We start from the raw sequence: 72,089 nt of genomic DNA, 5'->3' as shown, positions 1-72,089 counted from the left end.
CTGCACTGATGGCAATAATTACAATGATCTTAATAATATTAATACCAGCTAGCATGCCTTAAGTGATGATCATGTGCTAAACCTTTGACACACATTAAGCCCAGCAATAAATCTTTGACACACATTCTCACATCCAGTGCTCACATCTACCTTGAGAGATCAGTGCAGTTACTCTCTCCATTTGCAGTCAAGGAGATCAAGGCACAGAGAGGTTACAATCACTCCAAGGTCATAGGGCTAGTAAGCATGGAAGCCAGAATGGCTTTGAATCTCATGCCATGCCCTGTATAAGATGATAAATTGTCATGCATAGAATCTAAGAGGAGCTCTAGACCCAGCTATGGTGAACATTCTGGGTAGGTATGGACAGAGAACTAAAAATAAGGCTGGAATGTGAAGGAATTCAAAGCCAACCATAAAATATCTAACTGAGCTGGTCCTTTACCCCAAGATTTTGATGAACATACTGCTCCAACATCCTATTCTTTATTCCATGTAAAGTAGTTAAAATAGATGCCTGAGAAGATAGATGGATGGATGGATGGATGGATGGATGGATGGATGGACTGATAAATTAAACCTTTTCTCAAAATCCTGTCATCTACTCATTTACCCTAAAGTAAGTCAGCAGGCCTCTCCCACATACACAGAGATCTCCAAAAGGTTTCATATTCAAAGGCCAGATTTCCCCACACAACAGCAGAGGAAACTTATACCAGCTATCTGTATAAATTCACCATCCTACCGACATTAAGATACTAGACTGCCAGGATCGAGAGGCATATGTAGAAAACTATCAGAATGAAAGAAAAGGGACAGACTAGAGAAACTGGTCATTTAACTGACCCTTGGGGAGAAGGGTGGGGATGTGATATTTCAGAAAAGATCCTCTTCCAAATTAAACACCTCTGATTAGATTCCGTAGAGGGATTGAAGACATAGCATCCATCGAATATACTGTCAAGACTTGCTCCCTTTCTTCTTTAAGGTCTAAGCTCCAATGTCACCACGTTATCAAGGCCTGTCCTGCTGTACCCTATGGAATAGCAACCACTCTTAACCCTCCTTAGTCAGCTCTTCCACTCCCTAAATACCTTATCTGCACTTTGGCTCCCACATAGCTCATAACTCTGAGACATGCCAAGCATTGACTTATTTGTTCGTTTATGATGAGTCTCCCCACATATGATGTCAGCTCCATGACAGCAATGTATTTGTCAGTTTCTGTAGGGCAAGCTGGTAGGCTGGACACCTATGGAAGAGTTGATGCTGCAGCTCCAATCAGAAGGCTCTCTGGAGGCATAATTCCCTCTTCTTCAGTGACCTCAGTCTTTGCTCTTACAGCCTTCAGCTGATTAGATAAGGCCACTTTGTGGAGGGTAATCTGATGCATTTCAAGCCTGATGATTTCAATGTTAACTTCATCTAATATTCTTTACAGCAACATCTAGGTTGGCTGTGACCAAATATTTGGATATCCTGAACTAGTCAAGTTGTTGCATAAAAGTAACTGTTAGCAGCATTCTGGAACCCGAAGAAAGAGGCCCAAGAGGTTAGCAGTATAAAATGTAGGAAAGAAATAAATATAAGGAGGTTGATGGTGACTCTAAAAAGAAAAGTTTATGGAAACTTGGAAGTTCCATCACAAACACAGACAAAATCTATTGACTGTCCCCTTGAAATTCATGTCACTCTTTCCCTTCCTCTCCATGCTTCCTGCCACCACTGTTACCCTTGCCTTCCCTGGATGCCCTCAGGCTTTCCTATACTCCAGACTCTCCCAGTCTCTGTCCCTCCCTTTCTCTGCCAGTCCCTTCTATTGCTATAAAGAAATCCCCATTTTCTCCACAGCCTTTGCCCTCACTCCCCATACAGTCACCATTGCCACTTTGTTCTGAAATGTCCTCTCTCTCTCTCCCTTCCTCCCAGGTCCTTAGATGTCAACAGCCCACACAGGCTGTGCCACAATATTGAGCATTTCTTCATGTGTTGTAGCATTTTATCACTAATTGTCACATGTGTGTTAGGTTGCTACCCCTGTGCTAATGAAGATGGGGTCTTACATAGTGTGCTACATGTGGCTGTTGGCCAATTAAGACTTGTTAAGGAGTGGAGCAAAGTGGTAGAAAATATTAAATATTTCATTTGCATCTTGGTCATGGCGTCTTGTAGAACCCATGTTTATGTTTAAGTTTAATCACATCACTATATTAGATGAATGTATATCTTCTATTTTAATTATAGGTTTCTAATTTCTGCAATTTTTACAGCCACATTTGGATGTTATTTGATTATTACTGAATAACTATATTTCTTTGAATCAAGAGTGCAGAATGTCTGGCCCACAGGCCTTAAATCCTTCGGTCTGGCCCTGCCAAGACAATAGTGGTGAGTTTAATTTAATTAAATGTTTGACCAAACATAGCAGGCTAATTTTTAAGTTGATAAGTTTGTGGCCCACGAATAATGTCATAAATATCCAAATGGCCCTTGGAAGGAAAATAAGTCCCCACCACTACTTTAAATGATATAATTTTTAAATGTTTTTAGATGCTAAGCTCAGAAAACATGCAGCTTCTAAGAGTAAAGATGAAAGGGGAAAATCAGGCAATACAGTTTGGAGCATGCTGGCTCACTCTGGCCATTAGCTTGCAAGCAGACAAGTTTTTTGAGAGAAAGATCACAGAGTAAATCTGAAGATGACAAATGTCAGCACCGTAATTTTCCTCATTAGTGCAGCTGTACGGGCTCTCAGTGGTCCCCAATTGTATGTCTTACATCAAGGCTGTTGACAGCAGTTACTTCCTCCAAACAACTATAATGAACAGCTCTGGGAGAAAGTAAAAAAAGTCCCAGTAATTCTCACCTTCGCCTCCAGTGCTTTTAATCAGTGCCAAGAAGCTTCCTAAAAAAGTGGCACTAATTCCACATTCCTTAGAAACAAGACTGGATTTGCTGCAGTTCTGCACCAAGGAGGCCATAAACCAGTCTTACTTACTTCTGTGAAGAGAGAACTCCTGTCTTTACCATCAAGCAAAACTGGGATCCAACAAAGAAGGAGGACCCAACAGGAGGGGGAGTAAATAGAGTGCGAGCACTAACCAAGCTGTGAGAAGCCTGAGGTCAAAAAGCAACCACAGAGCAGCACCTTAGGGCCTGCAATTCCCAATCCTTCTTAGGCCACTCCCAAAACAGCACAGGCTCCCCCAGTCCACAGAACCAAATCCAGCACTCCACGCAGTCTTCCTGGGGGTCCAGCTCTCCTGCCTAGCACCTCAGTCCCACAAACTGCTTTAGCTTCTTTGTGCCCGTGAACATAACATCTCAGAGATTAAATCACTAATTCTATATCGATGGCCCTTGCATCTGCCAGCTTGGCCTCAGAGAGGCCCTACATCACTCTTTAGAACATTTGATTCTCTGCTTCTTGCTCAGATCCCCCTTCTGGGGCATCTTAGATACTGGAATGGTCTCTAGACCTTGTTCAATGCTGTTTTGCAGCCCCAGCAGCAGGGGGTGCCAACTAGAAGACAGGGCTGCTAACCTAACTTGAACCTTTGTAGTTCAGCAACACTAAAATGTAGGGCAGACAGAGGCATCTTCTCATCTGTCTTCCATTTCAATCTGATCCCCAATTGGGCCTTTTTACAATGAACCCATTAACTATTTGGAGGACCGAGTCTGATCACAATATCAAGATATAGGACAAACTCCTCACCCAATATGCAATATTGTCTAATAGGGAACTCAGCAAAATATCCATGTCATGGACTGAATTTTGTCCCCCACAATTTATATGTTGAAACTCTAACCTTAGTATTCCAACATATAGCTATATTTTGGAGATAGGCTCTTTAAAGAATTGACTCAATTAAAATGAGGATGTTAGGGTCAGTCCTAATCCAGTCTGACTGGTATCTTTATAAGAAAATGAGATTAGGACACACAGAGGAGACTCCAGAGGCAGAAGCTCACAGAAAGAAGACCTAGAGGAGGTAGGAAGAGGAAGGCCATCTACAAGCCAAGGAAAGAGGACTTGAGAGAAATCAATCAGTCATACCATCACTTGGATCTTGGACTTCCAATCTCTAGAACTGTGAGAACATAAATGTCTAATAAGTGACCCAGTCTGTTGTGCTTAACAGACAAATACAGGTCAATTCAAGCCATTCACCAGCCACCAGACTGCTCATAAGTCCCAGGTGATCCTCAGACTTCCCTCCTCTTCTCATCCTTCCTCAAACAATACTTTCCTGCATGAGTACCCTCTTCTTTACAGTCCTACGCCCCTGCCTGCTAGAATCTTTCTCTCCAAAGTGTCATATTTGCCACTTCTTATGTCTTCTGACTATCCTAGGAGGTGTCTCACTCTCCTACAGGATGCCCTCCTTGTGATCTGGGAGAATCTCACTTGAATGCATTCCTGGAACAAATATATTTTCCTCATTCACTCATGTGACAAATTTTCATTGAGTATGCATCTCAGAATCAGTTTAATGCCTTGTATTAAAGTATGGAGTCACTTGATTCATGCCTGACTCAACTCTTCTACATGATCCTGCATGTCGCACTCTAGTCTATACTGGGTCTCCCAGCACCATGCTTTGCACCAAGGTAGGCATGCCCATATCCCATGCATATAGCCTACTGTTATTTTTATCATCCAGGCCCCCTTCTCAGAGCAGCATCCCCTCAAAGAATTCATCCTCCTTCCCAATATCCTCACAGTTTTTCTAGGAGAGGCCATACATTTGTGGGTATCCATGCCTCCACTCTGGTCTCAATAACTTACTATCCCAGGTTTCCTGATTCATGACCAGAAATTGCATCCATATGTTCTCTCTCAGTAGCTAAAATAATAAGATATATTGCCACCCAGGTTTTCTCACTGGCCATAATAAGAAGTGGCAGAAATTCTGAGAGAGAAGAAGGAGTAAGAGGGAGGAGGAAGCATGGGAGGAGGGGAGAAACAAGCCTAAGAGGAAAGAATCCTAAGAGAATTCAATGCTTGGCTCACCATGTCCTGAGCTCCTGTTTCATTCTTGCTTCTCTGATTTCTCCATTGCCCCTTGGGCCTCTAGAACCTCCATATGCTTCAATGATTCACTCTTTTGTGTAAGCTAGTCCTGTTGGGTTTCTATTAACTAAATGAGTCCTTTTCTATTACAGGGCACTCAATTGATTCTCTAAATTAAATTAAATTGTAGTTGTTTTAGAAGAAATTAAGTTGTGAATTTTAAGATAATGATATGCAATGGTGATGTTTTTCATACATATTTCTGTTACCCAGAAGTCCCAGCAGATACGTCCCACAAGGTGGCATCCATGAAGGTATGATGTATCAACAATTTATATACAAAAGGAAGCCTAAACACTTGGAAACGCGCCAATAAACAGCCCTATCTACTTGATCTGCACCATCCAATTCTTTAACAGCAGCACTTTGATGGATGCTGCAAAATGAGGTTTTGGTGCCCCACACTTGTTTCCGTAGCCTCTGAAATCATGGCTGGCGAAGCAGCAGCAACAGGAAGGCAGCATATTCCTCAGACCTCTCCCACTTCCTACTCAGTCAACTGGAAGCAGTCTTCCTTCCAACTCCCTGCGCCGCAGAAGAGTGGGGAAAACTAATGAATTCATATCTGAAAAACATCTCAGAGCTCTTGATGAAAGATGATGAAAAAAAAATACATGTTATTCCTCACATTCTGAATTGTTAAAGGAAAGGGATTCAAACTGGCACCCATCCCCTGAGATCTGCAGTGGGTTCCCTAAAGCTGCCCACACTGGGGAGGGGAGAGGGACATGGGTGCGAGGAAGGGGGGCTGCAGCAACTCCTACACACGTGCGGTGGATGAACCAACAGGCTGCATCCTCTGCATCTGGCCAGGTGCCAGTCCATTAAGAGCACGAGTGAAGATTTATTCCTCTGCTTGTGTTATATCCACACATAAAATTTGGCCCTGTAACTACAGATCAGTGCCAAAATCTGTTTAGTTCGTTTAAATTTCTGTTTTTATTTTAATTAAGCACTACCCAAATGCCATTTGCAGTGGCATATTGAATACCTCCATAATTAACAGAACCGAACCAGAGAGAAGGGCTTCCTCCACATTCTTTTAATTAACTGAAATAGTTCAAGGACAGCATCAGAGATGATTTATTTATGGGTGTGGAATGTGTGGGTTAGGGAATATGCTGTTCATTGGTAATAACTGTACTTCTAAAAATTCAAGTTTCTATCAGAATATATTTCTGTTTTTATAATCATTAGTGGAAGAAAACTTAGCAGGATGTAATGTGTTAAACATTTTGAGTAAAAAATGTTTCAATATAGAAAAAAGGTAGAGATTATAATTTGCTTGAATGAAGTAAATGACAGAAATGATTCAAACTACTTTTAAGTCACGAGTCCCGATAGCCATCTGAAACTCATAATGCTGACTTCAAGTCTAGTCTCTAGGCTTCCTGTATTAGACAAGATGCATTTCACAGCCCCATTCATGTTTGCCTTTGCTTCTTTTCCTCTAGTGCCCCCCAAAACCTCCCACCATTTTGAAGTGTTTAAAGGTCATGTATATGTTTTTGTTGATCTGTCCGGCTAGAATTCATTCCCCGCCTAAGTACATCAGATTCGCTCAGTCAGTTTGAGAGCTAGCACTGCTTTCTCAGTCTACTGGAAGCGTGAGCACATATCAGGTGGGCATCAGGAAGCCATGAGTCTGCACTAGTGCCCAGACCTGACATGTCAGGGCCTTGCCTTTCTCTCAGCTCTCCTGCACCTCCCTTTAGCTCTGAACGACAGTTACAGCCTCCATGAAGACTGTCAGCTGCAGCTGAGACATCAACCCATTCATCTGCCTAGTTCGTCCTTCCCACTGAAAGTGCAGAAGAGGCACATGGGCTCAAGCTGATTGTATGAGGAGCCATCTGAGTTCTTAAGGGGAGGGAGTGTTTTAATTCCTGTCCTCTGTGCTACATATAACCTTTGAGATTCAGCAAAATTTCTCTTCCATTTGCCAAGTTGAACAGCCTTGCCTTTTTCTCCCTCTGGTATACCTCAACTCAGAACTGAATGTTCACAGATGCAAACTGCCAAGTGAAATCCCTTCAATATTAAATTCCTCAACCATCATAAGATGGGGGGTTGGGGGTCATTTGCCATGTAAAGAAATTAAGTCTATTTTAAATTGAATAGACTCATGAATGTGCTTTCGAGCCCCAAACAATTGAATAGTAATAACAGATCCTGTCTTCATGTGGCCTCTTTCCCCAGTAAAGACTGACAGCACTTGGCGAGGTAGGTGGAGAACAACATCACCCTATATTATAAGTGAGACCAGTAAAGCCATCCATCCATTTATTCAGGCTGAAAGCACCACTGATTTTTCCATTTTGGCTCTAGATATGACAGGATTGAGGTTTTGTAGTTGGGAACCTCTTCTCTGTGTAGCAAGTGCTTCCATGGGATCCCTCCCTTTTATCTAATCCGGATTAAGGCAGCTCTGGGAACACCTTGTGTGTCTGCCAGGAACAGCCCTGAGGTGAAGACGCTGCACCGCAACCTCCCACTTATCCTGCCAGGGATGCATGTGACTGGGTCTCAGCTCCATAGCAAAGGCAGTTTCCCATGAAGGACTCGAAGAGCAAGCACCTCCCACCCATGTCTCCAGCCCCTCCCAGGGGGCTCCCTCATCTGCCTTCTTTAGAAGAGGAGGTGTTCCTGCACCTGGTGCTGGTGGAAGTCACTGTGGCTGAGGGCAGGTCCATGGGCAGGAAAGCAAAAACAAGACAACAAGGCGGGGATAGCCCTAAAGGTCTTGGATGAGTCTGGAGAAACCCTCAGCACTTTCCAGCACCCCCAGCCTGAGACAGAAGGCAGGATAACAAAGCAACTGGGTAATGTGACAACAGATCAATTCACTATTTATTTGGGGGAAAGAAGAGAAAAGCCACCATTGAAGATTGTGAGTGATAGAGAAGACATTTTCTGTTATGACCTGCAAATTTACTTGTCAGCTCTTTTTTATAATCCGTCTGTAAATGAATGTAGGGAGACTGTGTAATTCAGCAGTAGAGGGGGAGAGACAGACAGACAGACAGATAAATTCACATAGACATATAGCGATGTTTCTGAAAGTATTCAGATCCTTTTCATATCTCTTACTGCAGGGATAGGGCAGATCCAAAGTCTGGATCTAGAATGGTTCACAGACAGAGGGATATTGCCAGCTCTGAGGGTAGATAAAAGTAACATTTGGGTCCAAACCCCTTCCTCACAGGATAGAAAGACAGAATGATGTCTGCCCAACATCCACCTCTGAGATGGCAGAATGTCCTACCTTTCTGGCAGGAATTCTTTTGTTCTCAACCCACCCTGCTCCAGGGACCGCCCACCAGCTCCTTCTTGGAGGCAAAAACCAGGAATGCAGAGCCTGGTTCTCCTGTGGCACATCACTGTGGGTGATTTCTGACAAAGCCAGCCTGACTGGAATTCACTTCTCACTCCTCCCTGGAGACTAGCGGCTAGTCCTTTGTGTGTGGTGGGGCAGACCATTCCACATGCCTGAGAGTTCATGCCTTCTCATTCAGCTTCCTCTGGGGGTTTCATTAGGAGCTGGACTCACCATGGCAAATAATGGGCATAGATGAATGGCTTTCCAAGCAGTGAGGGTGTGGGGAATTCTGGTGGGTCTGACAGATGCAGGTCCCTCACAATACCCCTCACCAGGCCATTCTGGCCAAGGCAGCCTGCATGGCTAATGAGACAGGCTCCTCCCCAGGCGTGAATCCTTACCATTTGGTGCACCTCATTAGGTCTGTTCTGGGGCCACCATTAGCACACCCACGGAGTGAGCTGGGGTCACAGATGTGGGGCAGAAAAAAAGCACAACCCATAGAAAGTCATAGGAAGGGGCACCTGCACAGTCTCCCTGTCGGTCCTGGACCTTTGTCTGGCATTGTTAGAAAAATGTGCTTTGGAAACTAAGAAGCAGACACCCTTAACCTTTTTACTTAAAAAAAAAAAAAAGTTATTCATGTTCCACATCTCATCCAAACTTTTACTTCTGAAGGCTTACATTTTCAAAGATGAGATAGGTTTATTTAGGAGGAACAGATATGCTCATTTCTAAGGGGAAGTTCTCACTGTGACATTTAGGAGCTGCAGTGGGTTCCAAAAAGGAAGATACTGCCATTCATCTGCTCACCCTCTGTCCTGCATGGCCTGCATGTACCCATCGAATGGGCTGGAAAGTATCTTGCGTTGGACAGCAGAACATCGGGACCACTTGCAGGGTCCATCACTGTGTGATGATTCTGGGATCTGAATGATCCATCTGTGAAAAGCAGATAACAATGCCTCCTGCCTCTGAGCTCCTGGGCATGGCGTGAGGGTTAATGAGCTGCTCAGAGAGGTGCCCAGGTAACACACTGATCCCTGGCTCCCAGCAAATAGCCTTTCTTTTGGGAGGGAGCTGCTGAGGTCTTTGTCAGGGTACAAAGTACCATCTCAACTTATGTTTCCTGGCTTCAAGAAAACCACAGGTTTAAAGTAATATACCCATAGTCTTCCTGGTTTGATAGTTCTTTATATTTTATTTATTATTCCACTGCAACTTTGAGATAAATGTTAGAAAAACATTTCCTATTAATTATATTTTTTACACAAACCTCTCTGATTTTATTTAATAGACACCTGCCAAGTGTGCAGATTTGACTGTTGTTCTCAATAGCAATTCATCATGTTGATACTTCCTTACACAAAAGCATAATTTGCATCAGTATTAATATTGACAAGAAAAGGGTATTCTTTTATTTCATCTTCTTTTCATAAAAAATATGTAAATTTATAGCTCAGCTATAGGAAATTGGAGATAACCCAGATTTGAGCTTCCTTAATGAAGGTCTTCTCAGATCCCACTGATGGCTTGTAAAATTGTAATTCCAGCCAACACAGTGGGTGGCATTAGGTTCTGTTCTTCCCAGATGCTAGGAGACTGAGACACAAAACCATGAACTTATCAGGATGCCCTCCATACATTGTTCAGGTAGTATGAAAACAATGTGTATTTAGTGGAAACCCTACTTTAAATTTTGAATTTTCATCCTTCTTATTCAGCTTCCCAGATGCTAGGAGACTGAGATGCTAGGATGCTCTGTGACAAAGGAGATATCGAAAATGTATTAGCTTAGGGGTTGGCCCCAGGTCAACATGCATCTAAGAGATAGGTTATACCCCACAGGTGGTCTACAGCCTGTTCCTGGGAGAAATCAGGAACAGAATAGACAGGCTGGGCTGAGGAAACCCCTCTGCTGTACATGAATTTCATGCACTAGGCCACTAGTTTTATTATAAAAGGTTTTATAACTCAGGAACATAGAAATGCATAGGGAAAAGTATAGGGAAAGGGCACAGAGCTTCCACACCTTTTACTAGCTGCCACTATTCCTGAATCTCCACATGTTCACCAGCACAGAAGCTCTCAAACTTCCATCCTTTCAGATTTTATGAAAGCTTCATTACAGAGGCATGATTGATTAGATAATTGGCCATTGGTGATTGATTCAACCTCCAGGCCCTCTCCCCTCCTAGGAGGCCAGAGAATGGCATGAAAATTGCAACCGTCTAATCTCAAGATTGGTTCTCTTGGCAACCAGCCCACTTTATTAGGTGCAAAGTCACTTCATTAACATAACAAAAGACACTTTTATCACTCTCATTAATTAGGAAATTCCAAGGGTTTAGAAGCCTTGTGCCAAGAACAGGGTGAAAACCAAATATCTACTTCTTACTGTATTTTTCAATATCGCACATACCTCCTTGATTGAAGATGGGGTTATATCCCAATAAAACCATCATAAGTTAAAAATATTTTATATTTAAAATTTAATTAATATACCTAACCTACTAAACATCATAGCTTAGCCTAGCCTGCCTTAACTGAACTCAGAACACTAGCCTACACTTGGGAAACATCATTTTGCTGCCTCTGTCCAGCATCACAAGAGATTATGGTACTGCATTTTGCTAACACCTGGAAAAGATGAATATTCAAAATTTGAAGTAGGGTTTCCACTAAATACACATTGTTTTCACACCATTGTAAAATTGAAGATCACAAGTTGACCCATCATAAATTGGGGCTTGTGCATACTTTTTCCAGTTACTCCAAATTACAAATATCTGGACCTCAATTATCAGAGCTAGTCTGGGCTTTAAGGTTTATATCAGATTACTGGATTCCAAAGTTAGTTATTTTTTGTGAACCATCTTGGTTTCTAGAAATTGAAATAAAGCTATCTCCTGAGGGACCCTTATTTCTGAATATTGCTCTTTAGATCAGTATCTTTCTCTCTACCTACCTATCTATCTATCTGTACATCAAGCTATCATCTTTCAACTATGGATTATAATTTTGGTCTGTGGGTTTTGGTCAGTACTAATGAGATCACTTCCTTTCAATTTCCACTGCTAAAGCAATTTCTTGAATTATGGAAACACTGATAGTTTCTGATAGGACACCAAAGTGTGACCTTTTGCTTTATTGAAAATATAGTTTGGCTATTATTTTAGCAAAAATAAATGCTTTTGCCTTAGCAACATAAGAAAGCAATGGACTTACACTGAGTGGAAGATTATTATGCGTTCAGAGATCATAATAATAGGGCCACTCAGTGTGTGTGTGTGTGTGTGTGTGTGTGTTTGTGTGTGTGTGTATTATTTTTTTTTAGAGGCCTGGTGCATGAATTCATGCATGGGTGGAGTCTGGCCAGCTTGGCCAGGAGGAGGGGACATGGGCGGTTAGCTGGCCTGCCTGCTGGTCAAACTCATGGTCAAGGGGACAATTTGCATATTAGCCTTTTATTATATAGAATATACACTGAGTGGCCAGATTATTATGGGTTCAGAGATCATAATAATCTGGCCACTCAGTGTACTTCTCAACAAGAGGTTATTTTGAGAATCACAAGAACCTAAGATTTTTTTATTCCAAGAATGTATGTCAAGTATTCACAGTGTGCTGAGGGACTGGGCCCTCTTTCCTCATTTCCTGGGGATGAGATGCTGATGCAGCTCCAGCCTTGGAGATCTGCAAAGCAGGACACCCATGCCTGTGCCAGCGGGTCCCTGGTAACTTGACCAACCCAGGTCTCTTCTGAGCTGGAATCATCTGAAATGGCCCCAGCTCATGTTGATGAGGGAGGAATATTGAAACATAGGGATGGAGCCCAGAGAAGCAATAAGTGGTTTGGGACACAGTGTTACCCCAGGCTCTGACTGAGAAAGTAAAATCTAACATCTGTCAAATTATAAAGAGTTTATAAATTACATTCTCAAAAATGTTCTCTTGGATCCTGCTGACAACCCCAAATGTCAGTGTGATTATAACTACTCCCACTTTATATAAAAGAAAATTGAATCTTAGCGAGGTCAAGCAACTTTCTCACAGCAAGACAAGAGCAGAACATGGGACCACACACATTTCTGTGCCTGCAAACTTTTCATTTTTCTCATAATGTCCAGCTGAAAGCAGATTTCCTATTGACATTCTCAAGGTAACTGCCATAGACCCAAAAGTAAGTAATAGCCACAGTTCTGTGCATTGGGAGCACAGCAGGTTAGTTAGATACTGAAAGACAAAGAAGTTGGCGAGGAAGATACACAATGGTTGGGAGATGACTGAGTTTCCAGGGTGAAAGGTGGGACTTCTCTCCATAAAACTCTTTTCCAGTTGCATAATGATGTGTTTGATTTGGCAAAGTTTCTTGGCATGAAAAGGCCGCTCCCATTTGTAAATCCAGCCACACAAATCCAAATCACCACTGTCTCCACAGCAGGCTGCTTGTTACTTACCAGCATCTGGCATCCCCCTGCCATCATGAATTGTAAAGCATTGGCTCTATCGACTTAGTTCTTTGGTGTTTCATAAAATACCTCACCATACAAGCCTCCTTTAGACTTTCCAGCTATTCAATAGGGGAAACATAGTCACAGAATAAATAAAAATTGCAATTATTTTATTCTCCTGAATTGATCTTGTGAAGGTTTAAATCATGTTGTCTCACTGATGAGTTGGCCAGCAGCTGCAAGCTGGAGAATAATGCTGCTATTTCACTCTGTGGTGACTGGGATTTCTTTTTCTGAATATCCTTGGCTGTCACACTGCCTTTTGTGCCAACAGTGAGAAAATTCCAGCAATGCCACCATCAAAGGGCTCAGAATTCCTTGAATCTTCATATTCTACCCATTCCCCATTTACTATTGATCCAAAGGGAGCAGATATCAGGAGCTGTGTGTTCACCTTCTCCATGAGCTGGTTTTTCTGAACCTCAAAGCCCATCAGTCCTTCTAACCCACACTGCATCTCAAAGGAAAGTCTATGTTTGTGTTCACATCTGGATCTTTGAACTCTTTCTCTGTAGAAAAAATTAACTCTCCCTAAGACTGCTGATGCTGTCACCTGGCATAGCCATTCTACCCCCAAGGTGTCCATGAATCCTGCGTTGTGTTAGTATATGTAAGCCTAGCACCCCTTCCTCCAAAAATACCACCAAATGCTTTACTCTCAGTTGTCTTGAGTCTGTTTTGAGTATTGATGCTCCAAAGGGATAACTCACCAAGCATGCCATTTGTGTTTAAATTCCTATTACCTGCTAATGCATACCCACTACCATCACTGCAGTTAGTCCTTCCCATTCCATCCCTCTTCTTACTCATGCTCTCCTTCTCCCAGGAGCCCTGAGTGCTTTATGATATATGTTACTTTCAAAGAGTGTTAACAGTGCTTGTCAGCTCGCAGCCAGGCTTGTTTAGCAGAGTGGAGCACTGCCCAGGTCATATTCACCAACTCCCTGGCCATATGTAAACACACACCAGCTTCCCTCTGTGTCATAGCCCCGTGAGGGCAAGGCTGGGATGTACTCGTCCTATCACTCACTTTTCACTACTCCTACCACAGAGTAGGATTTTCAGAAGATATTTTCTGAGTTGTTTCTGAATGAAGCAGCCCCTCCCAAAAAAAATTTTTTTTTGAAAATATGAGGTCTACAGAAACCTCTATGGGGACCAAGGAGATGATCATGCAAAGAATATGAAAGAAGGCAGAGGAGGACAAAACACCATGACTCTCCAGGACAACAGGTGGTGTTGCTGCTGACCATTCTTCCTGGCAGCTGATGGCCTCCTGCCCCAGCACAGACTGGAGCCAGTGCGGTCAGGCTCAATGGGAGAGGCTTTCAGACCCACGCCTTCAAAACAGAAATTTTGTCATTCTAGGACAGTTCGGGCCATTTGAATTTCACTGACACGGGATGACTTTGAGGACTAAGCCACGACAGGTATCGGTCTGAGAAGTGTTAGAAGAAAGTGGGTGGTGTCATTGTGAAGGCCAAGTCCGGGCATGGAGCTGAATTGACAATAGCTGAATGCCTTTACTAGTAAGAATTTTTCTTTGACCTGTGATTCCAATCTCACATTAAATTTTAAAAAGAAGTGTTTGTGTCCTATAATCTTACTCCTAAGATAAAATATTGATCATTAAAAGAAAAAAAGTTGGAAAGAAGAAATAGCACCAGGTCAGCCCTGCCAACATCCTGAACTATCAACAAGCCAGGTGCCCCCACTGTCTCAGGTTCCTTTTCAATAAACTAGGATCAAATGAGATAGCAGGTCAACAGTGCTTTGATGACAATAGGAAATAAAACATAGTAGTATCACCAAGCATGGAGAACTTCCACATAACCACATTACACCCACAAACCATTACACATTTGCAGACAGTATCAGGTCCTCTCAAAGCTGCCATGTGTGTGGGACAGGAGGTGATGTCTGGTGACAATGATTACCCTTCCAGTTTATTTAAAGAAAGCTACACTAATACTCAAAATCATCTGGCCCCAAATTATCCTTTAACAGGAAAAGTTAGGAAAGAGACACACTCCTCATATAATTTGCCTCATAAGTTCTGAGTATTTATAATGAAACTGGTGTTCATTTACTCTGTAAGGGCGTTGGGAACCAAAATTGCAAATGAGAACCCAGGCTTTGCTCACTGCAAAACCTTTACTCCTTAAATGCTAACAATAATAATAATAACTACTATAATAACCACGCATTGAGGGCCTAAATGGACTAGGCCCTGAGCCCAATGCTTGGTGTTAACCTAAGATTCTCACTACAGAAGAGATGCAGCGATGGTGGTGGTGAACGTGGTGATGTGTGATCTTTCAGAGAGCCAGATTCAAGGCAGCTGCTGGTTAATGTCTCCATTTTTCTTGTTTAAATGTACAGAAGTATATTAATATTATATCAATAATGGTATTCAAATGCTAACTATATTAACAAATTCATACTTTGGGGAAAACCATTTTGAATAAGGGAACCCTGAGACTAAGCCATTAACCTGTGGAATCTGGCACTATTTCTAGGTAGATAGTGTCAGGATTGAGTTAAAGTATAGGACACGCAGCTGGTGTGCCAGAATTGCTTGATGTATGCTAGAATTAGAGTCAGAATCATAGGGCCCACTCTAATTACCTCATTTTACCTTAACTAATTACATATTCAATGACCCTATTTCCAAATAAGGTCACAGTCTAAAGTACTGAGGAGTTGGAACTTCAACATATGAATTTTGCAGTGGACACATTTCAACCCATAGCACCCAGGAAAGTCACAGCTACAGGCCCTGGGCGGGTGACATGCCCAGCACCTGGGTGGTATGGTGTGTTGGCTCCAAAGAAGGCATCATAATATCCACCTCCACAGCTTTACTAAAAGCTTAGAAAATTCCTGACTAGTCAAAATTCAGTTTTCATTGCATGGCTGAAAGTTCTAAGCTTTGGTGAATTAAATAAACTATGTCAGCCAATATTTCTATGTCATTGACATTTATCCTGCTGTCCAAAATAGATATACCATATAAGAGCATATTAAATCAGTCAATTTCATACTTACTTCAGTTTTAGAACTTTCCTTCTCTCCCTCCCTGATTTGAGCTTTTAGAATAATTTTTGTTCTCATACCTTATAATATAAAATTTCATGTCATTTATGTTATAGTTCTTTTCAAATACAGAAAATGCAATTATGGTCTGACCTTTAAAAATGATTTTTACATTTGAAAGGAGCTTTCTATTTTATTAAAGGTTCAGGTTACTGTTATTATGCTATGTTCAAATCACTATTACATAAAAGTTTCTGAGAAAATCCTCTTATAACCAAGTTATTCTAGGACCTCCTTACCTGGATCATTGGCTGAGGATGAAGACAGAGGTCCTTCTGTCAAATCTCACCCAATCCTATGCAGCAACAAGCCATAATCAAATGAAGTGGCAAGAGCACTGAATGAGGAGTCGGAAGGCATGGTTCAGGTCCCTGGCCAGGCACCACTACAGATCCAGTGGAAGTTCTCTTCACTCATTGGTCTCTGTTTGCACATTTCAGGCCAATGGTAGGAACATGGGTGGTTGCTTTGTCGAGAGTAGAGTTGGTAGACCATACTCACTCTGGGGAACTTCCACACATGGTCATCAAGCAGGTGGTCACCCAGGGGCACATGGGAAATGACAGTCCAGACAGCCAATGCCATTTGTTCCAGTGTGTTCCTCAAAGTGTTTTAACAATGCTGGTTCCATTTACTGTGGCAGAGCTCTCTTTTCACTCCAACTCATCAGGACGCTACAGCGAGGTGATGTTCACGAGGGAGTCACATGCAGTTTACTGAGGGACATTAGCAGATCTCCATGCACCCATTTCCCCTCTATTTCCCTATCAGAGACCTGATTTCTCTTACCTGTACAGAGTTTGCCTTTTAGGACATTCCATTTATTCAGCAAATACCTGACTCAAAGAAATGATTTCATGGGGGCCCCACGTCAGATAGAATATATGCATAGAGCAATATATGGGGCAAGAACTTGAAGCTTCCATGCTACTCTCCCCAGAATCTCCATGCCCTTACCAACCCAGCTTTGCTTACTGGGAAAATGTACCCTTAGATTTTTAAGTAGGTATGATTGATTAAATCGTTAGCCATTATTGATTCAACCTGAAGTCACTCACCTCCCAGGATGTCAGGATATTCCAAACCTTTAAACACTTATTTGCTACAGACCAGGAAGTCACAGTTTTATTCTTGTCAGGGCACATGCCTAGGTTGCAGGCTTGATCCCAAGTAGGGGCGTGCAGGAGGAAGCTGATCAATGATTCTCTGTCATCATTAATGCTTCTATCTCTCTTGCCTTCTCCTTTCCTCTCTGAAATCAATAAAAATTTATATTAAACAAACAAACACATAATTGCTTCTCTTGTCAATCAGCCTCCAATCCTTAGGTGCTTTCTAAAAGTCAACTGGTTAACAAAACAAAAGAGGTCCTTATTTAAGCAATTCTAATTAAGGTTTATGCTAGAACCAGGGACAAAGACAAAATACATATTTTTTTGATAAATCATAATATTCACAGCCCTAATCCAATAAGATTGGTGACATTATGAACAGAGAAATTTGGACACAGAGACAGACAAGAATAGAGGGAAGACCCTGTGATGAGACACAGATAAGACAGCCATTGGCAAGCCAAGCAGAGACCTGGAACAGATCCTCCCCTCACAAGGGACTAACCCTGCTCTCACCTTGACCTTGAACTTCCAGTCTTCAGACTGTGAAGCAGTACATGACTATTGTTCAAGCCCCACAGCCTGTGGTAGTTTGTTACAGCATCATTAGTAACCTAACACAGGGCATAGTCCTTTGACTCAGAGAATAGCTGCTCTACCCAAGGTTAATGCCCAGGGACAGTCAGCGGTAATGATTGGATGCAAAGGATGAAAAGCCCATCCATTGGCCTCCATCAGTGAGAACATGGTAGAATTATCCAGGGCAAGAGTTCCAATGGCTCCACATCTCACCCAAGCCACCCTCACTCCTGTAGAGTCCCATTCCCAGGCAGACGGCTCTGCAGACCTGTCTCCCTCATAGAGACTGTTTCCCAGGAACCCTCTCTTGACAGCTGACAGGAATTTGATTATTATGATGTCAGTCTCTATCAGGAGTTGGTTTTATCAAATTTATGTAAGCACAAGTGTCCTGGGTCAACTTTACAAGACAATGGGTCTGAACCCAGTGAGGATGGTCCCCAATGCTATCTGGACACCCTCCCAGAGGGATTGGCTGTGACTGGTGCCCTAAGGAAAGCTGTGGATTAGAAGCTCAAGGAGCTGGAATGGGAAGGACCAATATTTCTGGTGGCTAATAGAGAGGGAGGTGCCTCTGTGCTGCCCGCCCTGATGGATGGCTCCTCATTAGCGGAGGCTCCTTCAGAGCAGGAAGCTTACTGTCACTTTAACCTAATACCAGGACGCAGGTGGAACTGAACTAGAATTGTGCTGGCATTGAGGGGTACTGGAGAGTACAAGGGTCTTTTTAGAACCCCAGGGTGAGCTCCTCCCTCCTGAAGCTTCACCAATGGGATACTGAGAGGAGGGCCTCTCAGGAGGGAGCACTGGGTCACCGCTCTGTGTACTCACATGCTGATAGCTGGTCAGGTCTCTGGGAAAGGGACACAGGAGGGACAGTTGATCTGGACTCAAGCCCAGAGGTCAATCTCCCCTCGATCATCTTTCCACACTAGACCTCCCTGAATATAGCCCTGTGGTTTCCCAGTTCACAGACCAATGTAGAAAGAAGAAATTTGTATAGAGAAGAGTGTAGAAGGATGGTCACCTTCATGATAATGGTTTTTCTTGGGACTGTAACATTTCAAATGATTCTATCTTCCAAAGCATTGATCAGCACCTGCACAGAGTTAAGCTCAGTAGCATTTAGAGGTGAGGTAAGTATAGCCACACACAAGAAGATGGCGTGGTGGACCTGGGCTACCCAGAAAATAGCTGCCTGCTCAAAGGATCCAAACATCTAATGTTGGTGAGGAGTGACTGACAGCTGGGAGGGTACAGGATGGCAGCGGCTCTTGAGAGGTACAGAAATGAAGATGCCCGTGCCCACCTTCCCAAGCCTCGGGGCTCTACATGCAAAATACCCTTCTACATGCAACACATCGTCACAGGAGGCTAGGTGCCTCTGTACACATGTCCACAGGTGAAAGGAAGGTCATGTCACCTGCAGAAAGGCTTCCTTGAGGCCACCTGCCTGTCTGTAGCCTCCTAGCCTTGGCCCTGACCCTGGCCCTGGCTTTGCATTCACAGGTGGAACTGACCCCTGCCTTTCTTGGCCCCTCTGTAACCAACTGCAGCCCATCACTGGAGGCTGCATATCCCGCCCTCACTTCCTCAGAGTGAGGCAGGAGGAAGGTTTGCTAAAGTCTCAGGAGGATAGATAGGAAAAGAGGATATTAGAAAGGCTTCAAGGCAGGCTTTCTATGCTGACAGTGCTACCACTGAGAATATGGTATGGATGGTAGGAAAGAGTCACTAAGGATCCAATGAGCCCAGCTTGCGCACCACGTGGGGGCAGCCAGCCGGAATCTCTACAGTACCCACTGTCACCGTGGTTGAGCCTGATGCCGTAAGCCATTTCTGGTAGCACAGAGGCAAACAGCACTGAAGGAAAGAGCAAGTCAGCTCTGACACCCAGGGGACGGATGATAAATTGAAATGATGAATTTGTGATGCCAGTGTGACATCCAGTAGGACGAACCATTTATCACATTCACAGCACAGCCTATAATGAAAAGATATTTAAGGTTTTCGGTTGGTTGATGGAGAAATTGAAACTTTAACTGAGGATTTAGATAAAAATCTAGTGTGAGATGTTAATTTAGTAACCCATGCTTAGGAAGCGATTGAGCTGACTTATTTTATCCACGTATATCCTTTCACATTTACGGTGCCACATAAACGATTTATCTCGTGTCCCAGTACACAGTGACATGTCATTTAGTACAGCACAAACTGGCTCCCTGAGAAGAGGCATTTGTTGTAAACTTAAAAAAAGCCTGCCTCCACGGTGCTTCTGTTCCCACTGCAGGTAAATCCACAGTGAGATTCTGGAAATGATGGGGTTGTGAGCACACCAGGTGACCTGCCACCCCACTCAGATTTCAGCCTCCTCTCCACACCTCACCTGTCAACAGACTCTGGTGACTGTGCCCTGGGCTGCTGGACTTGTGTGTTAGGGGACAGCCGAAGTGCTGTGCTGCTAATTCCCTCAGCCCCACACCTGCTCCTTGACCACCCCATCCTGGCTGGAGGACAGCCTGCCCTGAGCCTGCCGGGACTGTTATTATTCCCTACCTGCTCAAGACTCTTGGTCTTCTGTTCAGTTTTAATTTGCATCTGGGGACACAAAGCCATGTCTTTTGGTTGTGCTCTCATTCCTATCACAGAAAAAAAAAAAAAAAAAACCAGACACCTATAAGCACATTATAAAACTGTGAAATAAGCCAAAAGGAAGCAGGGTCATCATGCTGTTCAGTAAACAAGTCTGGTGAGTTGTGTGATGTGTTCAAAGTTACTGGAAGCTCCTGGGCTGGAGTGCAGTTCCCTGACTTTCAGTCCAATGCCTTTCCCACAATGGGTTGATGTCCCCATTCCTAAAAGCCTCAAGGCCACACAACTGCCCAACCCCATTAGTGCTAAATAAAGGCAGCCACCACCTAACAAACTCCAAACCCTCTGTATACGACCACTCTGCAAACGGGAGGGGGGAGGGGGAAGAGTTTGCTTGTATTCTGTATTTTTAACAAGGCGCTTTGATATGAATGCACCAGGCTCTCAAAAACATACAGCCCTTGAAAACAGCCCTCTTTGTGCCCTGAGCACTAAAGTGTTACTACTTGCCAGGGCCCATGTATTAGTCAGCACTAGCTGCCTAACAAAGCATCACAGTCTAGGGGTGTTTAAAAAAAGAAACCTATCATCTCATTGTTCTGGAGTGCAGAAGTTGAGATCAAGAGTCACAAGCAGGGTTGGTCTCTTCCCAGACCATGGGGGAGAATCTGTCCCAGCCCTGGCCTTCCCCTGCCCCCCCCCAACTAGCTTCTGGGGGTTTGCTGATCATCCTCAGCTTCCCTTAGCTTGTAGAAGCATCACCCCAATATATTCTTCATCTTTGAGTGGTGTTTTCCATGTGTATGTGTCTGTGTACAAATTTCCCCTTTTTATAAGAACACCCATCATATTGGATTAGGGCCACCTTAGTGACCTTGCTTAGCTAGATCACCTCTGTAAGTCTAACCAAGTAAGTCCACACTCTGAGGCACTGGAGGGTAAGAATTCAATATATCTTTCTTGAAGGGACACAACTGAACCCATAACAGTTGGTGTTAGGATAATACAAGTGAGACCCTTACTTCCAGGGTTTTAATAAAAGAGCTATTGGTTTTAATAAAAGAGCTCTCACCTACCCTTTTTGGACCCAGTATCCGTTTTCTTATCTCTAAGATAGGAATTATAATAGCCCCTTCCTTGGTGGTTGATCAGGTTTCAATAATAGATATAAGTGACTTAAAACAGCTCTCAACCATAGAAATGCCCAATAGCTCTTAGCTGTGATAATTACTGTACACCCTTCTTTAGACTCAAAGAACTTTAAATGAGTAGATTTATTTTATTTTTAATGTCAAGTACTGTACAACCAAGATTTGACTCTTTTTAGAAGAGAATCCAGGCAGGGCACTCTGTTGGGACATGGAATTATGCCAGACAGCCTATAGACCTTATACTGGTCACAGCCAGGAAGAACCCCGTCTCTGATATTGGGATGTTGCTTGCACTGACACCCTTGCGCTAAAGAGCAGGCCCAGAAAGTGCAGCATTATCCTGACAAAGCCTAGGATAGCTGGGGCCTCCTCCCAACCCATTTAAATCCTGTGTTTTCCCAATGGATTCTGCTGGGTTGTTTTTTTCTTAAAGCAAACCCCTCAATGCAGAACTTCCTATGAGAATACCACGAAGATTTTCCACTTTGTTCTGAGTGTTGCATTTGTTTTCTTTCTTGGAGGTTCAAGACATCTTTGGGGCACTCTTTTGCTTTTCATCTCATTCAATTCAATTCACTCCAATCCAATTCAATCTACTATAGAGATGGAGTTATAACCCTTGATTCCACTTTGCTTTTACTGTTCTCGTGGGGCAGACTGATGAGTTCTTTACTGAAAGCATTTGAAGAAAGTGGCTTCTTATTACCTTGAGTCTGTATCTACATGGCTGTCCACTATATGCTCCACAATGTTCACTGAGAGGAGCTTTTATGGTGCACACTTAGAAATGGAAATTATATTGCATGGAAAAGAACTATATCCAGAAGAGAAAATACAAACAATGCACAGAGAGAAAATTGCTTTTGGAGACAAGCTAAGAAAACCAGATTAGACAAAGGCTGGCTGAGGCAGGAAGGAACCTAAGAACCTGGAGCCACAGGTAAAGAGTCAAATGGAGTCACACGCATGTGACATGCATGAGAGGTCAGTGCCATGGACCTTCTTAACAACATGGTTTACTTCATGTGCCCCAGGAGCCTCCAGGATAAAAACAGAGGCACTTGCCCAGAGAAAGCAATGTTCATTTTTTGTTTTAGTCTGCTCAGGCTGTCCCAACAAATACCAAGGACACATGTATTTTCTCACAGTTCTGTGGGCGAGACATCCAAGATGAGGGTATCGCATGGTGGTGTCTGGTGAGGGCCCTCTTCCCAGCTTGAAGACCTTCTCAATGTGACCTCTTCTTTATGGAGAGACATCTCTCTTCCTCTTTTTATAGGGCTACTGGTCCTATTGGATTGGGACCTGTTGGAGTAAGTTTCTCCTTGACCCTGCTTGCTGCAGCAATTGTGGGAGTGCTTATTCATGGATCCCACTCACAGCACCAATTGTGGGGCCTCAGTTCTCTTATAGGAAATTGAACTTTTGTGGACATCAGGTATTAGAAGGAGAAGATATGAGCAGTCATAGGCAGGAGTATATGAGAGTCTTTATTGCAGCCCAAGTAGACATTGCAACCAAGGGGCCATTAAGACAAAGCATTTCTTCAAAGTAGCCTCACAAAGTAGCAGCTTCCAACATAGGAACCATACAAATCAGCCACGCCCTACATAAAAGCAGCCTTAGTAAACATAGGAGCTATCACACAAAGTAGTCTGACCAGGCAGCCACATACTGGCTGGTCAGTAACATATTTTATACTAACTTAGACAAAAGAGGTTTCTAGCCAAATAGTGATGCCAATATTTGGGCCATAGAAAGGCACGCCCATGTAGTGCATACAGTGCAATCACTGCGTTCTCGCTTGTTCACCTGTGTATGGCAAATTGGCCTTGAGCATCCTGTGTACTCTGGACAGGGTGCCCACACTCTAAATATTTGGCATACTTTGGACAGTGTTCCCATGGAACCCTATCCCTTATTATCTCATTACACCTTAATAACCTCCTAAATGACCTCTCTCCAAACATGTTGGAGATTAAGTCTTCAACATATAAATTTTGGAGGAGATATTTAATCCACCAGGTGCTTAAGAAAAGAATGGAGATTAAAAAAAGAAGAAAAATGAATTTTTTATATATGGAACAATTGAGCCTGAAGATAATCAGTAATAAGTGATTAGATGTCATCCACCTATTTCTGTTTCAAATTATTTTCTTGGAAGAAACTTGAAACATGAAATACATATAAATCCCCTTTCTCAAAACTGTGTGCAACTCTTTTCCTGGACATTTAAAAGAGAAGACAAGTTTTCCAGTAGAATATGTGTGCATGACTTTGGAAAGTTTTAGGGCAGAATCATAAAAATGAGCACACTGCACTTGCTGCTCACAGGCTTTTCGCCTATTGTGTGCAACCTGGGTTTTCCATGCATCCTCTTCTCCTGCCATTCAGCTCTGCAGGCTGGCTGTGGGAAGAGGAATCTTCACTTGTTCTCCCACAACAGATAAAAGATCTCTGCCATATGCCAAAATTTAAACCCCCCAGACCAAGCTAGTGACTCAAATCAATCCATCTGGAAAATGCAAAGAACTAAAAACCTCAGTCAGCATGTGGTGGTCTGTGGGGAGCTTTTGCCTTGCTAAATATATTGGCTCTGACAAAAACATTGAGCATCTGCTGGGGAAGGCATCTTGTCATCTTGCTGCTCACCTCCGCTGCCCTGCTCCTGACCTGGACCAGGTGTGTCTGTTAGCACTTCACCCAGCTCTTACTTCGGGAAGGACAATGGCATGTGGCTACAAGTTGGCTGTAATTGAGGACACACTGCCTACAGTCTCCTGGTTTCTGGCACTTGCAGGAGGTGGAGACTTGTCTGGGCTTCAGATGGCAGCTTAGCATCTTCACCTCCGTTCTATTTATCTCAGCCTCCTCTGCACAGTGCCCAGCCTGGTTCGTGGGAGCACGTCTTTTACTGATGCTTTTCCATGAAAAGAAATGCTCAGTGTGATTTTTGCTTTACAAAACATTTGATGGTCTCTCCCCACCCTTCCCTGTGCCAGTTCAGATTCCTAATTAATGGTAGTGCTTCTGGGCAGGTGTTTTGGGTATTTGTTTGTTTGTTTTTATTTCTTACCCTTAACTAGAAAATTGTGATCAGACCATTGGATCAAATTGTGCCTTTTGCATAAGTATGATCGTCATTTAGGAATGTCATGCTTTATTCTCCTATAGAACAACTATTTAAGGTTCTGTAATTATCAGTGCATTTTACATTAAGTTATGGTTTGGTTTGGTGTCTGCACTGAATCTCATTGCATCAGTTGCACCCCACCCCCCATGCTATTTTTTTTTCTTTTATTAAAAACTTGTTTGCTTATGTCTGGAAATTGGTTAGGTAACCCAATGAATATCTTTATTTAATTTGTAAAGGTCTCTTCTAGCATCTTATTGACGTGTGTGAAGAGAATGCCCTCGCTTTCTCATTCTCCAGCCCCATTTATGTTGTCCTTAGCTTAATTGGTTTTTGCATTTGGTATTGTCACCAAGATTGTGCTGTCATGGATGCTAGCCATGCATTCCTCCCAGCACCTCTCCTCTGGGAAGGATGACTCCCAAAGTCTCTTTGCAAAGTTTCTCCCAGGGAATCTTCTACTCGGTGTAAACACTCCAGGTCCAGGACAAACACTCCTTTCACACACACACACACACACACACACACACACACACACCACAGCACATCATTTCTCTAAATCTCAGCATCCTCAAGAAAGAAGGACATAATTTATTAAGTGCAAGACTCATCCATTTTTTTAAATTGCTCTAATCCACTAACTAAAAGTTTGTTGAATAATGACTTCAAACAAAACAAAGCAGTTAGCTTTTGAAATTATTTCCCAAACTTAGCTTTCTAGGGAATACATTTCAAATATTTCTAATTAATATTTTTCAACTCAAACACAATTTCTTAGATTAATGTAATTAATCCCAACAGGAAAAGTTAAACATTTTGAATATATAACAACTGGTTTATGGTTTGGAAAAAGCAAAATGGAGAAAAAGTTAAGACTGCCAAATTTTAGTCTGTGCTTTACTGGAAGCCAGCACTAATTCATCCTTACTTGTTTATTCATCAGCTCTTTTGCTCTAAGCCATCAACAGATAAAAATTTCTAAACTCGGTGCTACCAAACATTCACTTTGCATTAAAGATATTTTTGAGTATAATGAACTCAATTATGATAAAGGGACATAAACAGAGGTTATGATAATATCAGCTATCAGCCACAGGATCTGTTATTGTTCTGTGTGAGTCACATGGCTGCACATATTCAGTCCTTTGATATGCTGTGCTGCCCTGAGTTTCTTTCTGAATGATTCCCTGAACGTGTGTTCCCATATGATGAGGCCTCTGCAGCTCTTCATTCCAGAAAGTGCCCTCAGTGAAGGAACAGACATGGTTTAGATGAAAGGCCAGTAATAGCACCTGAAAACAGAGTCTAAGCTCCTTGCTTGAGTGGTGTGGACATTTCCAAGGTACCAGCGGCATTTGCATCCCATCATCCGCATTGTGGACATTTCCAGACACATAAGGAATATCCTTGTTAATTCCCCACCCATGGTGGTGCCTCACTGAGACCCCGTTGTAGGGGAAAAGATGTGTTTCATCCTGTCACTGTGGGCAGGAGCAGGGCCTGCCAGAGACATGTCCGTGCTTTTGGTCTCACGGGCCAGCAGAAAACAAGAAATAAATGCATATTGATGAGTGGATGAATTAATGGACACAACTATGCTGTCTTGAAAACGATAGGATTTTCTACCACCACTTCTCTCAGCCTTTAAAATGGTTTTCTTAAGACAGTTAAAAACTCTAATTCTCACATTCACCAAAGTTTAATCATATAGTCTGCCTTAACTCTGGAACATGCAGAGTTTAGTGGAACATGCAGACAGACACAGAACATCAGAACACAGGCATCAGAATGTAATAGGAGAGGACAAAGGTGATGTAGGGGACAAGTACACAAGTATTGAGGGAAACCAGTTACTGTGATGGTTATTCGGCATCCCCTCTCACCCACTTCCTCTACCCAGCTCTGTGCCCTGGTGGTGACATCCTTAGACTAGACTGCCTCAAAGTCTGGCTTGAGATTAGATTCAGCCAGGGAATCACTAAGAAATGTGGGATGAGGAATAAAGAAAGGTCCAGGCAATTTTTTCTCTACTCTCCCCCTGCTCTGGCCACATCTATCCCCCTATTCTCTCCCTTCCGTGGCTCCATCTATCATTAAAATGGAGTGATGGCTGGGACCAGCTCCTAATGTGGTTCCTCCCTAAGGGTCTTCAGTGTAGGTGCAATTGTCTTTACCCTAGCCCACCTCCACAGTCTACTTACTAGGGATCCCGATAGATACACACCCCTATCTCTCTCTCTCATATCCAAATGAATCCAAGATTTGTTTATGAAAATTTAGAACTCATAAGCACTAAAATAAAATATAAAATATCTGATGAACCAAATAGATTCAGAGATGTAGAAACATGGAACAGATTGAAGAATCTCAGAGGAAGGCAAGGGTAGGTGGGTAGAAAGAGATTAAACAAAGAATTTATATGCATATATGCATAACCCATGGACTCAGCCAATAGTGTTATGAATGCCTAGGGTAGGGGATGAGTGTGGGCTAGAAGGAGTCAGTGGGAGGAAATAGGGTGAATGAACTTATTCGGCCAGAGTTTCTGGGAAAGTGGCTCACCCCAGCCCTGGCCAATTGGGGCATCCCCCAGCACGCTGATCTGTGGCCCTGGCCAGTGCTTTGTGTGACGGGGTCATGCATTTGGCCTATGGGAGCTGTTGGGAAGTCAGACCTCTCCTCACCCTCAAAATTAGGTTTCTCTTCCTCCTTTTGCTCAAAATGAAGGCCATTCATTCATTTACCACTCACTCCCTCATTTATTGATTCCATCTCAGCTATTCTGAATACAACCAATAAAGCCTTCAGTGTCTGCATCCAGGAGACATTTACTTATAGCTGTTTGAGAGCAGACTTAACTTGAGACAAAGAGCTTCTCCACTAATGGAAATCAATCCTTTATAAGGAAAGCAGCCTGAAACATCAGTGAAAACCTCCAGCATCTCTCTTGACTGTGGTCATCTGGGCCGGGGGCTGCTTGAAATTATTTAACAAAATCAAAATATAAAGAAAGGAGAAAAAGAAAGCAGCAGGCAGCTCAGATTCTGGGGGAACTCCGTGATATCTGTTTAATATGATAAGAAGAAAGAGGCAGAAGAGAGATGTTTTCTATTATTTATTAGCATCCCTCAGGCAGTGGAATCAAAGCTCCAGCTTCCTGAACAAGAGCAGATGTGTTGGAAGCAAACTTTCTGACCCACAGAAACGGATGTGGCCACTTGACTGCCAAACAAGTTTTTGTCAGTGGTCAATATAGAGACCTTGCTTTTCCTGCCTTGGTGGAAACACACCTTTCGTTACAGTACAGACTGTCCCTAGAAACAAATAAAACTAAACAAAACAAGCCGAAACCAGTTTGGCTCAGTGGATAGATTGTTGGCCTGTGGACTGAAGGGTCCCGGGTTTGATTCCAGTCAAGGGCATGTACCTTGGCTGCTGGCATATGCCCAGTAGGGGATGTGCAGGAGGCAGCTGGTCGATGACACTCTCTCATCGATGTTTCTAACTCAATCTCTTTCCCCTCCTCTCTGTAAAAAATCAATAGATTAAAAAAAAAAAAAAGAACCTAAACAAAACAAAACAAAACAAAAACCCGAGTGCCCTGTTGATGCCAGATGATGCCATCCTGGACCCCCAGAGAGGATGAAACTGCCAAACGCACCAAACTTGAGGTTACTCAACTCTTTCCTTAGATCAGAATTTCAATCTCACCCTTATACTCACCTTGTCCTTCCCTTCTTCAGGTTTACTTCTGAGGGTAGGGCCCTCATCACCACCTCCCCTTCTTTCTGGTCACTGTCTCATGGTCACCAAAAGCTTTTTAGCTCATTCTGGACTTACCCAAACTCCTGCTTTCAGGCAACTCGAAAGCTGTGCCATCATCTGTGGGCAAATAGTTGAAAAGAATTTATATTTAGTAGACAACTTTTTAAAAAGCCATAAATAATTCAAATTGATATATTCGCATACATTATGGATATGTGTGTTCTCTCCAACATAATTATTACTCATTTATCTTTGTTATTAACATGTGTAGATATTCTAAATATACATTTTAGAGTCTTCCATCTATCAAAAAGTTGATATTTGTAGCATTCAGCTAATGTCTACTGTTTTGCTTGTCTCTTTTTGGGGACAGCATCCCCTTTTTTGGCCAAACTGATCCCAGCTTCCATGGGGTTCCACTGGAGACAGAGAAAGGCAGAATACAGCATGCTGGTGAAGAGTTTGGGCTCTGGAGTAGATGCTATAAGGTGATAGTATTGTTATTCTCATAAAATAGGTGAGGAAATTGAGCTATGGAGAGGTTATATAATTCTCCTTATGTCAGGCAGGTTTTACTATATTGGCAAGAAACAAATACAGACTCTTTTCCCAGTTTTTAGCTATCAGAATCTAGTCAAACCATACCTCTCCATTCTCAATCAGAGAGAAAGAGCAGGGAGCTTTACTTCTTGGTAATGCTGAATCATTTCCCTAGGGTTGTCATAACAAATTAACACAAAATTGTGTCAGCATCAAGGTGTCAGCAGGGCCACCCTTCCTGAGAAGGCTCCAGGGGAGGTTCTATTCCATGCTTCTTCCATTTTCAACAGTTCCAGGAAATCCTTGACATTTTTGGACTTGTCTACATCACCCAAATCTCTGCCACATCTATCCATCTTCTCTGCCTGTGTGTCCTCTCCTATTATTATAAGGATACATCATTGGATTTAGAAACCATCCTAAGTTCAGGATGATCTCATCTCAAGATCCTTAACTTATTTACATCTGTGAAGACCCGATTTCCAGTAAAGTTATATTCTGAGGTTCCAGATGGGCACACATTCTGGGAAAACACTATTCAACCCACTCTAAATGCTCACAGCTAAAAGAGAGACCTCACATTCACTCTACTTGCCCCATTACACCAAACTCAAATGTAGCAACATGCTGTGAAAAGGCATGGCCAGTGTGGCTTTTGGGTTCAAAGGCTTGGAGAAAGAGCTGACATGCAAATTGACACACAAGACAAGAAAAATTAATTTTGAAATTATGGGGGTAAGCCAGGGAATAACTAACTGTAGTAGTTAAGTTCTACTGAGTCTCCTTTTCAGTCAGCTTTTGTTTACTTGAATACACAATTGACTTTTAGGAATGCAAACAGACCTATCAATGGTACTGTTTAGTAAACAGTAATATTATCAGATTGTGGGGAGTTTGCTTTAGGCCATTGAGTCAGTAGTAGGTAATAAAATGAAAATTCGCCCTGTGAATATCAAAGACCTTCTGATGGACTTCTCGAATTTATATTAATTACTGTTGATCTTTTCCAGCAACATGACACTTCCTTGAACTCTTGCCCACTTATTTGGAGGAACTTCTCTGACCCACTTTGTTGCATATTCACTCCCACACTTGTTGAATGTGATCGAGTGGAGGAGAGGAAAGAGGAGGGAAGAGCTGGTTTGGGGTGGGAGGTAATAGGATCCTTTTCAGGCATGTCACATCAAAACATCTCTCAGGCACACAAATGGAAATGGCCAGTGGACAGGCATATTGGCTGTCTGGAGCTCAGGGGAAAATGGGGCTGGGGATAATTTGGGGAGTCACCAGTATATAATAGTATTTAAAGCAAAAGTACTGGAATGAGGATAGGTAAGGAAACAGTTCAAGACTGAGCCAAGGGCTGAAAGAAGAGGAAGATCAAGTAAATAGTTTGACAGATAACACAGGGTCCAGGGTCAGAATCATATTAATGGAAAGTCGAAGCTTTTGTTCTAGGTAGGAAGCAAAGAACTATAGAGGAAAGTGATATGCAAAATCTAAGAGGTTTATGTTTTATCTTTGTTTTTTTTTTAAGATTCACATTGAGCACAGTATGGCTTTTGGCTGATAGGAATGAGGAGATATTGATGCAGAACAGAGAAAGGATCATTAGAGTGCAAACTTAGCAGTTAGGACCCACACAAGTGGGGAATTACAGGGAAGATGAAATGCGTACTTAAGTCCAAAGGCTGACTAGTACTAAGATGGAGAGACAAAAAAAAAATTAATGGATAAGAATGCATTGATGAAAGAGGAGAACATACCCAAACTATGAATGTGCACTATCCATAAGTACCTGCAGTTTTCTCAGATACAACTGTTTCTCCAGAAGGCATTCGTCCCACATAATTGTCTTTAAAATACAAAGCCAAGACCCTGCTTCTTTGGATAAGTACCACACATTATGACATAGACAGGCAGCCATTAGTTTGCGAATGTGTGACTCATGCAACAGGAAGTAGCCTGAGAATACTTGTGACTGGAAGGCTCTAATGGCCCTTCTGTGATGACATCCAGGGAAGCTTCTGGTGGCTGGATGCAAGACTACTAGGAACATTTGTGCGAACTATATATTTATCAGTTGTTTACAGCTTTTATGTTTCAGGAAGATATGTGTCCCATGGCAGAGTATGTAATTACTGTCTTATAATGAGCTTCCTTGAATCTTTATTTCTTCTGGAACTAATATTCTTCTGTTTCTGGCTAGATAAGATGTACTCTCAGAAACCGGGAGTGGAAAATGGCCCATCCACTCCCCAGCTCCATGCCCCTGCATGTGTCCCTTCACCTCTCTTAGCTCTGTTTGCTCCTCTATAAATAGGTGCAATCACACCTGCCTCTTGAAGTTGTCGTTTAGATTAAGTGAGACAATGTGTTTGAAAACACCTGATAGAGGGCAAAAAATATAGGAGTTGCCGAATAAGGGAAATCTTTGTTTCTTAAAAGAGCTATCAAAGCTGGAGAAGGCTGAGTACCTGTATTGTTCATACCAACCACTCCAGAATTATTCCCAAGAACATTCACACAACAGCTAATTTTTTAGTACAGTCTTTTTTCTTGTGCATGTCATATAACTTCACAGTTCAACACTCTGATGATCATCACATCACTCATATATGTTTTATATCTGAGTATTTGGATTCTGAATGGCATTAAGTTCACCCAGATATTAGCTGGAAAGCTAATTCTCTTAGTTTTAGGTTTTTAATATTAAAAAACAAAACTGATTTGATGTCAGTCTTTAGGCCTTTACACACTAATAAAAATGCACCAAGGAGGAATATGAATACTCTGGTTTGGTTTGATGACATTTACCTCTTCACCCAGAAGGATTTCTCAGCCAGGAATCATAGGACCAGGAATCTGTGTCTGTTACTGGAATCTGAGAAAGGTGTGTGAGAGTGGCAGAATGCAGTGGTCAGGAACCTGGGTCCTAGAAACCCTAAGAGAAGATTGAATTCCCAGTTCTTCCATTTGCTTTATTTTGTCATGTCCCAACATGAGATAGAAGGCACATTGGAAATTGGGGCATTTGAAGAGAATTTTTTACCCAGGGATTATTTACAAATGCTCAGTGCAGTAGGAAACCAGGCAGGAAACCAGGGCTGACAGCAAAAAGAAATATAACCAAGTTGAGACTGAAAAAATGACAAGAAAGGGCAGGAACCAGGCCAAAAGAAACAAATCCTATAGATTTGGTCCCTTGAGAGAAACTGGCCCAAAGGGATCTCCCAGAAAGGATATCAGGAGAATATCTTACTTCCTGCGAAGCTTTCTACTGGGCAACCCCAAATGGAAGCTGAGGACAGACAGCAGGGAACAGTGAGGATGCAGGGTAGCAAATGGAAGGGACCAGCACACTCTCTGTGCAAAAGTACTAATTCCCAGCCTGGACTCCCTGGTGATAATGACTATTTTATAGGGTTAAGGTAACAGTACATAAAATGCAGTCCTTAGCACATAAAAATACATAATTAAATACTTCTTTTTTTAATATATTTTATTGATTTTTTACAGAGAAGAAGAGAGAGGAATAGAGAGTTAGAAACATCGACGAGAGAGAATCATCGATCAGCTGCCTCTTGCACATCCTCCACTGGGGACGTGCCCGCAACCAAGGTACATGCCCCTGACCAGAGTCAAACCCGGGACCCTTCAGTCCACAGGCTGACGCTCTATCCACTGAGCCAAACCGATTTCAGCCATTAAATACTTCTTGATGACGTCTTCATCTATCTCCTCAAAGAAAGAAGATAATGCTATTGATGCAATGTTGTAGGACAAGACTTAAAAAGCCAGGTGATGAAGCAACGAAAGAGATATTATTCTTGTAAGCTACTGCCTGATCATGTCTCACATTCTTTACTCTGACTCTAGACTTCCTAAAGGAAGCAACAGCAAGATGAAGCCTCTAGGAATTGAAACAAATAAGGGGAAACGTGGAGATGAATGTTGGCAGGCAGAGGAAAGAGTGTGTCCAAGGCTCAGAGTAGGAGACACACAGGGGTTTCTGTACTGCAAGTATTTCCAGAATGGTGGCAATGGTGAGGGAGGCTGATGAAAGGTAAGGCTAGCAAGAAAGGTTGGGAAGTGCCCTGGATGCCATGCATGGAATTGGAGTTCTGTCTTATAGGAAATAAAAATCTTTTGCATTATTTCAAACAGGATTATGACTTGATAATTTTTTTAAATGTAATCAATAATATTAAGGATGAAATGGGAAATATCACTAAAGATCCTGCAGCCATTAACAAGATAATCAGGAAATATTATAAACAATTTTATGCTCATAAATTTAACAGCTTAGAAGAAATGAACCAATTGCTCAAAACTGTAAATGACTAAAATGCAATCAAGATGAAATAGATCATCTAAAATGCCCTATTAAACACATTTAAACTCCCAGCAACTTCTAGGACCCATTCTCCCCTACATTCATCTGGTGAGTGGAGACAGTGAGCCTGTGAAGAAAGCACACCCACATTGAATGCCTGAAGCTGGATAATTTACATGTTACTTTGTCTCACATCCCACTAGTGATAATTAATCATATGGTCCTACTTATATGCAAGACCTGGAAATTATAGTTCACTTGTAGATCTAGAAAGAGGAAAATATGGATGCTGGCAGTGCATAGGATGAGCCCTAAGGAGTGTCTTCTCCCAATATTTGAAAGCTAATTAATACTATATAATCATAGCCATCATCATCATCATTTTCATTGTCATCACCATCACCATCACCATTATCATTACTATCATCATCATCTTTGTCTTCTTCTTCTCCTCCTCCTCCTCCTCCACCTCTTCCTCCTCCTCTGTCATCAACACCATTAATATCATTGCAACAAATTGGCAAGAACTAGGTATGTCGCCTGTACTGAGTTAAAGGGTATCCCTTCAAAATTCATGTCTTCTTGGAATTTGTGCATTAGACCTGATTTGGAAATAGGATCTTATCCTATTTTGGTGAAAATAAACAAGATAAAGAATAATTTTCTCAATTTTCTTTGCATTACATGGTAGTTCTACTTTCAGTATTTTAAAGAATCTCTACACTGTTTTCCATAAAGACTATACCATTTTACATTCAAACCAACAGTATACAAGATTTATAATTTCTCTACATCGTCATTATTGTTTATTTAATAATAGCTATCATAAAAGGTATGATATAATATTTCATTGTGATTTTTATTTACATTCCCTTAATGTTTAGTAATGATGAGAATCTTTTCATATACCTGACAGTTTGTTATATGTCTTATTTGGAGGATGTTTATTAAAGTCCTTTGCTCATTTTAAATAAAAATCAGATTTTGCTTGTTTGTTTTTTGCTACTGACTTGTAGGTGTTCCTTGTGTGTTTTGAATGTTAATTATTTTTATGTATGGTTTTTAAATAAATTCTCCCATTATGTGTGTAAGTAGGTTGCTTTTTTTTTTTTTTTTTACTCTGTTGATGGTTTCCTTTGCTGTCTAAAAGCTTTTTAGTTTGATGTAGTTGCACTTGTTAATTTTGCTTTTGTTGCTTGTGCTTTTTGTGTCATACTCAAAAAATCAATACCAAGCCCAGTGTCATGAAGCTTTTCTCTTTATTTTCTTCTAAGAATTTTACAGTTTCAGGTCTTGCATTTAAATCTTTAATCCATTTGAATTGATTTTTTATAGTGTAAAATAAGAATCCAATTTTATTCTTTTACATGTGTATATCCAGCTTTCCCAGTAAATTTTTTTAAAGACTATCTTTTTCTCACTGTGTATTCTTTCACCATTGTTGAAAATCATTTGACTATATATGTGTGGTTTTTTCTGGGCTCTCTATTCTGTTCATTGGCCTTCTGGATATAAACCCATAAAAAAATGAAATCAATATCTCAAAGACATACCCACACTTTCATGTTCATTGCAGCACTATTAGTGGTAACCAAGATATGGAAAAAACCTAAGTGTCCATTGACAGATAAATGAAAAGAAAACGTGGTATATGCATACAATGGATATTATTTGAGCCTTATCTTATTATATTATAATCATTTGTAATAAGGTTAATAACCTAAAAGAAGTTCTGTCATTTGTGACAACATGGATGAGCCTGAGGGATATTATGCTAAGTGAAATAAGCTAGTAACAGGAAAAATACTACACGATTTCACTTATATGAGATATATAAAGTAGTCAAATTTACAAAGCAGTGACTACAACAGTTATCAGGGGTTGGGAAATGGGAAGCTGTGCAATTGATGGAGTTTCAGTTACATAAGATGACTAAGTTCTAGATCTGCTGAACAGCAAATCACCTAGAGCTAGCAACAAGATATTGTGCACTAAAACATTTGTTAAGAGAGTAGATTTTATGTTAAGTGTTACCACAAAAAAATAGGTAGAACACAAGAAAAATTTTGGAGGTGGTAGCTATATCTATTACCTTTATTTGTGTGATGATAAGGATATTTGTATATGTCTAAATTCATAAAAATGTGTATTGTGTATGTTAAATATGTGCAGTTTATTGTATGCCAATTGCACCTCAGTAAAGCTGTTAACATTTTTGTTGGCTTGGAGTCCTGTAATTCAACCTATAGCAGGGATAGGATCTGGGGGTAATAGATTCATCAATGGGAGGGGGAGGTCATTGAAATCAAGTTAAGATGAGGTCATAGTGGATTTGAGTAGGCCCTAATGACTTATTTCTCTATAAGAAACTTGGACACACAAACACACACTGAGAACACAATGTGAAGACTCAGGCAGAGACTGGAGTTTTGCTGCCACAGTAATGAATGCCAAGGATCACCAAGGATCACCAGTAAACACCAGAAACTGAAGAGGCAAGGAAGAATAGTCTTCCCTAGAGCTTCAGAGGCTCTTCCCCACTGACTCCTTAATTTTTTATTTTCAGCCTTCAGAACCTGAGATAATAACTTTCTATTGTGTTACTGTGTATAGCAGCCGCAGGAAACTAATCAATGACTTTCTAGGAATTCAATAGGCTTGGATGGGCCACATGCATAAAAGAACTTTACCAGTTACCACCAACATTACCCTTCTGTTGCCCTATTGGGGCTACCCTAGCAATCTTGCCACCTCCTTCTTCCAGAACTCACTGTCGTTCATAAAACTCCCCTTCATGTTCACAGGTGCACATCTGTGCAGCTTGGATGTGTGTTCTAGGTTTCAGACTAGTGATTGTAGAGATGTAGCTCGTCCCCATGGAGACAAGAGCATCACAAGGGTGTCATGGAAACTGCAGAGCCAAAAATTAAACATGAATCACAGGTTTGTCATACACAGGACATGCGACCAAGCACACGCACACACACGCTCACCCACCTCCACCGGCTGTCATGTAGAATTCAACTGCATTACATAGGTCATGGTCATCATGTTGGGTGCCCAGGCCCCCGAGCCAAGTTCAGCAAGCATGTCATGGCTGGTGACGTGGCTCAATGGCTACAATAGTCAACAGGTTGTCTGCAACTTGGGGCTTTGGGATTACTGGGTCCACACTGTGCCCACCTAATTCAGACCTTGCCGCAGCAAACTATTTTGAATTTATGGTGAGTATAAAGACTTTTATGATTGCAATCCATATTTCATTTCCTGCCATAAAATAACTTAAGAAATGCAGAGGAATATACCGTTAACAATTTAACATTCACTTTCAATAAATAGGAAGCATTTTACAGGGAACTGCAGCCTATTATGGAGATCATAATTTGTGCTCTGTGCCAGAAAAAATGTATTCTCAATTTCACTGTACCCGCTGCCCAGCCACAAAACTTGAAACTCCCTTCGCATTATAGATTCTCATTATGATAGATTAGCAAATCTAGTGTAAAAACTCCGGTTGAACACAGCTTGCACCATTTTAAATGAAGATGCCAAAACATGTCAGCCTTTCTTGCAGTGATAGCAGAATTGAAATTGCCCCTCATTTATATGAGACAACTATAAATGCTGAAATACAGATTACCATACATTCAAAATGGTCCTGCCTGTGCACTTCCCCTGCTAATTTATGCTTTCTGCAATCCCTGGTGCAGCAAGCCTCTTCTTCTGAACTTTTCATAAAATACCAGTATTTGAATCTTGAAATTAAATTGCATCAAAGCAACACCACAAATCCTGCCCCTGTTAAGATTTTTTCCTGTGCACTTATGACTTGCATTTATGATAATCTGCACCCATCTGTCATCTAATCTGGAATTCAGATCTAATAAGACATTAGGCTTCCATGGTACAAAGGCAGCAATCTCGTTCATCTTATGGGTAAAGAGTAATAAAAAGATGTCAGGTAATGTAAATACCATGATTTCAATGAATTAGAATTAGAGGTCAGGAATGATTCAGCTATTTATTCTGCTGATTAAAGAAAGGGCTATTTTCTTACATCCACGTCAGAAGTGACATTCAGATACCAGATAGTCATCCACAGAGAATGGGGAGGAAGTGAATGAAACCTTTAAATGTATCATTGTACCTACAAAGAAATTCTCAAATCAAGTCACACTCTATGTTAATGAGGATGAGTGGAAGTTGGATGCACCAAGAAATGGAGCAAGAATAAGCACTGGCAACACATGGAGCCTCTAGGGTGAAGGTAAAAGAGACTTGACTCCTACTTTTGGCTCCATCCCACTTGTGTCATCACCACATAGACTTCTCTTCACTAAAGCAGGCCATTCTGGAAGATGATCAGTGAAATCGGCCAGGTGGCTTAAAGAATGCCGGGTAGCTGAGCTGGAATGTCCCTGGCTGAGTCAGAACAGGATGAATAGCCCATGAGGCATGCTGAAAATAACACCAGCCTAGTAGTGAGCCAAACGAGAGTTGGAATCTCACTGTATATGAGACCTTGGGAAAGTCACATAACCACTTTGAGCCTCCCTTCCTCGTGTATAAGTGAGGATGAAACTTTCCCCCAGACTTAGTATAAAAATGAAGTATCCCTGACACACATAAAGCCTTTGTAATAAGGTTAATTGAGAATGCCACATATTGAATGTAACCGAAATCTTTGCAAAGGAAAAGCTTTCTAAGCACTTCCTATGTGCCACTTGGTTTATTGTCAGCCGCTCACACCAGTCGCAGGAGAAACCATTCAATACTCACGAGAAAAGATGTCCCAGATGCGCTCCCCTCTTAGAGTTTGAAGTTTCACAGTAATCTCTCTTGAAAATCCTGCTGACCAGCACAACCCAAGAACACTTGAACACTCTGTCATGATCTGACCAGAGCACACAGCCAGCAATCTCATTTTTCCCAGCAGCCTTGAAGAAGATGAAAAGGCTGGCTTCCCAGTTCAGTCCTCACCTATATGTACATCCATCTTAAAAAATTAGTCAAAGCCTTGGTCAGCTGTTTGCAAAGAACCACCAATTTCAGCTACCCACTAGTAAAGCAGATGACTCTCCAGTAATCTTGAAGTGTCCCTTGTACTTTTTGCTCGATTGCAGGCCTTTTCTCCATATATTATCTTTTTTAATGAATAAACTTTGTTTTTAAGAGCAGTTTTAGGTTTACAGAAAAACTGTGTGGAAAGTACAGAAATTTCCCATATACCCTTGCACATACACAACCTTTCCCTCCATCAACATCTCCTTCCAGGGTACATTTATTACAATAAAGAAGCTACAATAACTCATCTTATCACCCAGAGGCCATAGTTTACATTAGGGTTCACTCATGATATTGTACCTTCTAGGGGTTTGGAAAAAATATATAATGACATGTGAAAATGTATAATGACATGTCATATAGCGTAGTGTCCTAAAAATCCTCTCTGCTCAGCCTATTCATCTCTCCCCTCACCAAACACCTGGAAACCACTGTCTCCATAATTTTGCCTTTTCCTGGATGTCATATATTATAGTTGAAATTACACAGTATGCAGCCCTTTTAGATTGGCTCCTCTCACTTAGTAACATGCATTGAAGTTTCCTTCCTGTTTTCATTGCTTGATAGCTCATGTCTTTTTAGTGTTGAGTAATATTCCATTGTCTGGATAGACCATAGTTTATCTATCACCTACGGAAGGACACCATGATTGCTTCCAACTTTTCACAATTATGAATAAAATTGCTATAAATGTTTGTATGCAGATTTTTGTGTGAACATGAATTTTCACATTATTTAGGTATATACCTAGGACCTCAACTGCTGGAACGTAGGATAAGAATACATTTAGTTTTATTTAAAAACAAACAAACAAACAAACAAACAAACACCAGTCTTCCAGAGGCTGCACCATTTTGCATCCCCACCAGCAAAGAATGAATGATCCTGTTGCTCTACCCCTTCTCAGTATTTGTTGCTGTCAGTGTTCTAGGTTTGAGGTATCTATTAGGTTATAGGGATACCTCATTGTGTTTTCAGTTTACATTTCCCTGATAATATAGGATGTGGAACATCTTTTCACATGCTTGTTAGCCTTCTGTGTATCTTCTTTGGTGAGGTTCAAGTTTTTTGTACATTTTTAAATCAAGATGTTAATTTTCTTACTGTTGAATTTTAAGAGTTCTTTGTTATTTTGAAAAACAGTTATCAGCTGTGTCTTCTGCAAGTATTTTCTCCCAGTGTGTGGCTTGTTTTGATGGTTTCTTTCACAGAACACAAGTTTTAAAATTTTTTAGACCTCTCCTTCAAGCAATACTGGCCCACTGGAAATTAGAAAATATGGCTTTGGTTTTCTACCTCCTGTAGTCTTGACCAACTGAGCGCTAGCTTTTACTGTGACATTCACTGTCAAAGTTAGATGGCACCGAGACTAGCTATGTCCCTGTGACCTGCAGAGATGCACAGTAAGAATGGCCCCTGCTGGTACCCTGCTGACACCATCCCTCATCCATCTGGATTTGGAGGATTCAGCGTGCTCATGGGAACGCAGCCTCCAGCTGTTAGACCACATTAGACTTATAGGAAAAACAATGTGTATTACTAGCACAGAACCTCTGTGATTACGCCTGTCCTCTAAATGACAGCATTGATTAAATAGTAATTAATTCCTCAACAGGCTGAATTAAATAATCTAGTAAGCTGCAGGTAATACACTTAAAATAGCTATTTCATACTTAATTAAATACTTTTCTATGTATCAATATGGCAAGTCTTCCCTCTTGAAGCAGCCCCATTATTATGAAATGAGTTTCCAACAAGGATCTAAGTAAGGATCTGACTCTCAATCCACGGTCCCCTTGTAGGACTAAATCATTAGGGGGAAATGAGTCCTGTTTCTAAATGAGTCCTGTTTCTCACCCTCTGCCCAGACTGCAATATGCACCAGCCCAGGCCTGCCAACAAGCAATGAGACCAAACACACCTGATGGGCCTCTGGGCAATCAAGACCCGAGTGACCAGAAGAGGAGGAAATGGACCAAAACCAGAACACTGCTGTTTCTACACAAATCTGACCACCAGGTGAGCACAAGCCCCCGAAGAGGACACAGCTCAGGCCCAATTGAACTGGTAAAAGAAAAGGTGAGTACCAGAAAGAGGTGTTACCTTTAGCAACCACCTCCCTAGTTCCTAGGAACTCAGACTTCTGGGGTCAGGCTCCTGGGGAAAAGTGCTCAAAACAACATTCAGGTTTTACTTGAAGTTGCCTGTGCCCATACACATTTCTTATTTTGTGGAACTCTCTGAAGGATGAGTGCCTCAGAGGGCAGACATCTGTATCATAAAGCACTTCAGGTTGGCCCATCCGAATGTGTCTCACAGGAAGGTCGAAGCATGTTATGAGACCAGGGGCTCTGAGGCTACTCAGAACACTATTAATTACATGGTGACTGTCTCAGGTTTTAATCCCATTTCCTTGTGACCCAGTATTATTAAACAAATGGACTGGACAAGGTGCTATTATGGTAACATTACCAGTACCTCCATGGAAAGATTGAACATTAATGAAGTCAAACCTCAACTGTGAGGAGTGTTCACACTTCCCAGGGAATTTTCTAGAGTTTGATACATTAGCTTCCCTGTTTTAGCCTTAAGACAAACTAGCTTCCTTTTTTCACCCCCAGCAGCGTAATGCTGACCGTGAATAATAAAACCCATTGACAATGCAGTTTCTAACCTCACAGTGTTATCATGAATATTTACTATCTGGCTGGGAACTGGCACTGGGCTGCCTGCCTCTCTGCTTCTCTCCCTGCAGCAGCCTAAGCCATTGTTAGGAGAGTGTTGCCATAGCAACAGAGGGCCTCAGAAGGCAAAGAAACCCATAGTCACCCACACAAAATGTACTGTATCTGTGGACTAATTAAAAGGGTCTGTGCTCAGGGGTCACCTTGTAAATGAGAAATGTCAGTCAGAAACCCGTGGCCACAAACAGCACCTCCCAGAAGCCCTAGGAACTCCCAGCCACACCACAGGTGCTGGCTGTTCCTGAGCCCAGTCCGTTGCTCACTGGGTGAGTCGCTCACAGGTCTTCCTAACTCATTGGCCAGGCCATCTTATTAAATGGACTGAATCTATTTTTTGCTAGTAGGCACATAAAGCAGTGAACTGGAGTGATTGATTACAAGGAAGCTGCTTTCCTGATTTAGATCTGATGTCATTTGTAATTAAAATTGCTTTCCAAAGCCTATTGGCTTAAAGATGGTGAGGTTGTGGGTGGGGAGTGGCATAGGGAAATTTAAGGCTAGCTTTCAAGGTCTAGGAATATGGCAGAATACCATCAGTCTAAACAAGGCTGAGCTGGGACAAGCACTTTCCTTGGACTTTAATCAGTAGATGTCATATTATAGTGTTTTTTTTTTTTCTGGGACAGCTGGACTCAAGTATCTCTAATATATCAAGTAAGTTCAAGAACATAGGGTCTGGATCTTGCCCAAAAATGGCATAACTGCTCATTGGCCAATCGGTTCTCCATTATCCAGCTCCAGCAGAACTCTGCAGCCATCCCCTACACTACACCTCATATGGTATGCTCACCTCCAAATAAATAGCTCCAGGACCAACAGAAAGGAGTCTGGACTCCCACACTGACACTGAACTCTGGCTCTTTAGTAATCCACGGATATTTATGCAAAAACAGAAAGTGAAGTTCCCAAAGAAACCAAGACAGCCACAAGGAGGGACCAGATTTCATACAAGAGAACAACACTCACAAAGTAAATCCCAAAAACTTTGTTGTGACCTGCCTTGGGCTCCCAAAAGACTGACCCATGAACTCAGTCCACGCACTGATGTTGTCATCCTGGTATTGGAATGTCTCTGCGACCTCTCGGATCAAAATAGTCCCACATCTGGGGAGTGCTTGGTGGGGCTAAGATTCCCAGAGACAGACTCATCCATTGTTGTTCTTCTTTCCAACGGCCAAGGATTCTAGATATAAGCTGGGGTCTAGATTCAGACTTGTCCATACACCCAGTAACCCTAGCCTCTGTGTGGCCTGTAACAAGTTCTCTCCTATTTCTACACACCTGTTTCATCATCTTATGAAACAAGAACAGCAGTACTTCCTTCATAAAGTTACTGTGATAATTAAATAAGGTAATCTGTGTAGAGGCTTGGAAAGATGCTTACAATGTTTACAATAAGTCCTCAGTAAACATTGATGTGCATCATGGGTTGAATTGTGTCTCCCAAAAAGGTACATTGAAGTCCGAACCAAATATAACCTTATTTGGAAATGGACTCTTCACATAGGGAATGAAATTATTAGGGTGGGCCTCAAACCAGTATGACTGGTGTCCTTATAAAAATGAGAATTTGGAGAAAGAGGCAGACATATATAAAGGAAAGACATGCCATATGAAGATAGAAGATTGCTGATGCAGCTTCAAGCCAAGGAGTGCCAGAGATTACCAGCAGACCACCAGAAACCGTAAAGAGGCCAGGAAGATTCCCCTACAGGCTTCAGAAGGTCATGGCCATGATGATACCTTGATTTCAGACTTTTAGCCTCCAGACCAATGAGATAATAAATCTCTGTTTGCATAAGTCACCCAGTTCCTTATAGAAGCTTTAGGAACTAATACAGTGTGATCATTGGAGTGCATGTTAATAGGTTCTCACCTTAAAATGCAGTGCTTTTACAAAGAAGTTTCTCATTAACCAGTCACATACATTGTGTTCAGTCCTGGGCAGGCAGAACTTCTCTGCTCCACAAGCTCATGCAGGGACCCAGAATTTTTCCATCTTGTGGCTTCACCAGCTGCCATCAAATCAGTGGGGAAAGGAGACACTCTGAAACATGTGATACTGGAGCTTAGAAGTTTAGGATATAAGTCAGGTTCAGGAATAACTTCCACCCCTTCCCATCAGCACTGGCTAAGTCATATGTGACATCAGTGTTTCCTGTTGTAATTTTTCTATTGTTATTACAGTATTCATTGGATGAGAAAGCAATGCAGGATTAGTTCATGTTAAAACCAAGAATACAGGCATGTACAATGCAATGATTAAGGTTGGACAGAATCAGCCCATTCAGAGCAAGGGGTCTCCCTAAAGTAACTGGGCAGAATGTCCCAGGAGACTTGCTGGGAATGTTCACAACTGAGCAGGCCATGCATTGCACCTCGGGCTCTTTATTAAGAATTAGGCCTCCCAAGGACCAGTTTAATTGCTGTCTGCAGTCTCTGGCAGCTAAATTGTCATATCTTTAGCTGCTGCAAGGATTGGGTCATCTCTCTGTCTAGCGGGTATATTAATATCTATGTTTTAGTCACAACTGAGAGATAAATAGGCAAGGAATTCATGATTGATGTAACCCTTTTCGTTAAAAATAGCCATTCATCATGGACTGCCTTAGAAATTACAGACAAACCATCCACCACCTGAAATAATTTGAAACATAAAGATGCAGTTATTTATCAATTAATTTAAACTCCAGTGGACATTCTGTATGTACAGGGACTTTAGGGTTTGCTCTAAAGGATTGAATTTAGATTACTCCACAAATGAATTCCCAGATCTGGGTTATATATACTCACAGAGCTGAGACTTTGCAAAGTTTCCTTGGCAGAGTAAAGGAATATATTAAAATCTGGCCTCCTTATGTGTTTCCCAGAAGAAATCAGCAGTCAGTTTCTTCTACCATAAAATTAATCCAGAAAGTAAATGAACATAATGTAAAAAAAAAAAAAAAATCTTTCTATTGGGACAGTCAGGTACTTTAACGGCAACAATACCAAACAAGGCTTTGGCCCTGTTATTCTGAGGCTCTTTGAAAAATATGTCAAATCTTATTGAATCGATTTTGAAACAGACCATAAAAGATTTCCAGGAAGCCCTTGTGGGAATCAAAATTAAGATTTATAACAATGGAAATAAATTTGATTTCTAAAATGACTTTTGGTAACATGGTGTTAATGACCTTTAGGAAAATTCTTTCCAGGAGGAATATTCGGTCACAGAGTATTAAATCAATGAAGCAATGTTGAAGTAGGGAACATACAAATTAAAGATCACACCATTGGTTTCAAATCGATAAGAGGTAAGATTACAAAGGGGGGGGGGGGGAAGTTCCCCAAATATAAAGCAGAAATCAAGACTGATTTGGTTTATGTTGCCCAGCTCCTGGTGATCTAAATGCCACAAGACTTTATTCCAAAAATGCTATAGATTAATTCGTGGTCAGAGAAATTAGTTAAATGATTCCACAGAAGGAGGAGAAAAAGGAGAAAGGGAAAAAGAGGAGAGGGAGGGGAAGGAGTGAAATGCCTGAATGTTTCTAAATAGTCCAGTGACTTGGAATTGGGTATAGATCAAAACTAGAAACTGGCAGAAATACCCCATCTTATCCTGATTTGTATGTTAACAATCCTCAACCTGGATGCTGCACAGGGCCCTGGACATTTGAGCCAAGAGCAAAGCTAGACACTTACTCTCTTCTTCTTCAGTGGCCTTGGTTTTCTGGACACCCACATGGTAGACTCAAAAAGGGGGGGGGGCGGTTTTCTTCACCCAGAAGCAATCAGAGAACACCCAGCCCAGAGACTCATAACTGCACACTCTTCAGGTCCTGGAGAGACCAGCGCCCAACCTTGATGCCTGCACACAAGGTTTGCCACAGACACCCTGCACCAGCCACACCTGAGCAATGGGGCACCCTAACCTGGCCACCCATGGAAGACTCTTCTAGGCTGTATGTGCCAGTCTCACAGCTATCACTTCATTTCTTAATGGGAGAGAGATATCGAATTTGGGCTCATCCCCCTGGAAAGGTTACAGAACTAGAAACTGTCAACCATTTTCTGGGAACAGATACATGCTAGTACATTTTTGTTTAATGTACTATGAGCCCAGCCTGGATCTCTGGGAGAGGGTGAAGGCAGCTGGGCCTCTGGGAAGGTTATATAACAACATGAAAGAAATCTAACATCCAGGAACCCAACCATTAACACTCGGCCAACAGCTGACCAGGGAAGTAACAGGCTGCTCCTGTCATCTCTATATCACAGTTGTCCTGAGAGCTGAGATCTCTTACAGTAAATATGGGTTGCAAGTGACTGCATTGGTACCCAGCACAGAAAACCCTTTGATCCAGAAAGGAGATCAAGGCTGAACATGTGCAGTAAGTTCCTTGAAAACAGAAGAGAAACAGCTTATGGAACATTCTGGCTACCTCTATGAATTTTCCCCAGAGTCTCCCTCCTTCTCGTGGATCCTGTGGTTAAAATCCAGAGGTCTCTGGAAAAAATCAAACAACAGGTTGTCAAGACAATATGAGTAGGTGAGTGGGTGGTCCATAGAATATTTCTTGAGATAATGTCAGAAAGGCTCTTTGGCAAAGCCAAAGCCATGGCAGCCAACAAGCAGCACGTTAAAAGCATAAGAAGAAAGTCATTTGGACTGCAACTTAACCAGCTCCAGAATTTCCAAAGATCAAACAGCGCCTTTAACAGCTGAATGAGGAGGGTGGGCCATGACACAGAGCAAGAAGTTTCCACTACCTCTTGTGCTGATGATAATGACAAGGCCAGTCCTCTCCTCACTCTTTCCCCTCCCTCTCAGATGCTATAAAAGGACAAAGGACCGAGGAACTAACAGGCTTAATGGAAACATTTTAGTCTCCTTTGCGGTCATTTCAACCTCAGTTTAAATGATTAATCCTGTGTGTGTGCAGTCAGGAAGAAGTAAGAGAGAAATACAACCTGTGACCCAGTGTCCTCTCCCTGCCCCAAAGGTGATTTCAGCTCCTATGTACCAATGTTTGGCACCCTCTTTTCCCCTCAGATGCCATCTATGTCCTAAGCCTCCCAAGGACTCTACCCTTAATCTTTAGCAACAGAGTCCAGTAGCTAACCCTCTCCTTGACATCTTCACTTGAAGGAAAGAGGGGCATGTCATGTTCTATTAGGAACCTCAAGCATAGCACATACACACACACCCAAAGCCTGATGCTCCTCCAATATCCCCCACTTTGTACATTGGAACACCATAGTTCCAGTTGCTCAGACAAAGACATTAAGTATTATTATTGATTTCTACCGTTTTGTCATATCCCACATCTAACTCTTCAGCAAATCTCATTAGCTCCACCTACAAGACATAACCCAAAGCCATCCCCTTCTCACAATTACCACTTTTACCGAGATTCCCAACTTACCCCATCTCTCACCGGAATTATCAAAATAGAATCGTTCAGTTTCTCTGACACGCCTCAATCTACTGACACCCCTCAATCTACTCACCACAAAGCAGTCAGAGTGACCTTTAAGAAATATAAATTGACTACTTCACTCTTCTCCTTAGGTTCTCATTGACAGGAATTCTGGATCCAATAGAACTAGTAACTAAAAACATTAATATGTTGATGATAAGATGATGCAGGCTCTCTCTGTAGGCAACTTTATGCATGGTAGTATCATCCCCTAAAGATCATCAGGTGTATTTTTAGGTGCAGAGCTTTAGACATTCATTGACCAAGGGCTTGCTCAATATCTTCACTTGGATTTCTCAACACAATTTCAAATTCTTCACAGCAGATGCTGAACTCATCATCTCCACCCATATCTCTCTACCATAAATGCGGTCCCCAAATGTTCCCACTCACCCATTGCCAAAGTCATAGCTTTAACACAATCCTTGCATCCTCCTCTCCTCTCCCAGTGTCAACTCAGCACCAACTTCTGTCTGTCTCACCTCCTAAATATTTCTTAAATAAACTCATTCCTCACCATTGCCACACACCCCACTGGTCCAGGAGAGTCTTGTCTTTCACCTAACTGGTCTTCCTGAATTCACTGTGGCCTCTCAGGCCAATCCATTTCCAAAGTATAGACATCTCAACAAGTGACCTTCTCCTCATGCTCCATGTTCTTTGTGCAGTGTCTTCTGTTTCTTCAATAAATGTATCTAACATATTCATCAGTGTGATTCCGACTGTCTTCACATCAAAGTGATCTTCAAGATGGCAGGGACCACCCCTGATTTGCTTATCATTCTATCCAAGGGCCCAGTGCCATATCTGTCTCAATGACTAATTTTTGAATAAATGTCTTTTTACTGGCAACATATTTTCCTAGAGAAGCCAAGTCTGAACCTAAGAACTCTCACTATCCCTAAGGGATAAGGCAGCTTAGAAAATAAGTAGTTTGATGCAGGTAAGCTTTCTCTTTATAAGAAGAAGCTTTTGGTTCTGATATCAACAATATCTGACACAATTCCCTGATGTCCAGAATTAGTCAAAATAACAGTAATAATGCCCTCACAGAGTGGCTCGGTTGGTTGGAACATTGTCCCATATACTAGAGGTTTACATACACCAAAAGGTTGTAGGTTTGATCCCCAGTTGGTGTGCATATGGGAGGCAACCAATGAATTTTTCTCTCACATCCATGTCTCTCTCTCTCTCTCTCCCCTCTCTCTCTCTCTCTCTCTCTCTCTCTCTCTCTCTCTCTCTCTCTCTCTCTCTCTCTCTGTAATAATAATTAGTATTATTCTATAGATTTAGAGCACCCATTATTAAATGCTGCAAAGATGTCTGAGGGAAGTCACAGCCACCAGGCAGAGTTGATGCAGCTCCACTGCCTAACCTATTGGCAATATTGGTCAGATGAGGAGTGGAAATGGTCCAAGGAATGTACTGGGCTGACACATGCTCAATACACAGCGACAGACAAGCAGAATGTGGACTGAAAGCAGTTCTGGTTCAGTGAAAGATGACACCACCTTCCAAAGATGGATGAGAGCCAGTCCAGAGAATGGCAATAGCTTCTCCTTTACACATTCTCACCTGTCTTATAGTGCTCTCGTGTCCTATATCATCAAGATGCCACTGCCAGGACCCTCCTGACATCATTGCCCAAGTCCTGATCACCTCCCCTTTAAAGAGAACCCTTGATTAGAACATAAATTATGAATACATGTGCCTCATGTCTGTATAAGGAAACAAAGCCCATCAGGTGATCTATTGTTCAGCACCACATTGTGCTGTGCATCATGAATGACTTTCTCTGTACCCTCATCAGCCTTCATGCAAACATTGTTATGTAAGCAGGAGACATGACAGTGAATGCTGCATCCCAGCAAAATCAGATGAAGTTTTCTCATTCCACCTGAAAGACCTATCTGCCTCTCTTACGAGAATTAGAAAAGGGCTCTGAACGTGGTCTTGCATGCCAGACTTTAACGTCAGAGGCTACAAATTCACCTGCTGAAATGCCTTGTTAATCCAAACTGCTCTGCTATTCTTATCATTTTATTTGAGCTAATTGTTTTTATTTCATTTTTCTCTCCCCATGAATCAATGTTGTTTTCATGTAGAGGATGTTCAAGGATTTCATAGCAAATGGTATTAAGCATGTACAGGTACACATACTTCCTATAGTTATGGAATATAATCCAAATCTAATCCTTCCTTGTAAAATAGCCCAGACATTGCTCTCCTTAGAGAAAAAAAGAAGAAAAAGGTCAAAATTAACAAAGAGTGAAGGAGAGTCAGGGCAGAGAATGTCTTTACCAGCGGCTTCTAAGTTACTCTCTGGCAGATACCTGATCAATAATTCTTAATCCCCACTATGCCTCCAAATTGCTAGGAGAGTTTCTAAAAAATTTAAATTCCTGGATCCCACCGCAAAAAGTCTAACTTAGTAGGTTGTATGTAGCTGTAAATCTGATATTTTGCCAGCACCTTGTTTGATTCAGCTCTTGATCCAAGGAGCTGACTGAGATCTGACCTTGAATGTGCTATTCTTCTACTCAATGCCCTTTAATCATCCTTTGAAAAGAGAGATGAAACACCAGGCCAGGCCTGGGGTGCTCTGGCCCTGCCTCATTTCTTCACTCCCCTCCACTCTGCAGGTGCATCTCATGTTCCAATCACAGGGAACAGTCTCCTTGACAACATATGCTGAATGCATTTCTCCTGGTCCTTAGCTTGTGACTAAAACACCTCTCCCTCTAGGAAGTCATCCTCACTTCTCAGGAGACCATGTTGTGATCAGCTCAGCAGCTTCCCTTACTTCTGGCCCTTTCCCTGCCTCCAGAGTGGCCCCTCCAAATCATTCACATGGTTACCCCAGCACAGCTAAGTTGGCCCAAGGTAAGCCAATTAAAGTCCTGCTCTAGTGATTTTTACATCTTAAACTGAGTCAAGGATATCAGTGTTTTCTCTGGGTGGCTGAAGGCCCTTCCTATAAAACATAGGGCATTTAGGACTAGAGGGTCAGAAGCATGAATTCAAGTGTTCCTGGAATAGAGCGGTCCTGGCTGCCCAGAGGTAGGGAACTAAATGAGGAGCCAGGGTCCAGGGTCCCTGGGAGGTGAAGAGTAAGTAAGTCACCTGCAAATGCATAGTTCAGTCATGATATTAGCAATCAACAAGGCTTGGTAAGTAAACCTATCAAATAAAAAAAAATGAGCATTCAATAGACATGCTTCTACTGTGTAGACTAGAAGAGAGGAGAAAGGGGCTGGAGGTAAGAAACAAAGTAGATGGGTACCAGCGGACGCTCCTACTTCCATACCCCTACCTTTTACTGCAAGTCTTCCCTGAGGTCAGTTCATTCTTGTCTTCATATCCCTCAATGATACACCTTGTATTCATTCTGAGGGCTGCCATAATGAAGAAGCAAAGACTGGGCACTTCAATAACAGAAATTTATTTTCTAATAATTTTTGAGGCTGGATGTCCAAAATCAAGATGTTAGCAAGATTGGTTCCTTATGAAGGTTTTCTCCTTGACTTGTAGATGAATGTCTTTTCCCTCTGTCTCCACACCATCTGTCCTCTGCACTTTCTGTGTCCTAATCTCTGCTTCAGTATGACCCCAATTGATTTAGATTAGGTCCCACAATATTTTAATTTAATTATCTCTGTAAAGATCCTATCTACAAATACAGTCACATTCTGAAGTGCTGGGGGTTGGAAAAACAACATATAAATTTTGGAGATACATAGTTTAGCCTTTTACATACCTCAGTATTGTCATATTAAGTTCTGCTTTTAGATTTAAGCTTCTCAAAATTGTAAATTCCCCTGAAAACCACAGCCATTCTCACCTTCTATGTTTTCTAGGTAGATCCCCAGGGTGGACAGCTTGAGTACTGCTGATTAGGTGTTCTTTGCCTTCTGGACTAGGATTGTCTCCTCTACTAAACCTGAGTCTCCCCAGAAAGGACACAGCACCGGCAAATGCTCGGTAACATCTGTAAAACCCATGAATGGACATCCCCTTTCTGACCTCCTGTCACTGGAAATCCAGAGAAGAGAGCCCCTGTAGAAATCCTTGCTGAGATATGCAAAACATCTATCTTCCATCAGGCCCTATTCCTGGTGTCCCTCAGTCAAAAAAAAAAAAAAAAAAAGTACTGTTAAGAATGATTGCTTAGATATTTAGAGTTTTTATTGGAGTTTTAGAAAGCCAGGGATTTCTGAGTAGTGTATGAATCACAGGAAAGAACTCTGATTATGTTTTATGCAGAAACTGGCAGTATTTTGTGATGAATCATTGTTATAACTCATGATCTGCAACTTCTTTTGATGCTATTTCAATATTACTCAGGAGCACCCTTGCCAGAGAAGGACATGGTTAGGGAGGAGCAGCCCCTGCGCTGTCTCTCTGTCTGGCCCTGATCCTATAATATATGCACTACTTCCTGCAGCTTCTTTACCTGTAAGCATTCTTGCTTCCCAGGTGTAAGTATTTCTTAAGAACTGTAATCAAGGGAAATATCCCCTCATTCTGACTGGATCAGTAAAAATTGGCTAATAAACATTGACAAAGAGATAAAGAAACAAGTGGAATTGTAAGGTAGGTACAATTTGGAGAGCACCTTCTTGTGCCTAGCGAAGTTGAAGATATGTATACATTATAGTCCAGAGATATCTGTACATGTCCAAGAACACAAAAGAATGTTCTTAAAAACCTTATAGTAATATTTGCAGCCATGGAAAATAAGGAACAACTTAAATGTTCATCAACAGAATACTATAAAAATTCAATAAACTAAACATATCAGATAGATCAATCTTAAAATCAAAATGTTGCCTATAAAAAGCTGCAATATAGACCCTGTACAGAAAAGAGATAATATGATTGATTGAGACTGCTGTCCTTAGAAAGGCCTGGTTGCAAAGTAAGCCCTGGGCTGACATCCAGGAACTTAGATTTAAAGGAGGGTCCCACCATTCCCTTAATGATAAGAGAGGATGTGAATAAACTATTTATACAGAAATGTGGTTTAGGCTGAGTACCTGCTTTCCTTTGGGGAGTCCAGAGTTTTAGTGCCATGCCAGGAAGAGAGGGTGCCTATGTGGTCAGCCCCCAAGGAAAACCTTAGGCCCTGAATCTCTAAAGAGCTTCACTGGTGGACACTTCTCACATATTGTCATAACCTATTCCTAGAGGAATTCAGAACATTCTGTGTGACTCCTCCGGAAGAGGGTTTTGGAAGCTTGCATCTGACTTCTCTCTGACTTTGCACCATGAGCCATTTTTGTTGCTAATTCTGCTCTGTATTCTTCACTGTAATAAGTCAGAGCTGTGAGTGCCACTATATGCCAAGTGCTATGAGTCCTCCTATGGGATTTCCAAACCTGGGGGCAATCTTAGAAACCTCCAATATAGATAAGAGCAAAATATCATTTTTTTAAAAATATTTTTATTGGTTTCAGAGAGGAAAGGAAAATGGAGAGAGAGACAGAAACATCAGTGATGAGAGAGGATCATTAATCAACTGCTTCTTGCACACCTCCTACTGGGGATTAAGCCTGCAACCCCGGCATGTGCCCTTGACTGGAACTGAACTCAAACCCTTCAGTCCGCAGACCAATGTCTATTTGTTAGACATAGGAGGAAAAAGTAAGCATATAACTTCATTGGCCAACTTTATACAAGATATGAAAGCTGAGTCCAAAGGCAGCATTCAAAATATAGTATCAGAAATAATATAAAGGGCTTTTAAATGAGTAAATATAATTACTATCTAGGGTGCCCTTCTGGGAGTTGCTGCCTTTCATTGTCTTTGAGCTATTACACAACTGGGTAAGTTGTAGAATACTGACAAAATTCAAATGATTGTTGCCCAAAGAAAAGCAGATTGTGTCTGGTGGAGAAGCACTTGATTATTATTCTGTGGCTATTGATCAATTTTATATCTATTTTAAATATATTTCTAGCCCTACCTGGTTTGACTCAGTAGATAGAGCATTGGCCTACAGACTGAAGGGTCCTGAGTTTAATTCTGGTCAAGGGCACATGGACAGGTTGCATGCTCAATGCCCAGTAGGGGGCATGCAGGAGGCAGCAGATCAATGATTCTCTCATCATTGATGTTTCTCTTTCTACCTCTCCTTTCCTTTCTGAAATAAATAAAAAATATATTTGAAAAATAATAAGTAAATAATATGTTTCTATATTCCTGATGGTCTATATGTATGTGTTTGTTTGAATTTTCCTTTGAACCAGTTAGAACATCATACTGATTTCCCCATTAATTAAAGAATTAAATAAAATATTTGATGTGTGTTTGTTAAAATCAATTCAAATAAAATGATATCAAAGACATCTTGTGACTTTAACCATTCAAAACTAATTTTATGATTATATGTTAATGGCCATGGTCATGTACATTTTTTAATCTGCAAAAAAAAAAAAAATGCCTGATGTGAACCAGAATTAATCCATTTCATTGCAATGCACAAATTCTTTCTAACTAGTAGTTTAAAAATGTACCCTTGCATGGAAGCTGCATGAAATAGTTTTCAATCTGAAGTCATTTTTGAGAATATTTTTATGGAATAGAAGGTTAACCTAATATAATGAAATTCAGGGGCTGGGAGTAATAATACTTCTGATTGGCATCTCCATGGAGCTTCACAGCTCCTGGGAGGCAGGTACACTTTTCTTTCATTCCCATGTTTAAAGGTTGTAAATGTCACTCATTCAGATGGAGGCAACAAGAAGTTGACAGCAGAAGTTCCCTGAGAGCTGGCAAAGATAATAACTGTCTCAAATTGTGTTTATATATAGTGTCAGCTCTGTGTTTAAACAATAAGGGAGTCATTTTGACCTCCCTTGGAATCCTATTGATAAGTTTTATTTGGAATATGAAAAGACTTTCTGGTTTTACCATACTCCCTTTGAGTGTGACTTGATGTGCTAAGCAAAAGGAATCAAGTCTGACAGCAAATCGCTTATTTGAATCTGAAGGAGGCTGGAGCTTCTGCTCTGAGACACTATCTCAAGGATGTGGCTTCCAAGACACTTACTCTTGAGTTTCTGACCTGGGATATTTAATATTTCTTTTTAATAAGAAATGCCCTTACAGGGGCCTGAAACTCAGAGCACCAGAAGGTACTGACCTACCAACGTCATTTTGCTTAATCAGGGATGGCATCAGCTGCTCAGAACTTCCTCACCCAAGATCATGCTTTCCCAGGGATGGTTTACGTTCAATGCCTGCTTGAAACAAGAGTATAAAGGACAGGATACTTCAGCTAATTTAGAACTCTGATGGGCTATTCTAAATCCAGCGGTCTCATGGAGACAGCCAAGGCATCACCGTCCAACTCCTCCCTCTCTCCAATCCTGCTTATCTTCCCTCCCTCCTGCAGCTGAGGGACCTCCATAACAAATGCCCTGCACCCTAAACTCCATTTCAAAGCCTGCTTCCAGGAGAATTCAACCTGCAAAGAATCAGCAGACATGGGAGTGAACATACTCAGACCTCAAACCTCAGAGCACTGGGGAAATCACCATGAATAAGAGCCAGGCAAAGCCTTTATTTCTTGCAAACCACCCAACATTTTATCAGTCCAGGAGTGACCTCATAAAGATAGCATGAAACAGCTTTCCTCTCAGTGCAGGATCTAGCACACAAAGGTACTCTTTGGGGAGAAAATCATCCTGCACTACTATTTGCTTCCCAATAATAGTGCTGGGCAAGGAGAGATCTCTCTCAAAACTTGTGGCCCCAAAATGAGGTAAGCACTGTGGCAGCTGGCACTTTTCAGCTCCCCTCATACTCCCCAACAGATGGTCCTAATGTGATAACTCAGGCAGTTTCTTTGGATATTTTATTTTATTCTTTATAAAAATGATGTGGAGAAAAAAATAAATCTTTAATTTCAATAACATTTGCAAATCATATAAAGGGAAAACAAATTTCTCATGTGTTAAAGATCACAGTATAAAAGCTCATTGGTCTCTAAAGCTGTGCTATTCATTGAATAATATCAATAAATGGAAGCCATAGGCTTCTCCTATCTCTTGCAAAGGGCTGAGGTCAAAGACATCTATTCTAAGGAAGACCTATATTTATTGAGTCAAGGCTCCTGCACACACACACACACACACATTACACACACACACACACACACACACACACACACACACACACACAGGTTTTATATGTATGTAGACCTCTTAGCCATGATTGGGAAGAAACAAATGGTGAGCATCCGTGATATTGAATGTTTTTGGTGAAAGATTTTGTGAGCACTCCTGTGTTCCAGGCTTTGCATAGCATGTCTTTTGTGACAACATTTTTCTTTCTGAAATGGTGTCTGATGTTTTATTTTACTCTTCTCTTTTGCCACTGTTTTTCAGGAAAGCTCAACTGTGTTTCTAACAGTTCAACCTGCATCTTCAGCTATTTCTTGCCTTTTTCTACAAAACAGGTTAACAAGATTTGCTAGAATTCAGTCTTTTGCTAGAAATCATCTTTTGTTTATCTTTTTTTTTTTTACCTCCCTAGCCTTTGACATTTATTTCTCTAGCTTATCCCACTAGATTTTGTCTTAAGAAGTATCCCATACTGAGAGATGTGATAGGGAATTTCTAAAGATGCCAAAGGCATCCACTGTTCAAAGTGGCAATGCCTTTATGTCTCTAACTGATAATCTTTCCAAGGCATGGTCCTTTATCAGAGCCAATCTAATCCACTCCTAAACTCATGTTACATATCCTGGGTCCCCTGGAATATTTCATCATTCATGTGCCCTCTCTCTGGTCCTAATTTCACAATTGCCTAGGTATGCTATTGTTGGGCAAAGACATCAAACTCACTGGGTCCTACATTGCTTAGACATTATTTGAATACTTTATGCTGACTTTCCCAGTCTTTCCCTCTCAAATCCTCACTTTCTGACCTGCCATGTTGACACAGTCCACAGAATGCAGTTGGTCTCCAGGTTCTCTGCCCAGGTTACTATCATAGGTGGCCCAGACCCCAACTCCCTCCTGAGGAGTCACCCACAATGTTTTCAAATACCTCCCTTCTCCTTTGTTAAATATCTCTGGTTTTATCACCCCACCCCACCCCCACCCTCACTGATCTGACAAAAACAAAGAAATCTTCTCATTTAAAATATTCTCCTTAAGAGAAGTTAGACTGAGTGTAGCTAGTATTCACTTTTAAGTCTGAAGGCCTTGAGCTTTCCCAGCTTCTCCAGCCAGCCTCACAGAACATAGCTCTGCTCCCCCCAGCTCCTGCCCTGATTGTGAGTCTAAAAACAGGTTAAGTATCATTGCAGTGCCTCCCTAATTCTGAGACAGCCAACAATTGGCAGGTCATCAGTTTCCTAACTCTTGTTTTTGCACTAGCTTTATATTTTTCCATATATATTTTTCATATATATTTCATATTTTCTCCATCTTCACCCAGGAAGGTTGTATATGATGACAATGGTAGAGAGGAGTTAGAGAATATGGAGACAATGCAGAAAGAAACCAGATTGCTCTCCACAAAACAGCCCAGAAGAAGAGAGCTGAGAGATTTCTAATAAGATTGCTGCTGGAAGCTGGAAAACAAGAAGGATGCAAAGCCTCCTCTATGTTTCCAGTCCCATGAGCTGCACATCCACCTGTCATCTCAGAAACCTGCACACCACATCTGACCCCTCCTTCTTCTCCAAACAGAAGAACCTATGGATCCTACTTCTTTAACCACTGAGTATAAATTCTTGCAGGCAAGGCCCACCAATGAATACCAACGTCAATGGGCAGAAAACATTAATATGCGAGGAAAATGATATTTACATAGACTCAAAGTATCTCCCCCTCTCCCATTAAAAAGGGGAAAATACAATGTAAAAAACACACAACACAGAGAACACCTTAGCCTAGTGACCAAGGTTCACATCAGCAGTTGAATACCCCCCAATTTCCCAGGCTGAGAATGGTCTATGTGGTACTCTTCCTATGATCTTAACCTATCATGAGAAAACATTGCACAGACCTCCAACTGAGACACATTTCACAAACTACTTGACCAATAGTCTTCAAACTTTTCTGGGCAATAAAAAGTTTAGGAAATACTGAGGAACAGATTGGCAGAGATAGAAGAGACATGAGGACTAAATGCATCATGGAACCTGGATTGGCTCCTAGAATAGAAAATGACATTAGTGGAAAAGCTGTTGATATCTTGATAGTCTGTGGTTTAGCTAATAATACTATACCAATGTTAATTTTCTACTTTTGACCAATGCACCATAGTAATATAAGATGTTACTGTTAAAGGAAGTTGGATGAAATGTATACAGAAACTGTCTATGCTATCCTTGCAACTCTTCTGTAAATCAAATATTATTTCAAAATGAAAATTAAAAAGAAATGCAAAAGTCCATTAGCTAGCTCCAGCCCCCTCCTCCCCCCATCACCAGAGTAAAACCTAAACTCTTTACTGTGGCACTGAGACCACTCATGAGCTTAGCTCCTTTTGCTATCTATCTGTCCAGATTCATGATGAAAGGTCTCCCTCCACCCCCCCACACACACTCAAACTCCGTCCTATCCAAACTCACAAAGTTATGCACAGGCCCCCAAAGGCAGCACACACCTCATTCCCAGGGTGCCAGGCCTTCATTGCTCTTTTGTGCTGAATTTTCTTTCTCAGCCAAACCTTTTTTCAAAACTTAAACAAAATGCCATTTCTGCATAACTTTCCTAATCTCCCGCTTTCACCACAAGCTGAATCAGCTACTCCCTCCCTGTGTCCGTCCCCCAATCCCTAGACACCCTGTGCTCACTCTTCTTCATGGCCCCACTCCACCACCAACTAGACTCTGATGCCCAAAGACAGGTGTATATTTATCTTCATAGTTCTCACTCAATACAAAGTCTGGGTGTCTTAATTGGGGGAAAAGGTGTTCTGGAGTGGAATAAACCTGTCTGGTTAATCAGAATCTTTAGACAGAGCCTTCGGGGGAGGGGGAGGGCTGGTAGTATGAGTCCTGGGAGGTGTTGCTCATCCATCACTGTCCAGGGTGTGGGACCTGCCAGCAGCCACAGGCAGAGTGCCGGCACCAAAGATCACATCTTTGGGTTCTATGAAAAACCAGTGTCTAAGCTAAAATGTATAACGATTATGAAGAAGGGTTTACCACTCCAGAGAATGAATTGTTTTTAAATCTATCTAAACTAACTGTTAATGAAATCAGGGTTACTGAACCATGAACAGGAATCAAAATTTTTCCTTATTAAATCAAGCCCTTTAATTGGGAGCACTTCCCATGGCCAGCTTGACTTAGTCCATGTATCTAAAAGTAATAAATCTGCATTATTTTATAAAAGTCTAAACTTCACATTTTTCAGTGTTTTGTTCCTTCATGCTCCCCTGCACCCCAGTAACAGCAGACTCTAGGCCACCACTACTGCCTGCACATGGGATGTGGGGATTCTGAAAGAAAGATGCCCGTCTTGTGATTTAGAGCATCCTCTCTCTTACATGATATCAGTACTTTTCCCAGACCTTGAGTTAACTGATGTGAGCACTTTTTGAGTCTTGCTTTTTAGGTCAGTGGAGATTAAAAAAAAAAAAAAAAAGATGTTTCTAGTGTGTATGTTTTCATATTGATTTCTCACAATTCCCAAATAGAATTCAAACAGTAGTCCCTTGATAGGGCTAAGATCCCTCCTCACCCCATCCTCACCCCTGCTCTCAATGTACGGCACTTAATGTTTCATTCTGTGGCTCTTACATAACTCCGCTCCTCCACCTTGGTATCGATTTCCCCACATTCACCTTCAATATTTGATCACAGAGATGAGAACAACCAAATACATAATGGCAGCTTTTGGAGCTAGACTCCAACTTGATTCTTTTTCCTGTTAGTGCAGACAAATAAAAGGAGGGAGGGAAATAGCATTTATTTTTCAAAAGAAAACCTTACTGGATTTTTTTAAATGATGATTTTATTGAGTCTCTTTTCACAGGGAAACACTGAAAGGAGATATATGAGCAACCCTCACTATCTCCTTCCAGCTCCTTCTCTGACTCAGGGCAGGTTAAGAGGTCAGCAGCAACTGGTCATCCCCTCTGGTTCTCTGTCAAGGAGAAGTGAGACAAGAGAAGACTGGAATAATTCTGCCCCCAAACCTCTTAGTGACCTGCAATAATGAGACCTTTTTCTACCCTCCTGGACACACACTATAAAGCACAAACATGACCACAGCAGTACTCCTATTTTAGCTTCAGGAGCCCTCTTGATTCTCCCACCAACATGGAAAGATCTATCAGTTTTTCAGATATGTTCAGGGCATAATTAACCAATGATTCATCCAGCCAATCAACTTCTCTTCCTGGCACTGGAACCCTGGGAAGCCTGGTGTGAGGCTGGGACCCCTCGCTCCTGAGTGAGGAACTCTGCAGCTGAGATACCCCTCCCGATTTTTAGCCTCCACACCTGGGTATGAGACCAGCCCATTCAGAGTCTCTGTCCCTCCTACCAGCCTCCTCATGGCTTATTCTAGATCCTTAATTATAGGACTTCTGTTTGGTTCAACCTCAGGTGGTTCTTACCTGCTGGTTGTTCTGTAGTTTAGTTATAATTTTGATGTGCTCATTGGAAGAGGTGAATAGAACATTTACCTATTCTGCCATCTTGACTGAAAGCTCTTACTTAATTCTTAACTAACTGAATTTCTTAAGTTTTTTTTTTAACTTGTTCAATTCTGAAATATTATAAAGAAAACCCAAACTGACATAATGTTGCTCAATCTACTCAAATCCCCTCTTCAGTTGAGATTATATCATAATTCAAAACGGACACAAGTTTTACCATCATTAATGCATAATCTTCTTCATAGTCATGTAAGCATTTTTGTTCCTGGTTTTACGATTTAAAATTGTATTAAAATGTCACCTTTAGTGCATAGTTCACAGAAACAAAATCCACTTCTCTCTAAAAATAAAGTTCAAACTATTTTAATCCTAAGGGCAAAATACCTAAATTTAAATTTGGCTTTTTGTAAGCCTTTTGCTACGTATTATTAGAATGCAATAGTTCATACTAAATTTCACATTAGTTTAATCTGTTTGCTGAATACCATATAACTTTAGATTTGGAGATCCTCTTCTGTTTTACTTGACTCTTTTAGTGAATTTTTTACTTTGTATAAACCAAATCTAATTTATCTAACAGCATCTATTTGGTGTTCCCTTTTATGTGTTCAAGAATGATCTGAAGGTCACATTTGTAAGAGATTCTATCTTTGGAAAGATCCAGAAAATAGCATATGTATTTACTGCATTCATTGCTCCAAAATTGTTATCACCATGGGTATAATTGAGTCGTAATGCCTAGTAACAAATGGATTTTCAGCCAAAAATCTGGCTTTTACATTTTTCTCTTTACCAACATTTTTAGTGCTTTTTCCATAGGCACTCAACTATCTTTTAAATCAATGTCAAAACTAAAAGTTGTTCATCCTATGTTTTATTTAACTAAAAACCAATACACTTTACAATAAACTTAAAACTAATAACATAAATACTCATTTAGATGTCCCTATGCTCTTTATTCTGGTAGTTAACACTGCATATCATAAATATTAGTTGTTCAACAGAACATTTGTCCTTGGTGCAATTCGATTGAAAAGAGTAATATTCACTTTTTTAAACATATAGTGTAATTTTTTTAGTGTTCATTAAAATCTGGGTCTCATCTGAATATTCCATCCTTGATAATGTTCCTGTGCTTCATTTTTGTTTATATTCCAAGTTCAATCACTCTATAATCTAATTTTGAAATAATTTCTCTAAAACTAGGAGATTTATATTGTTTTCTCTAAATATTGTACTAGTGGCATCACACACAAAAAAAGAACACATCATTCTGTTTGCTAAATATTGGACATCATTTTACTCTGATAAAGACATGTTCACGCGTCTTTCTTGAACACTATTGTTTGCTGTTCATTCAGACTTTTTCCATGGTGGTAATTACATGTGTGTTATGCTCTTATAATTAAGAAGTTTTATGTTCTTATATTTAAGAAGTTGAATGTTTCCAGCCACAGATACCATCGTAGCCAACACTGACTAATAAAATTCGGGGGAAAGTTACTAAATACTTTGCGTTTAAACCTAAAATATAATAGTTGGTTTCTATACCCATTTTTTCATTTGAAATAATTTTTTTTGTAGAATACTAAATTTTCTGTCAGGCTTACTAAAGGAAAATCAGAATCATCCATTTAAATCAGTGAGTTTGCAAGAAAGTTCACACACTATCAAAACAATGTAATGAGATTTCATCTTTCTTGCCTAATTTCATGAATATCATTTTTTTCACCTTCTAATAGCAGGCTGGATCTGAGTCTGTTGCATCTACAATAGTTGTGGATTCAATAAAAATCACTTTCAATTCTTGTAAGTTGATCAAAAATTCAGTCTCCCTTTAGTGCTGAATGAAAAATAACTATATCTGACCTGTTCACATTTTGTGTTTGATGAAATTAATTCTCTTGCTCATTGTCATTATTTTTTCAATAATTTAATCTGACTATAACATTTAAAATATACTGTTTGTAAAGTTCATGTAATTCACACTTCACAGAAGGCTGCACAATTTTATTGTTTCCAGATTATTTTTAATTTAAGCAGTACTTCCTCTTTGAAGATTTTTTTTATTTCCTTTTCAACTTTTTCTAATTTATAAACTCAGAAAATTTATATCAAAGTTATATTTAAAGAGCTGTAATTATGTAAATCTTTAAAACTATAATTCAATCATAATAAATATTTTGTGGAAATAAAACTCTTCACCATTCTTGTGCTGAAAACCTTCTGGATGCCAATGTGAAGAATTACCATCTAGTATAGCTAGACCTTCCCAAGCAGCTTCTACCTCACAGCTTCCACACTACAAAGTCTGGGTGACTTGCACCTCTCCCAGCATTCAGAGGCAGATGGGAAGAAGTTCCTCTTGGGGCCTGAAAGGGTGGGAAGTCACAGGTTAAGGGCCATGCTGTGCCTGTGCCGAGAGACAAGTGCTTTGTGAGAGAGGTGTCCCCATGTCCCTAAATAAATGTGTGCTTGTCTATATTTGTTCTATGCACAGCCCATTATAGGGATTTCCTGCTGAAGTCCAGAGGCAGCACTATCTACATGTATTCCCCTACAGAAGCACAGGCACAGGTGATAAGGGCCCATGTGCAGTGCTGCTCACGGAGCATGCCCACAGCCCAGATGTCCATTAGGAGTAAGATAGTCACATAAAGTGTTGTTCATTCTTACAACATAATGCTAAACCACAAGTAAATTAAAGAACTACAACGACATGCAACAATGCAAATAAACATCACACACATAAAGTAATCAAGGAAACCAAACCCAAAAGAAAACATACTGATCTAAGCTGATGTCCATAAATGGTCCTGTCACCTCCTCTCATCTTGTGGTTCAAAGGACTGCAAAGAATAAGACATGGGAGTCCACTCTTGTAACCTGGAACCTGCCCTTATTAAGAGCCGGTTGGATTCAGAGATCTTTTGTAATGATAATTCTGGTCAGAAAATATTGGCATGTGTCACACCAATCCATTAGCATCTTTCATTAAGTAACCTTCAAACTCCCTTCTCTCCACTTTCCATAGAGACTGGGAGAGCTGGGAATATGGAGTCCCACCCTAGAGCTGGCCTTGGTACTGAACCCCCAGAGGAAGGAACACTGACCTTTCCAATCTCCTTTGTTCTTAAAAATCTGTCAACTTAAATGTAAAACGCAACACCATAAAACTCTTAGAGAAAAACATAAACAGTAAACTCTTTGACATGGGTGTTAGCAATATTTTTTTGTATATGTCTCCTTGGGTAACAGCAATAAAATAAAAAATAAACAATGATATTCTGGCAAACTTAAAAGCTTGTGAAGGAAGTGAAGAAAGCCATCAACAAAACAAAAATAAACTTACTGAATGGGAGAAGCTTTTTGCAAATGACATATCCAATAAGGGGGTTATATCCAAAAAATATAAAAACTCATATAACTCAATATTAAAAAAATTGAATAAAAATTGTGTAATATAAAAAAATTAAATAAAAATAAATAGATACCTTTTCTAAAGAAGACCTGAAGATGGTCAATAGACATATGAAAATGTGATCAACATAATTAACCTTCAGGAAAACTCAAATATAAACCACAATGAGCACACCTGTCAAAATGGCAATAAATCAAAAAGATAATAAATAACAAGTGTTGGTGAGGATGTGAAGAAAAAGGAGCCCTACTATACTGTTGTTGGGAACATAAGTTAGTGCAGCCACTATGGAAAACAGTATGGAATTCCTCAAAAAATTAAAAATAAAACTACCATGCAACCCATCAATTATACTTCTGGATATTTATTCAAATAAAACAAAAATACTAATTCAAAAAGATATAGGCACCCCTATGTTCATTGTAGCATTATTGACAATAGCCAAGATATGGAAGCAACCTAGGTGTCTACCAATAAATAGATAAAGAACATGAGAAGGTGTGAGATTATATATATATATATATATTATATATTACTCAACAACAACAAAGAATTAAATCTTGCCATTTGCAACAATGTGGATGGTCTTAGATGGTATTATGCTACATGAAGTAAGTCAGACAGAAAAAGACAACTACCGTATGGTTTCACTTACATGTGAATTTTTAAAAAACACAGGAAACCATCTGATGGTTACCAGAGGGGAGAATATGGGGAGATGAGTGAAAAATGTAAAGGGGAATAAGAGATACAAACTTCCATTTATAAAATACAGAAGCCTTGGGCAAGTAATGTACTCAGAGGTAATATAGTCAATAACATCATAATAATTTTGTATGGTGACAGGTGGTTACTAAACTTATCATGGTAATCACATAATAATTATCGAATTCTTCTGATGTACATCTAAAATTAATGTAATGTTGTATGTCAACTATACTTCAATAAAAATATCTATCAGCTTTTGGTGTGTTTTCTACCATATTACCTTTGAATTTATTGTAAATAGGTAATCATAGTGAAAAAATTTAAAACACAAATATAAAAAATTCTTACTCATATTTTTAGTGGAACAAAACATCACACATCAATTATGAGGAAAGGCAGGTGCGAGTGAGGGGGAAGGAATCAACTAATGAACTTGTATGCATATATTCATAACCTATGGACACAATGGGGTGGGGCGTAGAGGTGGGCTGGAAGAAGTCAATGGGAGGGAGGAAGGGGACATATGTAATACTTTCAACAATAAAGATTTGTTGAATCAATAATTAATCAATATGATGGCCAGCTTTCTAATAGACCAAGTGCTCTGATAATCCCAAGTGGATACCAATAATGAGGCTCTGAGGAATGTTTAGCTCAAAATCTCATAATCCTATCATAGTCAGGATACATAGATACTGTTTTTAGAGAGTGTGTAGCTAAATTCATAGACCAACATCCCAGCAGAGGTATTCAATCACATCAGATGAATTCAAATTCTCCAAAGTGCCATGAGCTGATAAGCTCTGCATTCCTTATAAATGAGTGCAGTGAACAACCACCTTTGGGTGGTAGTGGTGAAATTGTGTATTATATTTCCACTCAGAAAATTTCTAATAAGTAGAAAACTTGACATACTAGTAAACAAACCACATTTCAATCTTAATAGATTATCTAGCATTATTGATTTTTATTATAATTCTCACTATCTTTCTTGATTTCTCAATATCTGTTCATGGCATTTGGAGAACATTTCCAAACCCCCCACCCCTGTAGCTAATTTAATACCTATGAATTCCTCATGGGTATTACAGAAAGACTGTGCAGCATAGGGGATTAAGTACTTTACATTTTATTACAAAGCTATGGGCTCAAAAAATATAAAGGTCTTATTATCTGAAGAATACTTTCCCTATTTAAAACTCAGAAGATATAATGAATTCTTTTAAGGATAAAATTATTATGTTACACATGTCCCATCAATAAAATAATGTGTTTAAATACAATTCAAAGATTTAAAAGTCAAGAAAATTGAGAAAAGCATTCTACTTTCAGTATAATACTTTCTGTATTTATAGAAACCCCTTTTAATGGAATTATTATTCACATAATTTTGGGTTTTTTTCATTACTGTTCACTAACATTTTCCTAATTACAAGTACTGTTCTTGCTCTTTTGTATTAGTTAAAAACCACCCCTCAGAGGAACTCAAAGTAAATGAGTTTAATTAAAATTAATCTTTACAATCCCCACTGAGGTAAAAATAAAGTGGGCATGGTGCTCCATTTGTATGTAAGACTGCATATCCACTAGAAGAACCCCATGTGAAGACTGTGGTGTTAGCAAGATGGAAGTGTCAAGATCTTTGTGTTCCTGGATACTTATTAGTTGCTGTATCAATGCTTCTTGGTTACATGTTTTCAATTTATTGGTAAGCATGCATTAACCCCTGGGGTGACATTCAATCAATACTTACTCTAACACATCACCTCCAGAGCCATGCACTGGACTAACCTTGCTCATTGGCATCAAGGTGAGGTCAGGAGGAAGGGAAAGAAAAGAGAGGAATGAAGGAGGAGGAGGAGAATGAGGAGAAAGAGAGAGATGAAGAGGTTGAGAAGGAGGAAAAAGACTGGAAGAAGAGGAGATGGGGAAGACCAGAAGGAGGAGGAGGATGGGACAGGAGGAGAAGGAGAGCTACAATTTCATCCTGCCCATTTTCAGGACAGTTCCAAAAGCCCAATCCAAGAAAATAGTTTGCTTTAAAGGCTGTTGTCTCAATGGAAATGGAGCAATGTTTTATATCAGTGTTTTTTACTTCTTCATCAAGTCATCATTTACTTAAGTGACAATGACAAGCAAGATCAATTTTTAAGAGCCAGAAACATTTAGAGCATCCAAAGGCAAATGTGGCCACTCTTGGTATCTTGTGTCATCTCTTTTTTAAATCCTTTTTATAGTATAATATATATAAAAGTAAACAAAAGAGTGGACAAACAAAAAGCAAAACCTTAATAAAATGTCATAAATTAAACATCAGTGCAACCACTATCTAGGTAAAGAAATAACTCTAGGATCTCCTTCATAGCATATGTAAAGTTGAATGTTAAAAGAAACAAATGTTTACACCTTCTTCTTTATCAAGAATATCTTGGCATAGTTTCCATATAAATTTTAGAATCAGTTTCTCAAGTTACACACACACACACACACACACACACACACACACACACACACCATGTTGGCATTTCAACTGTGATTGCATTGAACCCCATAGATCAGTTTGGAAGAGCTGATACACATATAATACTGAGTCATTGCATCTATAAAAACATGGAAACCCTTCCATTTATTGCTTTAAATTCCTCTTTATTATTATTAACCAATGTCACTCAAAAAAAATTTAGCTTAGAAAAAGTCTTCTGCATAAAGTTTTATACATGGTTTCTTTTTTTTTTTTTTGCTATTTAAAATATATTTTAACTTAATTTTCTAACTGTATGTTGCTTATATAAAACAATGTTTTTTAAAATTTGTATACATTAATTTAGCATACTGGCTACCTTTACTGTAAATTCCAACAATCTATTTATTTAAATTGTAATACCTTATCTGTGTGGAAAGCTTTTCTTGCTTTCTCTAATCTTCATACTTTAAAAAATCCTTATTATTATACTATTGATATTTTTCATATAGTTACTAAAATTCAAATGCAATAGTGTATATTAAATCTCTAATGCATCACCTTGATAAGAAAGCATTAATAAATGAATATCAGTGAGTGGCAGGCTCACTTGGCCAGTCCTCTTTTCATGAGGCCAGTCATATATTGGCTGGTACAATCCCCATGAAGCCCAGTGAGCTTCACACTGCTCCAGGGGCAGCAGCTATTCTGCCAACCCCAGGAAACTATAATGCAAAAAGTGTTCCCCATTTTCTTGTGTTGTAATAATGGGAAGCAACCCCCTAACATTACCTGGTACATTATAATTTGAGAAGGCTACACAAAGTTACCACCCTTGTCATCCAAAGGAGGTGCCATCTCACACCAACAGCATGACTTGGGGGCCATATAAAAGAGGGTTTATTGGGAAAACTGAGAAAATGGGAGTGGTGTACTCCAAGCTCTCATTACTGCAGAAGGGTGTGTCCTTATCACGAAGTAGGCAGGGACCTCACCCCTAGAACACTTCAGGGACTTACCAGCAAGTTAAGAGGATAGAGCATGGAGACAGGAAATGTCTTCCTTCCTGTGCAATACAGCTTGCCCTTCTTTTGTCTCATCTTTGTCTTTTCTGGCTGAATAGTGTTTGCCTTGAGTTTATGTCGACTTGAATCTTTAAGCTGCACTTGCTGAAAATGCAATGCCACAGTTGATTTCACGCCAAGTGAGATTTTTTTTATAACTCTATCTTACTGTGCTGCTGAATTAGAGAGCTGTGCAGCTTCCCTAATTAAGAAATTTACCCCATAAAGGCCTTATTTATAACTTTTCTAGAATCCTTTGAACTTAACTTCCAGCACAATGTTAGAATCCAATTCTTCAATATTGAAATATTAGAGTAATAATGAAGTTTTAAAACCTCTGTTGACCCAAAGGTAGATTTCCTCATAGTGGTACGTGTAGTTATTTGTCCTGGACAAATAATTTTGCAAAGTGGGGGATGATCCCAAGTGTTAAAAAACAATTTTAGTTCCAGAGCCTCAAGAACATCCCTTGGCTCAGGAAGCTTATGCTTCAGGGAGCTGAAAACATCCAAACAGATCGATGGGGCTCAGTGTCAGAGTCCCAAATCCTCAGTGCTCACTTAGAAGCAAACCCAAGCTCCAATAATAATGCTGACATGTGAGCCTCAGGACTAAATCACAGGAATGCTTCTAGGCAGCTTTTCCAGCTGCTCTTCCCTGCAAGCAGGTATCCTCAGAGGCTGGCTTCAGTCTGGCCTCTCAGCCAGCTCACATTTAAATCTTTCAATTTTCCCAAATACATCTTTAGAAGAATTTTAATAATAGGATTATTTTCTAGCATTATTTTTTATTCAGTAAGTGTAAATAAAAATGTATGATAATAATTAGAAATTAATGATAATGCAATGTTGATCATTAAGCATATTAGGGGAAAGTGTTTTCAAAGTCTTCTAAGAGGCCACTGCCTTTCTGAGATGAAAGTGACTTGGTGCCTCGTGTTGAAAGCAAAAGTTGAATGGAGTTGTTATTTCAAGCTAAAAGGGAGAGTGTTCTTTAAAAGTAGGTAGCTCAGATTGTTCCCTGCACCTTTCAAACTACAATAATTGTAGTTGAATAAAAGTGGTATAATTTGGGTAGCTTTCACAAGACTGTTTTAGAAAAAGAGAATTGTGTTTAGAAAAACATTTTGATAAGCTACTTGGAAGAAATGTAGGATGTTGAGGAGAAAAGTCATTAGGGGGGTGTAGTAGACCTGAGCAGGAAGTTGGTGCCAAGAACAGGAAAATGACAGGAAAAAAAATAAGAAAAATTGGACCTTGGAAACAACATGGCAGATGATGGGGAATACATTGAAGAAATGGAGAGGAGCTTTTGTGAATAGAACAATCTGTAATTAAGTCTGCATTGATATAATACAAACTCTATCATGTTTCTCAAAGTTACCATAAAGTGTTCTACATATTTAAATGTGTGGGTGAGTGATATCAGGATTAAAGTCATGTAGAGTGAGGGTCGCACATGCTGACTGGTAAGATAATTGCTACTTTCCACTAAGTCAGTAAAAGCAGGTTCTAACTAGTCCAAAGGCCACCCTGAGACTGTTACACCATTAGAAAATTTATCAAAATTTAGGTGAAAGCACTATAGTTTCATTCACTATAGTTTCACATGGATGAAATAAGAATTTAAACCAGGTATTAAGGGGGAAAAGTCAACCTAGCAGATATATTGGGCAAGATAATGATGGTAGGAATGAGGATCATTATTTTGACAATGATGATAATAATGATGGATATATTGGTGATTATGACAGAAATAGTATGATGAAGATAATAATCATGGTGATGGTGATGATGATGATAGTGATAACAATGGTGATGGTGGTAGTGAAAGTGATTGTGGTAGTGATGGTGACAATGATGATAATGGTGGTGATGGTGATGATAATGATAATAATGATGGTGATAGAGATGCTGGTAATAATAATGATAGTGTTAATGATGATGGTGGTGATAATAATGATATTGATAATGATGACAAAGAGACTACTCAAAAAGACAAAGAGAATATTCAAAGCCAAATTGATCTTGAATCTAGGGAACTTACAGTCTTCTTATGAACAATGAGAGTTCACTTCCTAGTGGAAACATGCCTACAAAGTCACAAAGTGAGTCTTGGGCCTCAGATGTGGGGCCAGTTGCCTGTAGAAAGAGATTGGAGCAGAAATCACTACAACTGTTAATGCAGTACTTAGTGTAAGCAGTGTGTAGGAACATACTACTCACAGTCTAATAAAGACTACTGTCTTAGAGAAAGCAAAGATGAGGCAGAAAGAAAGGAAATGGCATAGGAGGAGAGGTGCAGATGGCAAGTGGAGAGGTACTCTGGAGCTGTTTGAACTTGAGTCTGATAAACCAAAAAGATGGAACATAGCCACATCACATTTATCTGGAGCACTGCCTTCCTCTCCTCTCCCCTCTCAGAATCCTCATCAGCCTGCCTCCTCTTCTTCAATCTCCACAGAAGTCTACCTGCAACTTTCAATAGACCATTGCACCACACCAAGGTGCCAACCACTTGAATTGCCAGACAAAATACAAAGCATCCAGTCAAATTTGGATTTCAGATAAATAACCAATATTTTTACATATTAAAAATATTAGTTATTTATCTGAAATCCAAATTTGAAGTATTGAATGTCCCATTCAATACTTGGTAAATTTACATTTATAATGTAAATTATAATGGGCATTCTATATTTTCATTTGCTAAATCTGTAAACCTTCCCTTTACCAAGACAAAACTCTATCAACTATTCATTAATCTAGGAGAGGAAAGAGAAGATCAATTTCACTGTGTTTTTCCACAAACTCAGATTCTCAAATATTGGTACTGGAAAAGAAAGACAGGACAGATTGGATGATCTGCCTGATTCTTGTGTGGTTAGGGCCATCTCAAGACATCTGTGGGCAGTTATTTCATAAGTTGCTACATGTGCATGGGAGCAAGGGAGGGTGAGCTAATCTTAGATAAACAACTTTTATTCATTCATTCAGGCACTCCCCCTGGTCAGACAACATGCTAGGCTCAGGGGCTTCCCCTGAAAATAACAACAAACTCTAACTTCATGAATGTGGCACCTATAGGCTGACTTATGTCCCCTAAAAATTCATTTGTTGACGTTCTAATCCCCAATACCTCAAAATGCACCCTTATTTGGAAACAAGGTCTTTCTGGGGTAATCCAGTTAAAATGAATTAGTTAAGTTGGGTCTTAATTCAGTATAACTGGTGTCCTTATTTTTTTTTTTTTTTAAAAAAAGGGGGGGGGGTGGGATAAAAGAGACAGACAAGCACACAGAGAAGACCATGTGGAGACTCGGAGAAGTGCTATGTGAAGACAAGGGCTGCAGTGACACATCTACAAGTCCCAGGGAACACCTGATTCTGCTAGAAGCCAGGGAAGAAGCCTGGAGCAGACCTCTCCCTAGAACCTTCAGAGGGTATTTGGCCTTGTTGACACCTTGATTTCAGATTTCTAGACTCCATAACTATGAGACAACAAATGTCTGTAGTTCTTAGCCCCCAGTTTATGGTACTTTATTATGACAACCCTAGGAATTAATATGCACATTAACAAAATAAAACAAAATGAGTGTCAAATTATCCTCTTAGTGCCAAGCATTAAGAAGGAGGCTGTGCAGTGCTGTGAAGGACAATACCAGAAGGCCTTTCCTGGTCAGAAGACTCAGAGACACCTCCCTGAGGAAGCCACGCTTGTCTTGGGATGACCTGTCCCCCTCCACACTGTGAAAGTGGGTCAGCAGGTGTCATTCTCCATCTGAAAATCCAGGACTTGACGTATGTGGGGGAGGTCAGATTCACTCATCAGCAAAAATCTTCCCAGAAGCAATCTTCTCAGTGATAAGATCTATAAATACACCACTGCTGAAATTAAGGTATCCCCTCAAAATCTCATCAGGAAGCAAACGACGCAAATGGAGCTAATAAAGATGAAATGCAATCTTAAAACCTAACGCATGGTGCTGCAATTGCAGCAGGCTTTAGTGAATGATGGCAATAGTTTAAAAGAAGCGGGGAGGGAGGTGTGCTCCTCAAGCCTTGTGGGGGGATGGATGCTGGGATTTCAGATGTCCCCTCCCAGGTGTTTTTCTGAAAATAGCCCCAGAGTTGAAAAGGACACTGTATCTTGCTACCCCAGCACATTGGGAACATCCCTTAAGAATATCCAGCCCTCCTTGCTCCAATTTTATGCTCACTAAGCAACCTTCTGAGTTGTAATTTGCTGTCCTGACTAGGTGACTTTTTTCCAGGCCCTGAGCCAGGGCTACTCTCAGAACCAGGGTTCAGGCTGCAAAGGTACAGAGCCATTGGAGGCCAGTACTCTGATACCAGAAAGGGCCATGAAAGCCAAAGGGGAGAAGGAGGACTGAGTCAGTTATGGAGAGCAGTGAAATCCGAGTATCACACAGGACACAGAGGTCCAGGCAGCACAGCTGGCAGCCATGGGGGAGGTTCATCTGGTATTCCCTGGGCATGTGAAGGGGCCCATGTAGGGGAGCACGGAAGAAGCCCTAGGAGATGAGTTGGGAGTCTTGGCAGCAGAAACATCAATAAGTCTTCTGGGAGCAGCCTGGCAGCTCTCCACAGACACCACTAACCACAGGGCCACATCCTTCTAGACTAAAGACAACAGCCTTGCCTCCCGTCAGCTTTTAGGAGGCAAGGCTGTTGTCTTTAGTCTAGAAGGATGTGGCCCTGTGGTTAGTGGTGTCTGTGGAGAGCTGCCAGGCTGCTCCCAGAAGACTTATTGATGTCTCCGCTGCCAAGACTCCTTTGGTGCCAAGACTTCCGGTTCTAACACTTGCACAAAGCATTTCTTAGAGTTCGGGTATGTTGCACAACCATTGATAATTGGGTGAAGAGGGAGACCACTTTCAGGTTACTTTCCTTTGCATGTGTTTTCTTTTCCATAAGCCAAGCCCCATTGATGTTGGCAGTAAGTACAGTTGGTGGAAAGTATTTCACAAGTCAAAGCTAATCAGGAACTATTCTGCAACACCCAGTGGAAAACTCTGACTTATTGAAAAATCTTGTCCAATTATAGATAAGGTAGTTGTGTTAATTAGCAACATAGTGAGTTTGAAATGTGTGGTCACAAACTTGGAAGACCAAAAATGGGGGAGTTCTAGTTCTATGATGGACATCCATTGAATTTAAACTTCTTTCAGACCAATTGTGTAGCCCCTTCCACCCACCTCATTCACCCACATTTTCTTCATTCATGATGTCAGAGAAGAGGGGCAGTTTGGTCTGTGGCTTTTCTGTGTCTTGCTGGTGTCCGTGGAAGAGCATCTGAT

This window comes from Pipistrellus hanaki (genome assembly GCF_964339955.1).
Source record: "Pipistrellus hanaki genome assembly, chromosome: 4".
NCBI lineage: Eukaryota > Metazoa > Chordata > Mammalia > Chiroptera > Vespertilionidae > Pipistrellus > Pipistrellus hanaki.
This window is presented reverse-complemented; position numbering follows the sequence as displayed.